This window comes from Drosophila biarmipes, chromosome 2R, assembly GCF_025231255.1.
Source record: "Drosophila biarmipes strain raj3 chromosome 2R, RU_DBia_V1.1, whole genome shotgun sequence".
Taxonomy (NCBI): Eukaryota; Metazoa; Arthropoda; class Insecta; order Diptera; family Drosophilidae; genus Drosophila; species Drosophila biarmipes.
The window spans coordinates 5710694-5778509 of record NC_066615.1 but is presented as its reverse complement, the minus strand read 5'-3'; the positions used below and the strand labels follow the sequence as shown (position 1 = coordinate 5778509).

The 67816-nt window shown below is 45.1% G+C and overlaps 10 protein-coding genes across 17 annotated transcripts; 6 read left to right on the top strand and 4 right to left on the bottom strand.

The window, feature by feature from the left end:
* Nucleotides 1-7538: 7538 nt before the first annotated feature.
* On the bottom strand, nt 7539-12218 carry LOC108029788 (dehydrogenase/reductase SDR family member on chromosome X). 2 transcript variants are annotated; one of them, XM_017102299.3, is made up of 5 exons: nt 12039-12218; nt 9875-10094; nt 9692-9799; nt 8124-8505; nt 7539-8065 (listed from the first exon to the last, which is right to left on the bottom strand). In XM_017102299.3, exons 2-5 carry the CDS (start codon nt 10053-10055, stop codon nt 7669-7671), a joined length of 1068 nt encoding a protein of 355 aa, XP_016957788.1. In that variant the 5' UTR covers nt 10056-10094; nt 12039-12218; the 3' UTR covers nt 7539-7668. The 2 variants fall into 2 exon arrangements, with proteins under 2 accessions (XP_016957788.1, XP_016957787.1); XM_017102298.3 differs by lacking the exon at nt 12039-12218 and adding an exon at nt 11716-11929.
* Nucleotides 12219-12563: 345 nt separating this feature from the next.
* On the bottom strand, nt 12564-21355 carry LOC108029651 (uncharacterized). The gene is made up of 6 exons (XM_017102075.3): nt 20983-21355; nt 16523-17310; nt 14754-14993; nt 13764-14711; nt 13335-13705; nt 12564-13268 (listed from the first exon to the last, which is right to left on the bottom strand). The coding sequence occupies exons 2-6, from the start codon at nt 16524-16526 to the stop codon at nt 13095-13097; spliced, it is 1737 nt and encodes a 578-aa protein (XP_016957564.2). The 5' UTR covers nt 16527-17310; nt 20983-21355; the 3' UTR covers nt 12564-13094.
* A 598-nt stretch (nt 21356-21953) lies between these two features.
* Nucleotides 21954-23727, top strand: LOC108029404 (uncharacterized). The gene has a single exon (XM_017101637.3). It carries the CDS (start codon nt 22030-22032, stop codon nt 23644-23646), a length of 1617 nt encoding a protein of 538 aa, XP_016957126.1. The 5' UTR covers nt 21954-22029; the 3' UTR covers nt 23647-23727.
* Nucleotides 23728-23830: 103 nt separating this feature from the next.
* On the top strand, nt 23831-32097 carry LOC108029639 (tudor domain-containing protein 7A). Of its 6 annotated transcripts, XM_050887494.1 has the most exons (8): nt 23833-24125; nt 24996-25229; nt 27265-30294; nt 30358-30479; nt 30918-31194; nt 31251-31402; nt 31512-31660; nt 31718-32097. In XM_050887494.1, the coding sequence occupies exons 2-8, from the start codon at nt 25014-25016 to the stop codon at nt 31942-31944; spliced, it is 4173 nt and encodes a 1390-aa protein (XP_050743451.1). In that variant the 5' UTR covers nt 23833-24125; nt 24996-25013; the 3' UTR covers nt 31945-32097. The 6 variants fall into 6 exon arrangements, 5 of the variants coding, with proteins under 5 accessions (XP_016957536.1, XP_016957535.1, XP_016957534.1 ...); XM_050887495.1 differs by lacking the exons at nt 23833-24125; nt 24996-25229 and adding an exon at nt 26077-26241; XM_017102047.3 differs by lacking the exons at nt 31251-31402; nt 31512-31660; nt 31718-32097 and adding an exon at nt 30680-30736 and having other exon boundaries at nt 23831-24125; nt 30814-30926.
* On the bottom strand, nt 31965-32934 carry LOC108029640 (mediator of RNA polymerase II transcription subunit 8). Its single transcript, XM_017102048.3, has one exon. It carries the CDS (start codon nt 32842-32844, stop codon nt 32086-32088), a length of 759 nt encoding a protein of 252 aa, XP_016957537.1. The 5' UTR covers nt 32845-32934; the 3' UTR covers nt 31965-32085.
* Nucleotides 32935-33241: 307 nt separating this feature from the next.
* On the top strand, nt 33242-36908 carry LOC108029730 (basic salivary proline-rich protein 2). Of its 2 annotated transcripts, XM_017102212.3 has the most exons (7): nt 33242-33377; nt 33879-34135; nt 34351-35042; nt 35264-35355; nt 35422-35788; nt 35921-36376; nt 36438-36908. In XM_017102212.3, the coding sequence occupies exons 2-7, from the start codon at nt 34060-34062 to the stop codon at nt 36573-36575; spliced, it is 1821 nt and encodes a 606-aa protein (XP_016957701.1). In that variant the 5' UTR covers nt 33242-33377; nt 33879-34059; the 3' UTR covers nt 36576-36908. The 2 variants fall into 2 exon arrangements, with proteins under 2 accessions (XP_016957701.1, XP_016957705.1); XM_017102216.3 differs by lacking the exon at nt 33879-34135.
* A 13627-nt stretch (nt 36909-50535) lies between these two features.
* On the top strand, nt 50536-51430 carry LOC108029438 (uncharacterized). Its single transcript, XM_017101685.3, has 2 exons — nt 50536-50993; nt 51184-51430. Exons 1-2 carry the CDS (start codon nt 50651-50653, stop codon nt 51354-51356), a joined length of 516 nt encoding a protein of 171 aa, XP_016957174.1. The 5' UTR covers nt 50536-50650; the 3' UTR covers nt 51357-51430.
* Nucleotides 51431-52242: 812 nt separating this feature from the next.
* On the top strand, nt 52243-54969 carry LOC108029400 (uncharacterized). The gene is made up of 4 exons (XM_017101631.3): nt 52243-52434; nt 52491-52577; nt 52630-52971; nt 53623-54969. The coding sequence occupies exons 1-4, from the start codon at nt 52347-52349 to the stop codon at nt 54804-54806; spliced, it is 1701 nt and encodes a 566-aa protein (XP_016957120.1). The 5' UTR covers nt 52243-52346; the 3' UTR covers nt 54807-54969.
* A 1178-nt stretch (nt 54970-56147) lies between these two features.
* LOC108029451 (uncharacterized) lies at nt 56148-56691 on the top strand. The gene has a single exon (XM_017101701.3). The coding sequence runs from the start codon at nt 56296-56298 to the stop codon at nt 56557-56559; it is 264 nt and encodes an 87-aa protein (XP_016957190.1). The 5' UTR covers nt 56148-56295; the 3' UTR covers nt 56560-56691.
* A 9018-nt stretch (nt 56692-65709) lies between these two features.
* Nucleotides 65710-66575, bottom strand: LOC108029383 (trypsin alpha). Its single transcript, XM_017101611.3, has one exon. It carries the CDS (start codon nt 66573-66575, stop codon nt 65733-65735), a length of 843 nt encoding a protein of 280 aa, XP_016957100.1. The 3' UTR covers nt 65710-65732.
* Between the last annotated feature and the right edge of the window lie 1241 nt (nt 66576-67816).

Here is a 67816-nt window from a genome sequence, read left to right as displayed (position 1 = left end):
ATTGAGCGCCTTTGGGGATCGCCCTCATCATTGGAGCAATTGTTGGCCGAAAATTAATTGCTTGGCCTCAAAAGTCAAAGGTATCCGACGGACTCTCTAGGCCGCGATTAGTTGTGGTCCTAATTTTCGGACTTTATTTCGAGCTTTGGCAAGTTGCAAAAAGCGGCAGAAAATCAGCGATAAGAGGCGACAACCTTGAGGAACTCGGGCTCCGTTGAAAACGAGGCATTAGCAGCCAACAGATACAAGATACGAGTTGGCGAAACAACCAAATTGGTTTTCCAATTCCAATTGCGAAACCCAAGCGATGGCCATAATTAATATTTGCTGTGTACGAATTCCTTGGCATTTTCTTTTGGGGGAAAAGTGGAATCGCTTACCTATCTGTGCCATTTAATCGCCATCGAATTCAATAAACTCCGGCAAAATGCTGCCACAGTTGGGGCATAAATCAAACGCATTGTTGCGGCAGCGGCAAATTCGCTTCCTTGAGTTCATATCTTTGTGCCTTCGAGAGTGGGTGACGAGGATGATCCGAGGACGGGATGTTTTGCAACGCATCTGCTCCGCAGCTCGGCAGCTCGGCTCACGAATTTCGGAATTTATGATTTTCTACTGATGTAATAATAATCATGCACAGCCCCAGACGACAGGTGAAAAATTGTTACAATTTGATGGCTCTGCCAGTCACAACAACGTGATGCGGCACCGCAGCAATTTGCTGCAGTTGCAAATCCCCGGACTCGCGAGCTTCGCTGGGCTTTTGGGCTGTTGTGGGTTGCCTCTACACGGGTCGCTTTTTTATGGGCCTCCAAATCGCTTCTTTATTGCTGAGACCGCCGTCGTTGCTGCTACATATTGGGACTTTTAGAATGTGAAGTTCGCTGGGCTAATTAGATACACATGTACTCGCTGGCATATTGTTTATGTCTGTTGGGTGTCGTTTATTGCAAGCATTTTCGAAGGAGCTCACTTCCAGATAGGGGTATGCAGATTTGTGATAACTAGCTATGGGAAAAAAGATTTTCAAATGGACAACCCAGGCTAAGATATTTTCTTATAGTAAGCCAAATTGCATGGATATCTTTTACATATGTGTTAAATGCTGATAATTATTTTAGCCCCGCTATCCGCACCCCTTGCCTTCCAAGGCAAGTTCGAGCTACAAAATGCGAAGGTCAGACTGCAGAATGCTCCCCTTTTTTCAGATGTTGCCAGGCACTCGAAGAGCGCTAAGAGACATTCAATCATTCTTCCGACCTTGTCGCCTTGACGTCGACTTTGAGTCGAAACCCTAAACTTGCTGGCTTCTGTGTGAAAATGGCAGTTAGACAAACAGCGAGCAGTGTGCGGTGTGTTGAGTCAGTCAATCAGCCGGTGAGATAGATTACCAAGAGTTCTTGGCTAAATGTTCTCAGCTAAATGGTCTCTGGGCCAGAAGTCAGCCTCCCACACAAACAGAAATCGGCAAGTGTAACTCAAAGATGCCAAATGTCTGCCGTTGTCTGGGGCGCCGCTTCTGCTCGAGTGGCATGCCACCAGAAATAATAAAAGCAAAAAACCAAAACTTCGAGACTGACTTGAAAGCACCCATCTATCTATCTATTAAAGCTAGCGCCAATGCAATTTCGGGCTTCATCTTCGACTAGTAATCAAAAGTCGGGGACTCTCCACTTCACATTGCTGCAACACGCAAAGCAGAAAAACAAAAACCAGCGGAAAAATCACAAAATGAGACGCCAAAGCAGATTAATTATGAAGCCGAGTCTGCGCCAGAGTTTTGAGTCTGAGCTGGGCCGACAGCCAGAAGGAAGCTTAGGAAGCAATCTTGGCTCAGTTTCGAGGCAGGTGAATGTGCTGAATGCCACTAGGTAGAAGGCAGCGTCTATTTCTGTTGAGTGTTTGACATATGATTTTTGCTAAATGAAAAATCTTTCGAGTCTTCGACTTGCAGTTGGCAGAATTTTCGTAATGATTTTCGGGGCTGTTGCGAAAATCTTTTATTTGGCGGTACGTCGGTTCTTTCACAACCCCGTCGACTTGGCTTAGCTCTCCATCTCCACCTCCATCTGCACTTCCATCCACATCCACATCCCCATCCAATCCCCACCTGCCCGAGCAGACCTTTCTGCTTGGCAATAAAAGGCTGACAAGAAATCAATGAGCATAAATAAGATTAGAGCGGAACCGACGGCCTCCTAATACTGGGCACTAAATAGCAGTTTAATTGGCACCCACGGTGGCAACAATGGCTCGGATTAGGCCCATTGCTGGTGCTGCACCAGGAGTTCTCTGGCGGAGCAGGCTGGCCACCATTGGCACATCGCTTAATTGCGGGCATGATGGGGCAAAACTAAGCCACCTGACATGGGGGACCCATTGGGAAATCTTCCAAGCCTCTGATTTGAGCAAATCTTAAAGCACATTCCTTAAACCTTTATTCCAAAAATACCTTCTTAATTTTAAACAAATCCACACATATTTGGCTGAATATTGTTGAATAAATAAATGCTGATAGAAGTCCAATGGGTCTTATAAAAAGTGATTTCCTATTTTGCATTGCATTAAACTCATAAAACTAAGGTAATAAGCACTTACAAAAAATATATTTTTTATACAAAATCTTTTATTACAGTATTTATTTGATTGTATTCCATTAAAACGGTAATGAGGCCCTTGGATAACCTGATAGGCTACCTTTTCAACCTTATCGTTGCACTTGTTTCAATTATTTCCATTGTTTTTCGTCGCAGAAGCAAGCACAAGACAACAATTACACAGTGGGATCAGTTATGTGAACCCAAACTGGTGTTGCACAAGTGGAGCTTACTTAATTAAAGTATCCAAATAAGTTCGAACGACTGCGGATGGTGGGAGCCCCTCCAAAGGGTCTTGCTCACTTTCTAACTGGCATTTCGCTCTCCATACTCGAGTACGGGTATTTTCGATGCTGCGTAACCGCGGCCCCGAGCAGAAACCCGGACCCCCTCCCAAAGACCAAAGCCGAAACCAATCCAATTCAATTCCAATCCCAAATCCAGTCGCGTTCGTGCGTCTTCTCTGTTGGTAGCTGAGATTTCTGTGGCTGTTTCCACAAGAGTTCGAGATCTGAAGTATCATAAACATTCACTTTTATCTACGAAATGCAGCGACGAATGGAGCGGCGTCACCCAATTTCCTGCCGCTACTTGATACAGTTTTTGAACGTGGACAAGGTCGTTGGAGAGCCGCCTGTCAGTCGGTCCTAACACACATTTTGGTTGGCCCATTTGTTTGTTGTGGTTTATGCAATAGACAAACTTCACAACAATGGCTAGGGGTAATTGAGGCCCGGCCTGTGTGGCAGTCGGTAAGTTAGTGGCTCCTTTATTCCTGTCAATGCGTCACTGCTCCATATACCCTCGCTTTTCACCCCATCCATAAATCTCCTCAGATACCTCAAGCTGTTTAAGTACTTACGATTAATTACTCTTGAGCCCAGCAACTCAATGGTTTCGATGGCAAATTTCTTTGCCGACGAGAGGCTTCGGCCTTTATGGCCATACACCACAATAATGGAGCGTTAAATGGGTTAGCACTGCCACCATCATCGTCATCACACAGGCCACATCAAAGTGGCGCCAAAGGGCATCGAAAATAATGCGAATATCCGTATCTACTCATTGTTTCTTTCTCACAAGCCGCCTTTTTGGCAGGGCCAAATTTTCAAGTGCTTCCCAAAATAATTCACAAAGCGATCGCAGAGCTTGTAATCGCTTTGGGGGCTGGGGGAAGGTGCCAATATGCAAATTGGCAAGGGTCGAATTGATTGATCACCTCTCGCAGTAATTATGCATATCAATTGAGCGAACTAAGCGAATCAAAGAGGGAAAATAATATGCCAGCGGGCAATGGGGCGTATACGTAATGGCTAAGAGCGTGATAAAGAGCTCAATAGCCTACCAATTAACTTGCCACACATAGGGCTCAATTGTCCTACACAAAGAGTACAATCTTTTAATCGTTTTCAAGCTGATTTTCACCCTTCTTTTTTAACCTTGCAGATGGTATTCTAATTTTCATTCATCACTTCATGACAGCTTTTTGTTCCATAATTGCTTTAGCCTTCCAGTGGGTATTCTAATGTTGATTGGATGTTTCATATGAAAGCTCACTTATCTTTGTTTTATAGCCACCTCATGCATGGAACTCTAATTTGCTTATGATGGATTTGACACAACCCTTTAAAAGTGCATAAACTTCTTCTTAAAGTTGTTATTGTATCTGTGAAATATTCAGGTCTCGTTTGAAAATCACTGAAATCATATTAATATAAACATACTGATAAATAGAAATGTCTTCTTTTGAAACTTGTAACAAATGAAACTGACGAGCAAAGGTAGCACTTTCGCTTATCTCTGTCTAACCAGATACAACACCTTATCTCACCGCAACTAAACTGAGATGAGCATAAATCTCTAAAGCAATTAAAGATTGTAAATTCAACACTTTGGCCGGCTCTTTATTACTCACTTCTCAGCCACTTCGGGCGAGTTAAGCGCGGCCATACAATTATCTCAGTCATATCCATCATCCTAGTTGTGCGCATTCGTATGCACAGCTGGAGTTCTTGGCCACCACATTCCCCAGCGGAACTTCAGATGGATGCCACGGATCTCGAGCCATTAATTCAGAGAGTTTCCTAACATCGCACTGGTCATCTTCTTGACCAACCCCAAGTCCGCTCTCCCACCTAATGTACTTTTTATTTAAATGTCCGCTGCGCGGCGAACAAAAGAAGCAGCGGCGGCAGCGGCAATTTTGTTGCACTCAACTGGCGGCGAATTCTTAGCAACAATTTGCTGCTCCAATTAAATTCACAGCTACGAGCTCTTCTTCTGGTTGTGGCCAAGTGCCTGTACATTAATCATGAGGTGATTTATGGCGCCCACGCCATCAACGCATGTGCTCACGTTTTCCACGGCGGCGGCAGCAACAGCAGCGCGTGTGGGCAGCCCACCTCAGCCCACCGACTCCCACCTCCTCCCACTACCACCCCCAATCCCCAGGAAACCCCGGCCCCTGCACAAGCATTGTTATGCTCCGCTAGCCATTTAAGAAGCGTGTGGCAACTAAACGATGTGGCAAGAGTCGGCCAAATTGCTGCTGTGGGCGTAGGAGCCACGTCGGTAACCGCAGCAGCATCGGTAGCATCCCCTTCCGAAAACTTCCTCGGCCAGGTGTCAAAAGCAAGCCGTAGCTAAAATGAGGAATCCACAATACCCAATCCAATTGCGCACTGGTGCCAGGCGATCCGATGAGTTTATTAAGCCCTCACTTAGAGAAATTCGGGCGCAAGCCACTGGATCTTCAGATGCACAAATATTCTTATTTCTTCATCAGCTTGCCAGTAATAGTCCTAAACCGGCAGTTTTTTAATGAACGATTCACTTATATTATTTTTTAGATCATATCTTACATATTCGCAGGTCAATTTGTAATAAAAAAAGGTTTCCAAACACGCAATTTATTAATTTAGGCTTTTATATAGCTGTTTTAATAGGGCAATAAATGTCTAATCAAGAGTAAATTTTCAATTAAATGTAAGGCATGTACCATTTTATTACATTAACTTGCTACGATATTTTTACGATTTTTAGAAGATCAATAACGATGCATTGTTTTAAAATTATATTTTTAAGTTTAATTAAAACAGTAATAAGGCAATTAAATGGTTGCATTTCAAAAATGCAAGTACAAAGCACATGCCTCGTCTAATCCGTTTAAAACTAATTAAACAATTTTATTTTAGTATAAATCAACCATATTGTTTATAGGGAATAAGTAGTCACATTTTCCCTGTGCAGCAGCTGCCGGCGGATCGTTTGAGCTTGTCAGGTGAGGCACGTTGAGTGTTTTAATTACCGCCGGTGCACTGCGCGATCGGTTGCATCCGCATAAACCGGCAACTGTGGCAGGTTTATTTGATTTACGCGTGGTCATTAGCCATTGCCAAGTGGCCAAGAAGTCTTGGCCGCTCGGTCTGCCTGTCGGGAAATGTCAAAAGGTTAATTGGATTGTGGCAGCCGTAGCCGGAGCTGCCACCGAAATTGAAAACCGAATCTAACGCCGGACCCAGCCAAGAATCTTGTTGAAAGGGGAATGCCAGAATGGCTGGCAGATTTTGTGTCCATTGACCGCCAGAATTGGTCAATGGGGTGCTCGAGTAAGTCGAGTAAAGGCACAGAGTATTGCAAATTAATGCGAAAAATAACTAAATGAAAGAAGATCTCCGAATCTATAAAAATACAATACCAGCTAACTAGAGTCTACTTTAAATAACTAAAATGTGAACTGCAAATATGCACCTAGTATTTAACAAAAAATTATAAAATGTACTAATCTAAATGAACTATTAATCTAAATAAGTTGAAAAATAATTATATTTTTTGTTAAATTACATTACCGAACAATTATAATTTAAAGATTGGTCCAAGACTTACGCATAATTCACAATTTAGACAAAAGTGGTGATGGAAAAGACTCAGGAGAATCCAATTATCGGGAAGGACTTGGAAACTTCACAAAGTTTTATTTGCAGTTCCTTTGTTATTAAGCATCATATGATGTGTAACCTTCAAAATAGGTATTTTTCTGAATTGATCTTAAATTAGTACATAAATGAGAGGAAAAGCAGTGTAAATACTGAGAATTGTCTGAAAATATGCGCTAATGACGATGGACTTTTGGATATGGCACTCCAATTCGTTTATCCTTATCCCTGCTCCTCCTTCTTCGGTGATCTTGGTTGGCCGAAATCCAATCAAGCTGCTAATGCCCGCCAAACATGCAACCGATGAAAAGAGCCGCAGAAGATGAGTTCATTTGGGACTCCACTTCGCTGTGGAGACAGCCTGGGAATCTGGGCCGTCGTCGTCCCCTGAGGCTTTGATTGATGACAGCGCCCACCGCATCGGCAGCTTCACACATTGAGTTATCGCCAGGTCTATCTCTTCATATAGCGATAGACTCTTTTTGGATATGCATTAAATATGAGATTGTTTCTCTTCTCTGCCGTCATGTCGCTCGCTGTGAGCGCTCAGTTCGCTTAAGTGACAGCCGAGTTGTAGTTGTTTCCCAGCTGTTTTTGAGGTGATACACCTACCTGCCCACCTACCTGAGTGCCGCCTCCATCTCCCTCTCCTGAACCTTCTCCCGTAACTGAAGTCGATTAAAATTCCTCAAAAATGTTGAATGTTAATCGCTCATTGTTTGAGGAGGCGCACAAAATTAAATTGTTTGCTTTTTCGCAAATTTGACATATAACAGATATGAATGTTGTTGTTGCTGTCGTCTTTCAAGCTGCCGCCGCCAACAACTGTGTGCATTTTCAAAGAGTGTTTCTTGTTGCCTTGTGCAGCTCTTTTAATTGCATTCTCTAAGCACCTAAACCCAAGACAGCAATCAAGCGAAGACAAGTTAATTAAAACCTAGCACAGCACTTTGGCCAGATTAGCATCAGTAGTTCCTGGGATCCGCATGCAGAACACCAGCTGCAGTTCTATATAAAATTTGTTTTATACAAAGCCATACAAGAAATCGATTTACAAAATAAGTGACGGAATCTAGAAAAGTACGTTGCACCAGTAGAGGAGGAATGTTAGAGAGAGTATGTATGGTAAGATTCTTTCAGAATTCGCCATTTCCGTAGTGCTGGATCTTCAGTAGGTCGCAGGAGAACTGGAAGAGCTGCTCGCACTTGGCCGGCTTTTTGGCATCCGGGTGGAAGGGACCCTTGCCGCCGTTGGAAAGGTAGGTGCCACCCTGACCCTCGATGGAGGGATCGATGGCCGCGAAGACCACGGTGCGCGATCCGCGCTCTGGGGTCTTGAAGAAGAGCTTCTTGAAGATGGGCACCGATGTGGTGGCCGAGTGCTCGAACAGATCCGTGTCCACAATGCCCGGATGCACCACGTTAACCTGCACGTGCGACTTTTCCGCGTCCAGCAGCGTCTGCAGGTGGCGTGTGAACAAAATCTGGGCAAGCTTCGACTGGCTGTAGGCGGTACCCGGGTAGTAGTGTTTCCTACGCGAAAATAAAACGTTTACAGTCCAGTTGCCCCAAGTTCAATTTATTAACTTACGTTCCGTTGATGTCCTTGTAGTTGATGCGTCCAATGAGATTCACGCAGGAGCTGACGTTCACGATCCTGGCATTCCTTCCCTCCTTGCCCGCTGCTCTTAGTTGGGGAAGGAGCAGATGAGTGAGCAAAAAGTGGCCCAGGAAGTTGATGGCAAAGTGCGACTCGTAGCCATCGGCGGTGAGTTTAAATGGTGCGAACATGATTCCAGCATTGTTCAGCAGCAAGTCCACTTTCGAATACCGTTCCTTGATGAGCTGGGCAAAGGCCTTCACCGACTTCAGGTCCCCGACGTCCAGTTGCTCACAGACGAGTTTACCCTTGGTTGCATTAAGATCTACAATTGAGGCAACGGCGGACTCAGCGCTTCGTGGATCACGAACACCTGGAATGAATAACAGTTAATATATAATCGTAGATGCGTATTTCAGCAAGGTTAGACTGCAATTTCTGGGAGCATCATATAAAGTCTTCAAATTTGCAAAGTTTACATGAAACAGGGAAGAGCGTGAAACAAATGCCACATAAAGGTCCTATTTTGAATAAAACATTTCTTTTTGCATTGAATTGTTAATCCATATCGGCTTATTTTTTATTTTTTAAATAAGGCGCCATTCATTATTCTTTTTCTATGATATTAACATTAGTGCTGCCAGACTGTCTACAACCACCGTCTACAGATCAAATATATTTTACACCAAATATCTACACGTGTATTTAGCAGCACCTGTCGTCCGTAATCAGAACCTTGTACCTTTTATCTACTTTACACGAGTAAATTATACATTTGATCAATGTAGAAACTAACATTTCATTCACGCGGATTACATTTAAAGCCCCAGCGTTGCCACCAGCAAATAGAAAGAATCCCTCCTGCCAAACCGTAAAATGCTAAAAACTGTTAAAAAGTTTGGTAATTAAATATTCTATTTTTCATAACTTACGTTTGTTGTTTTTCTTTTCTTGTTTTTTTCCTTTTTCTTTTTTAATTTAGTCAGAATTTAGTCGTATTTAATATAAAACGTTGGTGCTACCAGATCGGGAAAATATAACTAAGTAAGAACATATAACTAAGAACATATAGCATCTTACTTGAAAAATATTCAATGTTTTAGCTTTGTGGAAGTGGCAGAACAAAAAAAGAATGAGAAGGGAAACAGTTCAAAAAAAAAGACTTTCAAAAATATTGATATTATCAATATGAAAATTCTTATACTATCGAAATTTTTTTTCGCAGGTTATGACTTTTCGGAAATGTAAATATTCTATAATATCTTCTTGCTCAAACAGTCGCGTCACTAATAATATACTTTTCTATCTCAAGTCAATGAACTCTTATCGCTTTACTCCCCCAAAGTTTTAGTGCGTGAGTTGGTTAGGTAATGAAACCTGGCGAATGGATCATGATTTCTCGATCCCATTGACAATTGTGGGATCAGCATTTCAATTTGTTTTCTGCTCTCCGAGCACGTGCACTGCAGCACATCAGATGTTTGTGGAATTTGTAAACAGACCGCCGACTTATGGTAAAGGGCCAAAACAAGTTCCCCCCGGCTGATTGGTCAACTCACCCATGACGACAGTCATGTCGCAGGCCAGCAGCTTCTCCACGATCCGCAGTCCGATGCCGCGATTGCCTCCGGTGATGACAGCAATGCGATCCGGTTGTTTATAAAGTGCTTAATGGATAATGGCGACAATTAACGGCCGTTGGATTAGCATCAGCTGGTGAGTTACGGGTATCGTTCACTTACCCACTCGATCCCGTGCCGCGTACTGAGCATCGTGCACGAGTCCAACGATTCCCAGGTACTGGTACCGAAACTCCGTCTTCCACTCGAACCAGGACTTGGGGAACTCCTTTGTGGTCTTCGAAAAGAGGAATGCGCACACCAGCAGACCAACGAAAAATATCCACAGCAAAAGTCCCAGCATGGTTGCGCCTTATCGACTCGTCGTCGGCTGTCCGGAACTCTGGAAAGGGAATACATGCCTTGATAAGAAATCGTGTTTAAAGCAGGGCAAAGTGCGCCGGTTGATAACATAAACCGATCTTGGTTCGTCACAGCTTTTAGCCGGCCGCATTATCAATATTGGCGAGTCGATTCGCCTCGAGTGCACTTTGCGACACTCTTGAACTGAGTCAGCAAGATTTCACGATCCGAGTGACAGCGGGTCTGGCTGTTGACCACATTCGTTGTCATTCTAGGCGGGGCTATGTTTGAGGGGAGTTTATTCGTCTCACGACAGCTTCGAGTATTCAAGCATCCCTCTATAATGAATTTGTAAATGTTACCCTAACAGAAATGATTACTTTCATGGTCCTTACAAACTTTTACGTCAGGTTTTTTATGTCAAATCTGAAGGTAGACCTTAAAATACTTTTAACACCAGTATCTAAGTTCAATTAGAAATGGTCTTTAGCATTTTTATTCTATATTATATCTCAATTGATTTGTAGAATCAGTTTGAGTAAGCGTACTGCGATGTCGGCTTAACCCCGTGGCCCTCTAACAGCTTAAGTTGTTGCCTCTTCACCTGGGAGTTTTCGTGTTTGCTCAGCAATTTCGAGCGTTCGTTAGCCGGGCTTATAAAGCGAGCCCGATTGTTTAGGCTCAGGTTTTTTACATATTAGCACTGCCAACTGCACTCTGCTTGGCCGGTGCACTGGGAATTTACTTTTAGCCGTGAGGAGGAATAATTAAATTTATTAAAAGAAAGACACTCTGCCGCATTTATTAGGAGACGGCGAGAGAGCGGGCCGAGGTGTGCTCGTAAAATGCAAATTAAAAATCCAAACAGCGGCGGAATGAAAGTTGAAGAACCGAGCTTAGAGCCAGAGCCAATGAACGGGGCCAAAATAGTGAATTTGGGGCCAAAGCTGAAAATGACTGAGGCGCTGAACAGCAACAACGAGGGTCGGTTTCTTCTGCTTCTTGAAAGAAGGGAAATATGGAGACAGTCGACCTGACATAGTACACTGAAATAAAATGTGTTAGGCTGCAAAATTTACAAATTGACTTCAAGATAATTGCTGAGGTCAATGAAAAACATATGAATCAAATAAGGGATTTATCTAATTTATGTTTAGTTAAATTAATGGTTTATTATGTACAGTCTTTGAACAACGAAATGAGATTAAAATGCATCACGAAAAGAAAGAAACATTGGAAACAACATCATAACTTTTTCTACTAAACTAAGATTATCTGGCCCTTCTTTGTTTTAAAAAATATAAGATAAGCTGATTATGCAATATTTGCAAGCGGAAGAATAAAATGTGTGTAAATTCAACACCTTGATGGAAATAGTTAGGAAAGCCGGTTAAAGAACAATTAAAGTAAGTGGAACGTATTTAATTCTTGGGGTTCTTTGTGTGATTGAAAAGTCTTTAGAAAACGGCCTGTATTTCCTCGAAGTGTACGTATGACTCCACGAACGTGCTATCAAGAGTTTCGACTTCCGTCAACAAACGCAAAAGCTTGGCGGTTTTGTTGCTGTTGCTGCGGTCGTTGTTAATTTGGCTGCATATGGTTAACTTTCTTTTTCTATTGTTGTTGCTGGCGCTGCCCTCGAGACGGTTTCGTAGTTTTACCTTGGATTCGGCTGCCGCAGGTGAAAATGCACTTGCGCCTCTTGTCTGTGCTAATGCTGACACCCTTTTCAATTAAAGGCTGTGGCGGGGCTTCCTCGCACTTGGGTTTTCAATCACCTTCTCGAAAATCGGTCGGAGGAGCTCGAAACCGGTTTATCCAGCGGGCCCTTGCTGCCACAACCGCTCGGCGAGAAATTCAAAAGCGAACTAAACGTTGCTTTTAATTGCGCGCCTTTCCGCCAAGAACTTGATCGCCGATTGTTGTTGTCTTGTTTCGTTTCGTTTGGTTCGACTTGTTGCCGCTGGCCAACAGGTGAACTTACCTATTCGCCGGCTGATCGCGCGGAAACAGCTGATGCTGGGTATCGCTTCGGTGTTCAACGAACAGGGCCAGTGGGCGGGGAGCAGTCACCTGCGGGTGCAGCCACAAAAACGCTGATTCGGAACTATTTAATTGAAAAACTGCAGACGAAGAACTCGAGATACATCGTTGGCACCAGGGCTGGGGAGTGATTGTTTTTCGATTACGTAAACATCGTTTCTTGTCCGCGACTATCGATATTTGCCAGCAGTGCGAACCAGGGTCGGGCAATCTTTAGTTCTTAAAACTAGATTCCGTTGCTTTTAAATAAGAGTTTGCTTAAATGTGGGAATCAATTGGTGAATTTATAAGTTTACAATGAGGTTGGGACCTCAGAGCGACCACTGACATTCCAAGTAGAATAATATTGGTAACATTATACTTTTAAAAGTAATGAAAAAGTACCTTCGTTTGAAGAAAGTTAAGTTGAACATAAAATACAAATATTATTAAATCTCAGACCCATCTTGAAAGTAAAAACACCACCTCGTTTTGCTAGCTGATTTATTTATTGAACCGAAATAGTACAGTGCTTTAAGTGATAAAACGGAAATATGTCGTACAACAATTACAATTTATGTTTTGCCTTGATACCAGTTATTAACTAATTTTGCCTTTATATAGTGTTGCATTCGTATATACTTAGTTCGAAATAAACAGAAGCTAAGTGAAAATCGAAATCTACGATCTTGGGCTTTTGTGGCTTAGATTACTAGCGTTTCGCCTTCGGTTAAATCATCAATTGGGATTACCATATAGAGTGTGTTCTCGTGTGTACGGGTGAATAAGTATTTTGAAATATATACTAGACTAAATTGAAATATATCCTTGAATCGTGTGTGCTGGTGTACGAGGTGCCTAGGTGCTACCAAAGAATATACTGGAAGGGGAAAAGTATTCAAATAGGATGGGGGTCGGAACTCTAAGTTGCAGCTGCGTTGTCAGTGTCTTTTTTCGCCTGTGTCTCCGTCTTCGTTTCCGTTTCCGTAGCAGCGACATCCTTAGGCTCCTTTAACTGTCAATTCTCCACGGACATGTTGCCGATGTCGTCGTTTATGGCCAGCACCTGGCTGACGAAGTTCTGGTCGGTGACCACCTCGGCCAGGGACTTGCACAGCTCCGTCAGTTCCGGCAGGGGCATCTTCAACTGCGGCGCCAGCCTGCTGAGATGTTGGCTCACGTAATCCGGCAGCTGGAGGGGATCAATAGCTGTTTTAGATATCACTTTATCCTGGCATGCTCCACAAGCCATCCTTACCTTTCCCTTGCCCACCTTGAAGGCGTTGAACATCAGCTTCGTGCGCACCCGCTGGTCATTGGGTCCGTCGTAGAAGATGGTCAGATAGGCCTCCTGGCCATTGGCCACCAGCGGGAAGTAGATGCCCGCGAAGACCTGCCCCTTGGCATCCCGCGAGAGCAGGGATCGGAAGTTGTAGACCAGGTTACGCCGCACGGTCACGTCGATGGCCGTGATGTACTCCTGGGCTACGTAAACCAGCGAGGTCTTGTAGCTGGTATCCTCGCCGCGGATCTCGCGCTCCTTCCACTCCACGAACTTGCCGTTCTGCTGGCTATACTCGTAGCAGTAGTCCCGCTGCAGACGCGGCTCCTTGGATTGGGTGAACCAGCCTGGAAATACCGAACACCATGAGTATACGCCCAAAGAGGGGTGGGGCTTAAAACTTACCCGTGTGGGGATAGCTCTGATCCTGCATCACCGTCACTGCCCGGCTGACATGGTACCCTGGGTCCAGGATCATCACACCCCGTCGCTCGCCGATGGCAATGCGCATGGCCACCATCACGTGCTCCTTCTCCACACCCGCATCCACCGAGTTAAGGCCGCACTCCTCGTCCAGCTGGACGTAGTCGTTGCAGTCCATCACCTGCTCCTCGCAGGACACCACGTACAGGTAGTTGGCCAGCACCGGGAACAGCTGCACCATCCTGGCCATGATCTCGAAGGCCAGGGAGACGCACATGTGGTGGCGCCTGTTGATGGGCACATCGTAGAACTGGAAGAAGCTGCGCAGGTCGGAGCGACGGGTGCGCTTGAAGCTGCGATAGAAGTCGACGAAGAGATTGACCGTGTTGTAGTGCGTCTCCTCCAGCATCCGCTGCAGCGTGGTCTCCACGATCCCGTTCAGCTCCTCATACTGCCACACGTTGTCGAAGATCAGGGTGCCCTTGCCTGCGGACTCCGAGCTCGACCAGTCGGGCAGGGGCAGCGGGTGGCCGAGGGGCCACACCCCGTTTATCTGGTTGAAGGCCTCCAGATCGTAGCCATCACCCACGATCCACTGACCGCCGGAGATCCCCTCCAGCGATCCCGCGACGGGCTGCTGTCTGGCCAGCAGCTGCCTGATGTCGGAGTAGCGCTCCGATCCATCCACCGATGTCAGGTCGGTCGGAGGCACCAGCTCCTCGTCCTCCAAGTCCTCCTCGCTGGAGGTGGAGGGAGTGCGACGGATGGCGCCAGTGCCACGTCCAGTTGGGTGCTCAGTTGCGGCGGCAGATCGCGTCGTAGTCAATCCCATTCCGCGCACCACTGCATCCGCCAGCTGCTGATCCGCCGGGAGCAACGGATCCTGGGCAGCGGCGGCGGGAGCGACCTCCTCCGCGCGCGGAGGGGCCACTCCCCCATCCCGTCGGTGGCTGGTGGCAACGGCGAGTCAACTCGGCCATTCGGAGCCCCAGCGGCCCACGGTGGGCACATAGCCACTTTCGCAGTCATTGAGCGTGGCGTCTAGTTGAATGTTGGCGAACTGTTGTTGGCTGGAATGCAGCGGTGGTTGGGCAGCTTGGCCAGCCTGGGGGGCTGCTCCTACTCCAGCACTGATCAGACTAATCCGGCCCTGCGCTCGCTTGAACAGGAGGTCCGGCTCGTCTCCAAGTTTCGTTGTTGGTTTAGACTGATCTGTTTGCGGGGGAGATACGGTCATTAGAAGGGGTTTCTATTAGTGAGTTAGGCCCACTGCCCCAAGGAACTGTATTACAGAGGAGGAACAGTCTGATGACATGACATGTTTTGGGGTTCCTATTGGTACGTAAGCAAACAAAGCTCATCCCAAGCGATTCCGCTTAAAAACTGTTGTATAAGTACCTTGTTTTAATAGTAAATGGAACCCTAAATCCCAAAAAAAAGGTTGTTATAACTAGCGGTTGAATATCTTCCTACACGCTGATAAGGAACATTTATACATATATACATAAAAATCAATTATATATTTCTATGCACCACCCTGTTTTTGGAACCATGAGCTACAGATTATAAACGCCAGGCTTTGACCTAAGCCTGGGTTGATCCCCCACTGATTGGGCGAAACCCCGCCTCCGCCTCGTAATGGACTGCGATCTTGACCGAGCAGGTAGGTCTGCCCTCCTCAAAGTCAAATGGACCTGTAATCAGCCCTAGGTAAAACAGCCAGTGAACCAGCCATCTGTCTAGTCCGCAGTTCTCCGAGCAGTGTGTTGCCAGGGCAATCATCTATCTCGACGTACAGTCGCTCGACCGTCGGGCAATAAACAGTGCGAAGTACGGCACTCGGCCATACAATGTCCGCAGTAAGTACACGTTATCGCCGGGAGGCAGGAAGTGGGCGGGCACTTCTAAAATGGGCTTCGAGTGCCGATTGCCCCTCTCGTCTGCTGCAGCCAATCAAGCCAATAGGCACAATGGCATAAGCAGGGTCCACGTGCCTGGAACAACTCGAAAGGTGTTCGTTCGGAGAGTGAGGAACGGAGGTCAGGGGGCTCAGCATGTGGTGTGACATTCCGCGAATCTCGCCCAGCGTCATGCGCCTATCTCGCCGTGGCCTCGGGCGTGAGTTCTCGATTAGACATTCTGCGCCGCGGGTTTGCTTTGTTTGTAATATGACTCAGTGCAGCGCACATCGGCATATGTAGGTGCCACATTCGACGCATTCGCAGGCACGCGCAACTGTCGTTAATGCACGTGAGTCACCGGATGCGGGAAGGGCTGTTAGGTTTATTTTCCCTATTTTCCAGACAGAGCCACAATGTATTCGTAGGCAGCATTCTGTTTACTGATGGTCTGCACTCGGAGAAGAGACTATAAGGTGGAAGTGGCCTCAAATCAGAAAGTATACTAAGTGGCATACTAAGTGGTATTAGAATCGGTTCATTAGAGACAGTGGATTAGTATTTCTCAGGAAATCATTTTATGTGCTGGTCTGTCACCCCTTCTTTTTCAAGTGTAGTTTCTCGGTAGTGAGTAATCTTCCATATTTTTTGGTCTGACGATATCAGTTTCCGTCTGAGCAAATGTTTTGCAGTCACCAGGTATTCGGTTATGGTACCTAATTTCCATTTCTAGTTACGACGGTTGTACCCCTGCTCTTTATAGCTTGGCCCCCTGACTAATGCCCGGTTCCGAGCAGCGATTGTGCCCCCCTGACTTATAACTAAAGTCCCCGGAGTACTTACCCATACAATGGCCTAAGCCCAATAAACGAAACTGTTGTTTTCCTGGTTAGGATCTCGGGTCGGTCGCTTTCTTCACACAAAACTTGGAACTCCCTGCGGTTTTTGTTACCACTTGAAGGTCTGGGATGGCTTGGCTTCGATTCGGTTGGTGGGACGCAACAGTTGCTCTTCAACCGCTGGCTTTTCAACGGATTTTCCCGACGCGCGTGCGTGGAAAACCGAACGGAAGGAAAAAAATAAGGGGAACGCGAACTAAAAGCAAACAACTTGTTGTTTGCGGCCTCTTTATCGTGGCTCTGTCTTTGTTTTGATGGTTTGGCTTGTACTTATGGAGGTCGCCTGTGCCTGTTCAATGCAGGTCAGAGTTTTGCAACGATATTGGCGAGTTAATCGACATCGAAGAGGATTTGGTTCGACACGGCCGCGATACTATATGCACTTGCACTCGGCTACTTTCGAACGATTTCCTTGGCTTTTCCGCTGGTCGTTGGACGACGAGAGACGCGTTGCGACTGATGAAAATCGGACGAGCGCGCCGCTATATAAGCGATCGGGTTCCGGAGTCGCCGCTCTGCCGACGTCGACACAGTTTTGTACCGCAGCGTACCGCTCGTATTCGCGCGAACCAAAGTATTTCAACCTATGACGCAAAAAGGCCTGAAAAATTCCACACAACAGCCAGGGGAGTCGAACCTGAACGCGATTTTTGTTTTGCTCCAACGGTTCGTAGGTAAACAAATCGGACTCGGGTGTTTTTGTTTTGGGCGACGGACGTTGGGATGGGAACACTGTAACGAGAGGAATGAGGGGTCTTAGTTAGGCTCTGATAACCGAGCAAGTAGCACACCCCAGTTCGGTCTGGTGATATCACGGTGAACAGTCGGTCACGCAGCTTGTGATTTGCTTACTTTGATTTGGTGGCTGAATCTTATCGCACTGAGTCAACGCTTGTTTATGGTCTATTTATGTGGTTAGTGCCGCTCAGCATGGGAAACCTTGAATTTTATAACCGGCGGAGTGGAAAATTTGTCCCAGAGTTTGTTTTCTACTCCCCCGCTGTTGTTATATAGTTATTATGCGACTGGCTGCACTCCCCAGATCTTCCGACATGGATGCGTTGTGAATTTCGCACAAATCTGGGGTTGCCCCTCGAAAGGCCAGCTGGTTGCGACCGTCCAAGGCCACAAGGGGCAAACTGGGCGGGAAAGGGCTCTGCGGACCTCCTGCCAACTACGTAAACGTATTTTTGTCATAAACAAAACGCTTATGCGACCCAGGACCTTACAAGTGTCGCAGACTAATTGGCATCCAATGGACTTGCCTAGTTACCAAGGGAGAAAGATTACAGTGGAACTAGGAAAATGTTCGCCCCAGAACTTATAACTTAAAAATACATACTAAATGTAACATTAAATAATTTCCATGCTGATTCCGGATAATAAAATGAATCTTCAACTGCAGAACTGAACAAATTTAAATGATCAGGTCAATGGACATGTCTCAAAAAAGCTGTGTAGAAAAGTCTAAAATGATGGTGTGGACAATGTCACGTCTCGAGACCTTATAAACAACTTTCCCCACAGTGGCATCAATTAATTTGGCAATATTCATGCAATTGACCCCTCACTGTTATCACAATCGTAGGCCTAGGGCGCCTCTGGCAGCTCTTGCGGTCCCATTTTTCGCGAGGCCCCAGCACACGGAACAATGCCAGAACAGTGGCAGTTGTTGTTTTCTACAGTCTGTGCCAACCAGGCCGACTGCCACGCCCCTCCGCCCCCCTATATCTCGCACCACCGCCGCCTGTGCGGGCCGTTCTATATAGCTGCCATATAGTCGAGATCTGCTCATTTGCGCCGTAATGAAATTCTTGCCGTGTTTGCCGAGATGTAGACAAACATTTTCTGATGGTGCAATTTGAATTAAGTATATTGCACTGGCCCAAGGTCATTCGCAAGAGCTAGAAAACTAGAAAAACTGCAATTGAGTGCAAGAATCAAGTCTTAAAACAAGAACTGAAGCAAGCCTGGGACAGTCGAAGTTTTTACACCCTTGCAGGTCATTCCCTTTGTAGCAACGTATATAAAAGGTATTTTGATTCAAAAATACTACAGAAATATACATATCGTTTCCCGCCTAACTTTTGTAAACAGACCAATAATAAAGACTTTTGTACTATTTTGATTTTATTTACCGATCCATCTGGTAATTCTAATGTACTACAAAAGTGTTAAGTAGCTGTAATCATTTTTCTATTATTTTTATTGTAATTATTCGAACCCAGCTATATCGAAAAGTCGTTCGATTTTATAAACAGTCTATTTGGAATTCTGAAAGGGTAATTAAATTATATTCCCAAAAGTAAAATTTAATATGTCGAAAATAACAGGGATATAACTTTTTACATGTTTTAGAAATATTTAAGAACCCATGTTAGCTATCAGATATGGTTTTTTGATCCGAAGAGCTTAGGACTTTTGGAAAACCATCGTGGTAGACTAAGAACAAGGACATATGAACTTGATGGCGTCGGAAAATTCACTGCGTCGCAAACTTCCGACAGAAATCATTAAGCCCCCTCAAGAGCATAAAAATGTATTTTTTTTTAGATACCTAAACTCGACTATGTTTATGTTTAGAGGTCCAGTAAATTCTTGAAAGTTATAGAGATTACGAATGCGAACTGCGCAATAAACATGGGTATCAGCTCGGTAATATTTTTGGAAAACAAAATTATGTCCCTTTATTATCGGCTTTTAAAAGCGTAATGTTTACCTTATTGTTATTATTTGTTAAAAACTTTGTGGCTCAATCACCTAGTAGAAACTAACATTTACCACTTTTTATTTTGAGAGAATAACCATTTTTCTAGAATATTCGACCAAATTCCATCGCCACCCATTCCATCCCGTTCAGCAGTTTTGTTTCTTGTGATCAGCACGCATTTCCAGTGTGGCTGCAACTAAGCATTGTGGAGTCGATTCAGAGGGCATGCTCCACATAAACTATTAATCGAATTGATAATTTATTAATTAGTTAATGAATTCGCCGCGCAAAAGAAGCTCATGGCTGTGCGGCAGACGATTTACGAGGCAGCCAATGGCTGTTGGGTGACTTTTTTCGCGGAGCGGAAGGCGAAGTTCGGAGGTCGAAGGTTGCGCCGCCTGCTTTATTGGCTTAGTCTGAGTCTTGGGCCTTCGCTCCTCCATTGACGTCACTGGAGAAATGTGAGCCTCATTGCTGATGAAACTAGTTCAATGTCGCCGGCCAGCTCTGACGTCACCGTTGGGAGACATTGCTCATCCGCCAGGTCAGCACAGCCGGCCGGTCTCTGGAATGGGGAACTGGGCCTGGGGGTGGTGCTGGTGGTTCGAGAGGGCCCCTTGCAGCAGCCACCAATTATAATCCCATGACCCCAGGCCTTCCAGGAACCTCCTGCGCCACGTGTCGCGTGTCTGGCGTGCGTGTTTGTAAACAACAATACTCCCCTCGTCTGCCTGTGTGGGTGAGCGAGGCTTTGTCCTTTTTACTATCAAAACAACGGGGTGCCAACGCGCAGGCCCTGGAAAGCCCTGGAAGTTCCACATGGAACAGAGACTGGAATTCGGAAGGCGGAACAGGAACACAGTGCAATGATGCACGACAGTCAGGGACCTGCAAAAGTGGAGCCCTAACCACTAGGCTTAAATATTAGTCAGTATGATTTGCGGCCGGGATCAACGTGGCCAATTGAAAAAAAGTAACATTTTATTCTAACTCAAGAATTTTATTCTATAATATAAAGCCTTTTACTAATTAAATATTGCAATACCATCATACAAATTGGTGTATATATTTCGAATATTATTTTACAAAAACTTTTAATTTAAAAAAGTTATTAATCATTTATAAAACATACCAATTTTTTGAAATTGGGCCTCATTACACTTTATACTTATTTAAGAGTTATTTCTACTTGTATGGTTTTTTGATACGTTAAAAAATTTTTGATTTATGTTTATAACACACTGTCAATAAATTTTTCGGTACTACAGGGCTACTTCTTTCAATGTTCTCAATATTTTCAATGTGGGCTACATGGGTTAAGAAAAGGTTTGTATCGTTCAAACGGAATTTAAATGACCCTTTCAATGATGCCTAAAAGTTGTACCTATTACATGGATTAAGTGGGTTCAGTAATGAGTATATTTAACATTTTTCTGTTAGGCCAGCCAAAAAGCCCAGCCCATTGTCTAGCCAATATTTGGGCCCACCACTGTCGCGGGGATGCCCTGCTTGTGCGCACTTTTATTGACCACTTCTTTGTTGTCTGCCGTGGCTGTTGTTGCTGGCTCTGAGTTGCCTAGTAGCCGCAGGCAGTTGCACGGCGGGGCCGAGCTGCAGTGGGGAATACGGCCAAGTGAAAGGCCAGGTTGCAAAATCGATAGAGGGAGTTGGGCACCAGCTGCTCGGGCTTTTACCTTATTTTCAATTCGACTCGCAGGACGGCACACACAAAACCAAACGCCGCCTGCCGAAGGGATAAGTGAGAGGGCTGCCTGGGGCCTTACTGCTTTTTACTCCAGTTGTAGGAACCGTTGTAGAAAAATAAAATCAATATTATCATTTTGGCGTGCATGTTGAGGACAGTCATCGCACTAGCTCTCGCAACTCGTTTTATGGCGGCTTGGGGGCGGAAACTTAATATTTGGGTCCCGACAAACGCTTAGTTTTTATGCCTTTTGCGTTTGAGTGTCATTTAAGTATGAGCACAGCACTCGCGACGTCTGTCTATAGGCACTGAACTCTAAGCTAGATTAGAAAAATCTCTGTTTTCTCATATATATTCCAGTATTTAATCTATATTTATTCGCATTTATTTGGTCTTTGTTTCGCGAGGACGTGCTGCACAGCTGAACGAGGAAAACTCGACTATGGCTTAGGAACTGACTCAGCACAGCCCTTCCACTTTCCAAGCCGATTTCCAATAACCTTCCAAGCTCTGTCTCCCGTTATGCTTTGTTGCTGGCAAAGCGCCGTCGTGTCCTTAGATGTCTGTCTTGTCTTTGTCCTTTTTTGTCGGGAAAAATAAAGACGACTTCCTTCATTCAGAAAATAATTCGTCTTATTTTACTTCTCAGCCCTGTAAATTCACAAGGATGTTTGTAAGCCTACTTGTAAACTAAACTGCAAATTGACATGGGACATCCCTAATACATTTACTGACAAATATGGCAATGAAATATTTCATGCGAAGGTTTTCAGACAAAAATTAACTTAAGAATTCCCTAATGAATTTTTCAAAAAGTAATTAGATTACTAAGAAACAATCTCAAAACCTTCGAAGTTCTTAAAAAATCTGCTGTTGAATGTACTTAGTATTCAAATTGTTCCAATGGTAGTTTACTTTTTTAAAAGATTATTTAGATGTACCCACGACTCAGAACAAAGTGTCATTGATTTGGCCAGTAAGTAAGTGACGAACTTTAAGAAAATGAACTGGGCGATAATTCCAGCAAGATGTGCTGATGAAAACAATGTCAAAGCGGATTTGGAGCCACAGCACAGTCGCACTTCCACTTATGGCAATGGTAATCCTGGCGAGCGTTGGACAAGCAACCGGTCGAACCGGCGGCCAATCAGTCTACCGGCCCTCCGACCTAAGTGATCCTTGGTCTAGGCGACACTACAGTAGCGAAAGAAGGGACGAGAAGGATTGGCGGGACATGCCGCCGGCGGAGCCGCGATACCTCACGGATCCGGAAATACTCTTCCAACGGTTGGACGACATGGAGCAGACAAAGGCAGCTAGTCCTGATAAGCCGTCATCTGCGGGCAAGGAAAAGTCTGACAGCTTCCTAGTTGGCGCCAGGAATATTGGCAGCCAGTTACTTAAAGAAAACTTGTCCCAATGCCAGAGGACGGGCTGTGATGGACCCAGAGAGGAGATGGAGGATCCCTTCGAGTCGCTGGCCCGCATGAATTTTCATGAGCAGCTCCTGGATCATAAAAGCGATCGAGAGCTGAAGAGGATGCTGGGCTACTACAGGAGGAAGGACCGGGATGGAAAACCCGACGTGGCCACAGCCAATCTGTTGGCCAAGGTCATTAGCTCCAAGGCTGATCCCCCCAAGGCATCGTTGAAGAGTCAGACATGTCGGGCCACCACAGGTCGTCCGACTTCCACGGCGAGGAGCACCACGACTAGGCGGACAACCACCAGCACCACGATGCGCAGCCCCTCTACATTTTGCCTGCCGGAACCCTCACCCGATCGACTGGTCAAGCCCATGCCATCCACTCCACCTCCAAAACCTCGTCCTCCAGCCACCCGAAAACCCTGCGGAGAAAAGGCTAAGCCCAGTAAATGTCCACTGAAATCGAAGTCAAAGAAACATGGAGGTACCAAAAAGCTGCTGGACATCATCTTGGCCACCAAGCAGCATGCCCTCTCGGTTCTGAAGATCCTGAACCACCTGGAAATGGAGCTGCTGAGCCAGTCGGCAGAAGACGACATGGGATTGGGGTCGGCTAAGACGGTTAAGGAGCCGCCAGGCAAAAAAACGACCTGTGAGCGATTGGAGAAGCACCCTAAAACCAATCATCACATGTTCTCCTTTGGAATTCGACCGGCTAGCCAAAAGGAAAGCATGTACGACTTGGCACTCGCCAAGGAGGAGGAGATGAAGCTGGAGGATCGGGTGTGGGAGGAGCATCAGCAGCAGATGAAGCTAAGGAGGCCTGTGAAGCCGAAGCGGTTTGAGGCTGCTCCGGCTGCAGCCGCTCGACTGGAACACTTCCACGAGCCTCGGAAGCGTCCTGAATCCTTGGACTCCTTAGAAACAGTGAAGCCAGAGAGTCCCGCCCAGGACAGGCGCATCAACCTGGAAGCCCTAAGCGTGGTGGTGAAACCGGCGCCTCCAGCTTCCAGCAAAGATCTCCCCAATCCTTCAGCCCGCTGGAATCCATCCTTTATTCCCCGGGCTGAAATGAAAGCCATTCGAGTGGAGGGCCCAGTAGACGACGAGCTGCAGTCAAGCAAAGTGTTGCAAAAGAGGAAAAGGAAAAAGAAAAAACACAAGCTGTATGCCCAGGAGCAGAAAACGGAAGCCAGTCGGTTTCCCATTGCTGGCGTCTTTTATTAAGTCACTTTCTTAATGATTATTAGCTTTTTATTGACATATTTTTCGAGCACAAAAATATATTTTTGAGAACAATTTAAAATATTGCGCCATTCAAAAATACTAAAAAGCTAATCCTTAGTCTGTGCGTGGTAGTTATGGTATTTTTCTTGGATTCGTCGTACGGTCACTCGAAAGGGCGCCGAAAATTCAGAAACGTCAAACGAAAAATTACGCTTTTTCGGAAACGCATCATTATTTTACTTGTGTTTTGTTTCCTGAGCGTTCAAGTTCAGTTCTAACATAATAGTTCGTAAGGTGAAGAAAAGCCGGATCTAAGGCAACTACAAAGAAGCGAAGGAACACTACAAGGAATAGAACCGGCGCGATCGCCGCCATCCTAAGATTTCCAATCAACAGGAAAAATACATTTTTGAGTTTCGTTTATGCAGATTGCAGTGCATATCTAGCTGGAACTTTCCTTTTATTTATTTTAATATTTGGTAAGTGCAGGAATTTGTTTTTCGTGGGTACTCCATTTCCACACTCATTTCCAGTAACGGCACTTTGTTTATATGCGCAGCAGCGAAGTGCAGTTCAACGGAGAGACAAAAACGCTTCGTGGAAGCTCTTAAAGATTGATTTTGCATAAACAAAGGGGACCTTTTAAAGTCGATACGTCCAAACTGTTTGTTTCGCTTCTGCTGCTGCGCCGCCGCCCTTGCCGTTCTCTTTGTCTCTGGCTCTCTTCTCCTTCCTTGTCCGCCTTATCTATTGGATCCCATTCTGTTATGCCAATTTGGTGCACTGAAAGAAATTGTGGAGCATTTCAATTAATGTTCAAGTTTTGGCAGTTAAATTCTGTAAGTGTTTTTTCATTGTGCAGCATTTTAAGTAAATAAAGAATTATTTATTGTTTTTACAAACTCGAGCTAAAATTACATTTATTTCATGCGTTAAATCAGCTCGTAGAGCTCCTGTGTTTAAACCCAAAAGAACCGTGTTTAGACCGAGCAATACATTTTTTTGTACAGGAGCCTTGAACCAATTTTGTCAGAATTAGAAATATAAAAGCCATTGCGCACCTAAAAAATGCAGACCTATTTTTATTCTCACATTAAAGTTTACTTGTCAGATTTACTTATAATTTAATACTATAACTTGTTTCAGCGCTGTAAAGGGGTACTTTCAGAATAGTCGTGTTGTGCGGGTGCTGGCAGCCCTTTATCACTGCTCAAGCTGTTTATTTGCACTGCACTGTTTTCTCTGTGCATGCTTAATTGCTTCTGCTCGGGGGTGGCGGTGGGCGCACGCATTCCAAACCACTTGAATCACGCTCAGCGGCTGATACTCTCCACCTCTCTCTTTCCCAGATTTATTGACCGATCACAATGCATGTGGAGCATGACGAGATCCTGGCGCACGTGGCCAAAGTGGTCAGGGCCCTAATTACGTCCGCCAAGCCGCCGGTCGAACTGCGGTCCGTCGTCAGGGATTACGTGGCCATCGAGGGGGAGCAGATGCCCTTCCGCACACTGGGCTACTCGAACCCCCAAGACATGCTCAAGGATACGCAAGAGTTCAACTTCAACGGCCAAGGCAACCAGGTAAATGTCATGGCCCAATCCCTCGAACTGTCACGCCGTTCGCCGTCGCAGTTACAACATACATCTAATTGCTGGCAAGATTCTTGGCGAATTACTGCATATCGCAGAAGCCGGAGAGAGCGACCCTCTCCCACCCACTTTAACTGCTTTCTTTCGCCCACTTTGCCGAGCTTGCTCTCTTTCTGTTCTTGTCTCCCTCACGTGCGCAGCTTTTAAGAGCTGCCAGTGTTGGCAGCGTAGAAATCCAGAAATTAACTAGCTTTTTAACTTATTTGCTCTTCTTGTTCCACGCCGCCACACGTACAGTGTACGTGGAAACTACTCATTCAAAGTAATGATGAATTTGACATCAGCATGTCCTGGCGCTCATCTTCGAAAAGGCACCTATATGTAACAATTTACCATTTTGGGGCAACCATTATCGATGTTTCAAGCATTATTTAACAATCTTTAAAGTTTGAATGGCCTTTTAATCGATATTTCATTAACTAGAGGTAGAGATAAAGACAGTCGAATTTGCCGAATGATATTAACTGAGTTAATTGCTCCTAATAATACAGTTCAAGTTAAAAAAATACTTCGAGAAAGTGTGTCCAAGCATATTGAAGGCTATAAAAGAATATAATAACAGAGTTAGGACATTAGTCGTACTTTCAGCGTTAAAAAGTACTTTAGGAAAGTGTGTCCAAAGGGCTATAGAAGGTAGTACTTGATACAATAACTATACCTTAGTAACGCTTTTTCCATTCGAAAGCATAGGTGTTAAGCCCGCCAGATTGGTCGCAAAGCGCCAGATGGTCATCACCGCCGTCGGACGAGCTTTTGGCGAGCGGCGCCCGCTGCTGTCAGTTCGATTCTCTGGCTGAACGCGTGCGGTGAGCCGCTGCTGCTGCGCCGCTTCTTTCCCGCCCCGCTGTGACCGCTCCGAACGCTCGTCGCTCCGCCCGCTCTCTCCAAGGAAGGGGCAACGTGTCAACGGCATCTTCTTCTTTTCATCTCCGCCGCGAAAAGTGTAAACAATGGGTCTTACTTAGTCTAGTTTCGTTTTCGCTTGCATTATTAGATTGCCTTTCCCTGAGCCGTGTTTTCACGATTTGTGCTGATTAAGCGCTCTGCTTTAATAAGTGCAGCGCCAGCCAAAAACAAAAGTGTATAACGCGAAAATCGAAAAGGCCAGCAATTCAAAGTCGGCTCTGTGTGTGTGCGATTGCATGATTGCACGGTGAAAGTGAACGAACGTCGGGTATCGTTTGTTTTTCTCTCCAAGTGCCTGTCCATCTGGGCAATTACACTTGAACCGCTTGCATTATTCTTGTTTGGCCGCCTGATTTCTCACCTGTGGGCGAAAGTGGGCGTTCCGGGCGGGTCCTTCCGGCCTACGCTTTGGCATTGTTGCCAAATCAATAACCGGGCGACCCAGAGATGCAGCCCACAGAAGCTCACGAATGAAAGCCGAGGCGGGACAGCTGGCGATGTTTATTTAACTTCAATTATGTATTCTGCATCAGCCAGCATTCCGAGCCCTCGCTCTGCACTATTATCACGTCTTGGGTTTCAGCGCCCTGCCCATATCCGGAACCCACTGCTCACTACTTGGCGCTGCGACCCTATTAAGATCATTGCAGCTTGAAACAACGCAGCGCAATGTGAATCATAAACAAAAATCGACTTCAAACCACTCGCATTTCCAAACACTTGAGCAGACTCATTGGGCTCGGCCGTAAGTAGCAGGGTCTGCAGTTTAATGGGGCATATTGGATTACCCAAACTCGAGCTCAACAGTTGTCCAAGCGAAGCAACTTTCCCTTCCCAGAAATGATGGCAAATGTACAGAATGTCTTCGGGAAACTTATTATCTGGTTAAAACTCCTTAAATATCTTGATTTTATGGAATAAAATAGATAACCATTTTGGCAAACTGCAAGGAAAGCTTAAGATTTTTACAAAATTTGGGAGGAATTCTTTTATTTGAAAACCTTCCTTACTTTCCCTAATAAATTCAAACCTAACTGCTTTTTCTTCTCGTCCGTAACAGATCTTCATCACCGCTAAATTTAGCGCCAAAACTGATCACATTGCGCGTATGGTACGCCAGCAGAAGGCCAGCAAATCCACGCAAATCACAAAACCAACGCCAGCTGTCCAAAAAGCAGCAAGTCAGAAAGCCAACTGCGGCTATAACCCTCAGCACTATAACCAATACCAAAACCACCAGCAGAACTATCAGGCTCAGCAGCAGCGCTATTACCAGCAACAACAGCAGCAATACCAGCAGTGTTACCGGCCACCGCAGTGCCACCCACGGTTCCAACAGTCCCATCAGCAGCAGCGTTGGGATAACGACCAGTACTGGCGGCACCAGCGGCAGCGCCAGTTGGAGGCAGAGGAGCAGGCGAAGGCGCAGAGAAATAGGGAAATTAAGGAAAACGCTGAACGCGAAAGGCAGGCGAAGGCCAAGCTAGACCAGCAACTAAAGGAATCTGCTGAGCGCGAAAGGCAGGCGAAAGCCAAGCGAGATCAGGATCTAAAGAAGGCTGCGGAACGCGAGAGGCAGGCGAAGGCCAAGAGAGAACAGGAACTGAAGGAGTCTGCTGAACGCGAGAGGCAGGCGAAGGCCAAGCGAGATCAGGAGCTTAAGGACTGCATTGAACAAGAACTGAGGGCAAAGATCAATAAGGAATTGCAGGCCAAGCTTAAGGAGGAGCACGCTAGGTTCGAAGAAGAGTTTACGGTTCGGATTGAGGCGTTTAAGAAGGAGCAGGAGGAAGAACTCAAAAAGCGTGAAAAAGATTTGGAAAACATAAAGAAGGAGCTCCAGAAACAAGAGGAGTCAAGGGCAGAAGCCGAACGTCAGGAGAAGGACCGCCTGGAGAAGGAGACAACAGCAGAAGCCGAACGCCTGGAAAAGGAAAGGTCGGAAAGGCACGAGCTGGTTCAGCCTGCAACCATGCGAGCAGCGAAAGTGGAGCAGGAGAAGATCCTTGTAACGATTTCTAACAATAAGGCGCCCGCCATGAATGGTCACGGTCAAAACCATGTCAAAAGCAATGGACAAGGCAAATTCAATGACGGCAAGCCGCCTCTGCGTGCGATCCTGGGAAATAGTGCCCCGCAGCGACAGCAAGATGCAAGCAGCGTATTTAACACCCCTGAGGGTAGCTACAAACGGTCACTTCATCCACGAGTACTGCACCCTGGACAGGTTCGCTCCACAGGCAGCTCTGTAAATCATAGACTGAAAATTACACCCAAATTGGATACTCCAACGCCAACGCCAACGACAACGGTAGCGCCCATCACCCCACCGGCTTCACCGGAGAATGCTCAAACGAAATCCGCTGTTGAAGCCGCGTCGAAAAATGATGTTCCTAAAGTTCAAGGAGCCCAAGTCCAGGCAGGCAAGGCCAATTCCACACTGAAGGCTAAGGTGTCGCTCAAGCACGATTCTTCCTTCGATGCCGTTTCCTCGCTCAACCTCTATTGCGAGGAAAATGATTTCGAGAAGCCTACGTTTAATATATTCAACAAGCCCCCACACCTGCACTGTTCAGTGCGGATTGCTGGCGACGTGTACAGCAGCTATCCGCAGGAGTTCTCTGATGCGGAGACTGCCTACCAGCGCACAGCCCAGATCGCCATCCAGCGTATCCAGCACGCCGAGTCGCATCAAAAGCTTACTATTTGCACACTTAGCGACGAGGAGTTCATCGACGGATTGTACAAGGAGCTGTTGAACTACCCACATGGCATATTAGGTCACAAGCTGGAGGATTGGTACGGCAGAACCTTCCGGCAACACCTGCCCAGCCATTGGTACGATTTAATTATTGAGTCGAACAAAATTCGCGTGGAGCACGGCATTGACCCGAGGATTATTTTATTTGCCAACGAACCTGGATCATCGAAACCAATTCCTGTCAATACTACCAGTGTTTTGCCAGAGTTGGTACTGCCCTGGCAATTAAATGAGAGTGGATCGCACGACTGGAACATGTTCATCAGTCACTGCGACTCCACCAAGCGGGTGTGGGCTAGGTTGATCGATCAGATAGCCAACTTTGAAGAGCTGACGAAGCACATGGGCCGACAAATGGAAGCTCCACTTTTCCGACAGAAGGTGGTTAAACCTCTCGTTCAGGAAGTATATCTGGTGGAGATCCCCGATGGCTGGAACCGAGTGCGGGTGATCTCCGTAACTGAAGAGGAGCGCTCTTGCCGCTGTCACTTTGTGGACTTTGGCGATGTGGGTCTGTTCGACTTTGAAGAACTCTTCCAATGTCCGCCGCAATTCAAGGTGCTTCCGGCCCAGGCCGTCTGCCTCAGCATGTATGCATTGGACAAGTTCGAAGACCATCCGCACGCTCAGCAGGTATTGACAAAGGAGCTGGACGGGCAGACGGTTGTGGCCCATGTGCTTACTACCGAGAAGCAGTTCTTCGAACTGGGCGGAGCTTCCCAGGGGGTGGTGGAGAACGGTAAGCGTCGGGCTTGCTTGGTGGCCACGTTGTACGACACCTCAACCGCAGAAGACATCCATTTGAACGACCTGGTTGCCAGTAGGATCACAAAGTGCACCCCGGCTCCTTCGCTGACTGACGAAAAGAAGATCGGCAAGACCACTCCAGTCCTTGTGTCTCACATCAACGAGGACGGTGATCTGCTGGTGCTGCTGCGAAACGATGATCTTAAGTTTGTGGAGCGAAGCATTGCACAAACAGTTGCTGATCTGGGCGAGCAGGATCGAGTGAGCTATTCCGATCTGCTGCACGACCGCCATGTCTTCGTGTGCGACGAGTCGGCCGAAGGCCTAAAGCAGTGGTTCCGCGGACGGCTGGTGGCCAGACCCCAGAACCCGGAGGAGGAGACCTTCGACGTCTACTATGTGGACGACGGACGGCAGCGCAAGACGCACATCTCCAACATTTACCGCCTGGAAGCCAACAATAGAGCGCTGGCAACGTTTCCGCCGCAGGCCCTTCCAGTTCGCCTGCACGACGTTCCCGAGATCGCGGGTCAGATGCTGGGACGCCTTCGTGGTCTGATGCCACCGCGCAGCGAGGCTCTGGTATGTGTTTTTCAAGACAGGATCTCCTCACAGATTTTCTCATCTATACCGCTTTCATTACAGCTCAAGGTTGTGGCCAAGGACGGAGCAATGCCCTTGGTCAACGTCTTCATCCGCGGCCAGGATCCGGAGTCAATGTACATGTGCGTGAATATCGGCCTTCGTCTGGAGTTCGAGATGGCAAGGTAAGTGTCCTGTGCCGGCTCCTAAGCAATGTCTATTCATCTGTATCATTATGGTCCATGTCATCTAATCACATCGCCATCAAGCTCCTTAACCAACGACATCTGAATAGTGACTGGTGCCCTATATCATTAATGTTATAATCGATCCTTTGGTTAATGCTCTATTATTGCTTTCGATAAACTGGAACTGACTTGATAAGCTATCGCTAACACAAATTCGATCTACGCTAACGAAAATGTCCCGAAACAAACTTAATGTAAGCTATCCCTAAGTCATGCACATCTTTGTATATAATCCGAAAAATATACTCATAAATGCCCCAATGCTACCCAGTAAGCCAAAGAGCGAAACAATTTTTAAACCTCGAAACCAACTATTATCCCCGCACCCCTGATCCGGCTTTTCCCCCTCCCACCTTCGATTCCCCTCCCGCACAGCTCCATTCAACCGGAGAAGTGCGATTATATGCTCCTGAGTTCCAATGCCCAGCTGCCCAGGCGCGGCAGCTTCAGCTCCGTCGTCTCCAGCCAGAGCAGCAGCAGCGACCTGGTCGCTCTCACTCCGCCGGTGACCCCACAGAAGGCGCCGGCGTTTTCAAGATCAGGAACCACCAATTTTTCGTCGCTCATGCTCAAGGATTATGAGGCCATTCCAGCAGTGGGCGCCTATTTCGAGGTGCGCGTTGCCCTCTCCGTCAATCCCGGTCACTTTGCCGTAAGTCTAGTTACAGGAAACTAAATCCCTTGCTCCAATACTCGACCCCGTTACAGGTGCAACCATACAAATGCTACAACCAGCTGCAGACTTTGATGAAGAATCTGCAAGTGCATTGCAAAGGGCCTGCTGCCAAAGGAGTTCAGCCCTCGCAACTAGCAATTGGAGAGGCCTACGCAGCTCCTGACAGCGACGGCGTCTATCATCGGTGAGGAGTGGGCTAGATGCCAAATAGTATATCTTTGAGTGCCAGAAGATATCAATTTAATCGACTAAAATGCAGTTTTCTAAGATAATTTCTCATTTAATCTTCGCAGCGTAAGTATTCGCAAGATTTACGATGAGATTATACACGTGCGTTTCGTCGACGTGGGCGACGACGGAGTGGTTGCCTGTGATCAACTGAAGACCCTGCAACCTGATTTGAGAAAGCTGCCCAAAATGGCCCTGCCAGCCCAATTATATGGTGAGTTGGAGATGAGCTCAGGACTCGGCCCTTCGACATTGAAAATTCTCCTTCCAGGCATTCAACTAACAGACGTAGTCTGGAGCAAGGATACCTGCGTACGCTTCCGCCAACTGACGCTGGGTCAAAAGTTCATCGGGATTGTGCGGCGCATGCACAAACAGAGGGATGACACGCGGGCCCTGTGCCTGGAGCTGGTGGACACCTCCACGCCGAAGGATATTAAGCTGCACGAGATTCTCATCAAGGAGAAGCACGCACAGCCGGCAACGAAGGAAGTCTGAGTCGGGGGAGACGAAATCGCTTGAATTTGTTCACGTTTATGTTTGCTTAATCATAGACTTAGGTTTAGGGACATGTAACTTATTACGACGACACATTCCGCCAGAAGAAAGCGATAATAGCCAATAAACTATGGTTTTTTTCTACCGAGAAAACGGATGAACTTGGTTGGCGGACTTGATGTTGGTCTTAACAGCCGAGGGCGCCTTGCCCAGCTGCTGCTGCACGTTGCCGGGACTCATGGCGGGTCCGCCCATGGGAGAGGGTGCTCGGATTGAGGGTGGGACCATCATGCCCGGTCCGGGTCCGTAGTTGGTCAGCTTGAGGCCCTTCCCCATGCCAACGGCGGCCACCAGCAGCTGGGTGTCGGCCATGCTGCTCGTCTGCTGGATGCCGGTGCGCGAGGAGCTCTCGATCTCCCACTCCTCGCGCGCCTTGCTGACCATGTCTAGGACGTGGGAGACGACCTTATTGTACTGGGTGACCTGCTTCATGGCGGCGTCGTTTGTGAGGTTGGCCGCCTTCTGTTCGTTCTGCTGCATCTTTTGCTCCGTAATCGGATCCGGCCGAGTTCTCAGATAGTCGGGAACGATGTCGTGCGAGAAGACCGGCACCCGGCCCTCCGTGATGTTGATCAAGGTCTCGTCCCGGTCCATGGAGACCAGTAGGGGAAGTACGGTTCGGTTCCTGAGCGGCGGGCACTGCTCCTTGGCCAGGATCTTGGTCAACCCCGTGAGGTGGCTCGAGATTATGGCAAAGTTGTCCAGGAACGTTGGCCAGTTTATGGTCTCGTACTCCAGCTCCAGTTTCTGGATCATCGAGAGCACCGCCAGCTTCAGGTCGTTCAGGCGCTGCAGGACCGTTTCGAGCGTCATCTCGAAAAGCTTTTCGTCGCGCTGCATTTTGGCTGACTTTTTAACAAAAATATAACAAATATAATTTTAACTTCGCAAAGAAAGCAGTGTGACCATGCGCCAGGCAGACCACTTATTCGTTTTGTGTGAATGTCAATCTAGCCTGTTTCCACTGACAATTATTTTGCTATCAGTGCGAAGCGCATTAATAGTATTTTCTAGCTTGTTGGGTTTTCGAATCTTTGCCATTTAATCGAGAAATTTTATCAAAAAGCCATGAGTGCCAAAGTTTAAAAACATGAAACTAGGAAGGAAAGGGATTTTAATGTTTATAATGGGCTTTCATTTTTTCGTATCAAAATATCGATATTTAGTATTTTGATATATTTTTCACCTCCCTATAAAATGGCTAATCCGGTATTTATCTTTATTCAGAAATATCGATACTGATAGTTCGATACATTTTGGAAATACCAACATGGCCGCCGAGAAAAACTGAACGCATCGCCGTGTTTTCCATTTGCCAATAAAACGCTAGCCCTCACAAAATCTCGAAAAGCGTGCCGCAAACGTCGTCAAATGTAAGCAAATTAGTCTAGTGCCTGTTTTACACCGTTTACATAAGCGCCAGAGCTTAAAATCGGGACTTAGTTGCTGTCGTCGGGAGTCTCGCCTCTCTTTGTCTCACCCTTCTGTCTCGCTCTCGCTCTGAGTCCTCTCCCGTGCTGACAAGGCAACACACTGGTGCTGGTGTGAGTGAGTGTGTAAGTGAGTGAACCGGAAGAAAAGCAATGGAAAATCTGGAAAATGCATATGTGAAAAGATATACGCACAAGCCGGCTACCGGCTACCGGTTATCGGTTCTCTCGCCCGATTTGGGTACGGACTGGCCAGGTCCCAGCCCCCGCGCCGCGCCATGGGTGGAAAGATAGCGGGAACGCGTCCGCGCTCCTCTCTGCGTTTTCAGCTCGGTCTCCCCCACCCCTCTTTCTCTCTCCGCTCTTGATATTGTTGTTGCTTTCAGTTGGCCATTTCTAATGCTCTCTTACATGTTTCTGTATTCAATTGTAATATATTTGCAGCTTGTTGTGTATGTTTTTGAAATGGTAAAGTGTGTTGTCGCGTTCGCCAAACCGCAGGCCGAGCCCTAACCGATTTGGGGTGATAAGACAATAAACGTATCTGTATGTCTACCGTCCACCGCGCGATACATAGATACATAGATAAATACTAGCCAGAGCGAGAGAAATCCGAAATACCGCGATGGCGTCGCGCAGGCGCGCCGAACTGAATCCCAAACTGCACATGGACAGGCAGCCGACAGCTGCCCGAATAACAGGTACCTGAAAGAAACTTCTACATACCAACAAGCAGCGGCTCTAGATGTGGGAAAACCCACGCCTCGCCGGGATTAGCGATGTCCGCGGAGGGTCCCTGTAATAAAACAGAACCCGTTTGAAGCGCTTCCCGGAACGATAACTATCCAACAGAACAAACACCACCACCACCCCCGCCTGCCGACCGAAGCTGACCTTTTACCTCTCAACCTTGCAGATCCCTCATTACCCGCTGGCAAGCGACGCGAGATCGACAACGTGATGAAGAAGGCGCGCGCCAACACCACCAACGACTACTGGGACAAGAAGCTGATCGAGGCCGAGGAGAAGGACCCGAACCGATGGCGCCACACGGGCTACAAGAAGATGTACATCCAGGGCGAGAGCAGCTCCGGCGAGAGCGAACGCGACGGTCGCGAAGGTCGTGAGGGTGGAGCCCCGCCCTACGGCCGCTATCCGCCCCCGGGCGGACCGCCGTCCGGTCCACCGCCGCCGTCGCAGCGATACGGGCGCTCCCGTTCGCCGCATTCGCGCAGTCGGTCGCGCCTGCGCAAGTCGCCACCGCTTTCGCCGCCTCCGCGTCGCCGCTCCCCGCCGATGGCCATGCACGGTGGCATGGACCGCCGCGGCGGACCGCGCTCGCCGCCCATGCCGCGATCGCCCAACAACAGCCACGACGCCCTCATGCGTCGGCCCGGAAACGGCCACGGACGGCCACGATCCCCGCCGGAACCCAGTGGTGGCTCGTCCTCCTCGTCGCTGCGACGCAAGCCTAACGCGTCGCGATCCCCGCTAAGCCGCCGTCGGTCGCCCCCGCTTCCGCCGCCCTCGTCGTCGGGGATGGACAAGCGGGGCCCAGTCACCCACATCCTGCCGCGCTCCAAGCGCCCGCCATCGCCACCGCCAAGGGTGAGTAGTCCCTCTAGAGGAGGAAATAACTAATATATTTATAGGAACCGGTGAAGTTAAAGAGATTTTGAATACATTTTTGTAGTGCATCAAGATATACTTGATGTGAGATATCTTTAAAAGTGATTCTCTTGGTAACTATCGGGGCTATGCTTAAGAAGTCACATTTAATTGCCGCACTATTTTCTTGAAATATATATAAATATTTACTTTTCTTGCAGCACTCAATGCGTTCGCGATCAAACAGCTCGATGAGCAGCAGTTCCGATGACTCCTGCTCCCTCTGCTCGCCCAGCCATCGTCACAGATCTCGGTAAGTTAGCCACTCTGACTTATTGTATCTATGTCTATTAATCATTCATTTCCATCCTGATTTCAGATCCCGCGGTCCGCGTTCGCCGCCACCCAAGCCACGTGGCCATTATCGCACGGGGGCGCCTCCGCCCCCGCCGTCGGAGCCACATGGCCGAATCCATGGTCGCCCCAGCACTCCACCGCCCGTGCGCGGAGGTGGAGGCAGTTCGGTCTCCGCCATGGAGAAATACCGCCAGGCCAAGATGCGTCACATCGGCCATGATCGCGGCTCCTCGTCGGATGCCCACATGAAGATCGCGCGATCGTCGCGCCACTCGCCGCCGCCGGAAGATCCGCGTCTCAAGCACCGTCCGCCAGAGCCACCAGAGCCCGCATCGGGGCCAACTGGAGCCCCGGCAGCACAGGCTAAAAAGAAGAAGAAGGAGAAGGAGGTGAGCACCTTTATTAAATAACATGCTATAAGTTTACTGTGGAGTCGATATGAAATGAGTTAGCCAAACTCAACTGCTATGGTAAAAATCGTTTATACTAATGTCTAATTATCCAAATCCTCTTTCCATCAGATGAGGCCACGCATAAAAATTGAAGGTGAGAAACGTAAAAAGCATCCGAGCGGGACGACCACTGGCACCGGAGCTAACGCGGCGAACTCCTCCTCGGACTCGGACGATTCGAACGGCTCGGACAGCGACGAGGTCGGCACGTTGCCCACATTCTCGGCTACCACGCGGCTGACGCTCTCGGAGCGGTTCGGCAAAATGGCGCAGTGGAGCATGGATCGCAGCAACATGGAGAATATGAGAATCACCAAAGACTCCACCGGTGGGGCCCTCAAAGTGATGATTGAAGAGGGCCTGGAGTCGCCGCCGCGTCGCTATTCGTATTCGCCGGCACCGGCCGGGCACTTTCCGGAGGAGTTGGCCACCACAGCACCGTCGGGAATGCTGTCGTGGGACGACGTGCGCGTCCGTTACGAGTACTACAAGAGTCGTGGCTACCTGAGGGACTTGGACCTTAAGGTAGGTGGTGATTACCTCAGTAGTCAAGTTCGCATATAATAAGAACGTGTTTTTCTTGCAGGACTATATCAAGTGGGAGGAGTGGTGGTATAAATATCAGGAGTGGTTGAAACAGGAACGCTACTATGAGTACTGGGATCGCAGTCAGCAATTGCGCAGACGACGCAAGAAGCTGCCGGTCACTCAGCGCTTGAATTAAGTGCCCTCATTCATTTTCCTATTCCCCTGTCCCCATTCAGATCATTTTTGTTCTACTTTCCCTGCCCCTTATCTTGTATTTGCATCATTTCCGCACCCATCATCCTCTTTTGTACATTCAAAATGTATGAAACTGCATTTGTCACCTTTTATTTTGATAACTAACTAACATTACAAGCCAAGCACCGGAGATGGTTGGCCTTGGCCCCTGACATCCTGCTTTTGGCGTAGGGTTTCTATTAACACTGAACTTTGTAAGTTTCTTTCGAGGGCATGTTGTTGGTGCAACACACCCGGATATTTGTAAACGCATTAAATAACAGTCAGTAAAAATGTGACTTTTACTGGGCGGCACGGAGTGTTACATTTTTAATTGGAAGTATCTAATAAATATTATGTATAACTCTTTTATTTCAAAAGAATTAAGGGTAAAATAGTATACACAGTGGTTGACTGTTACTGGGAGGTAAATAACGTTGAAGTTCCCTATGAGAAATGGATGTTGGGACAGACCCCTTAAAGTTATACTCCTCTTAAATCAAGATCTCCGAAAGTAGTAACTTGACCTTTAAGTATTGGACAACTTACCATTATCTTACATTAAAATCTACATTTGACACGTAGGATGAGCAAATGTACTTTACTTTTACATCCTTCGAAAAGCGCTGAAGCGCCCTCTTGCGAGGGTTTCCCCAAGCCGGATCGGAGCTTTTCAAGGTCAGCATCTCGAATAAACGGGCAGCAGATGCCTAAGCTGCGGAACTGAGGCAAGGGTGGGCGCAACTGCCACCCAACGCGATGTCAATGCTGTGATGAGCACGCAGCGTTTATTTGACGGCATATAAATTGAAAAATTCACATAAAAATGTGTAATTATTTGGCATATGTTCAATTTGCACAAAGGCGAAAAGGGAAACTGCCGGCTGAAGGTGACACGCACCGGGGAGGTGGCTGGGAAATCCGTGATCCTGCTCCTGGGCGTGATTTCCGTGCACAAATTAGCACTTTTTTGCCGGGGTTTCCGAGGGTGGCTGATAATCAGATTATGCCCGTTGCACAGGGGATGCTAATGTGCCGATATCGAGCTTCTGCCTGGCTAATTGCGGTTGAGTGGGGCAAAGCCAACGGGGAGGGAGCTCCATGGATTAGCCATCGAAGCGGACTTTAATCCATCTTGAACCTTAAGGGCAGTTCACATTCACCCCTTCCCCCACCACGCAGATCGGCGCCCAACCCCAATCCCGGGGCCCGTGTCCTGGCACAATTAAGCTCTAAATAACAACGGCGTTAAGAAGGCTTTAAGGCCCGATTTGGCCCCGACTCCCGGCTCCCGACCCCAGACCCCGGGCAGGGCAGAACCCTTCAGAAGAACTCGAGGAAAAGTCACGTCTAATTACACACATCTTGGAGCAGCTTTTTGACCTGGTTGACTTGGTTGTTGGTGGTCGGTCGGTTTTACCAAATTGGTTTTAAAAGCCACAGGGGGTGAGGCGTCGAGAGCGCGTGAGAACGTGAGCAATTATTACGGCGTAGTGGGAGTGCTCAAGATGTACACGGACTGGGGACATAATCCCTTTATAATCCACACAATGCTATTATATGCTGAAAATTACAAATAAGTGTCACGAATAAATACAACAAATTGTGCTGCAGGAAGGCGGCTGACAGAGGACTGTCATTCTGACGGACGCCTTTTCGCAAACAAAACGCGTTAAATCAGACAAGTGCACTTCCTTTGTCAGAATGTTCACTCCAAAATATTGACTTTTTGTTTAATATCGAAAAGTCGAGCTAAATCTTTCTGAGCTTGTTGATGTTCCCCCAAAAAATACCAGTTGAAGGCAACAATGCATCTTTAAAATTTAAGGATTGCACACAAAATAAGAAATAATCAATGTTGGAACACCCTGTTCAATTTTTATTTAACTTATTTATTTTTTCTTCCCACCAATTTTTTATGATATAGTCGTCCAATTTTGATAAAATTAAATTAAAAATTCGGAACAAACTAAAAATGTTATATCCAAGGGTAGAAGGTTATATCTTAAAAATCTCCAAAGATAAAGTTAAAAAAAGTTTGGTTCCAACTTATATACTACCAGCAAATGAAGGAAGACCTTTGGGAATGTTTCAGCCCGATAGCTTTAAAACTGAGAGACTAGTTTGCGTAGAAACGGACGGACAGACGGACGGACGGAGGGACGGACATGGCTATATCGACTTGGCTAGTGAAACTGATCAAGAATATATATACTTTATGGGTTCAAAAACGCTTCCTTCTGCCTGTTACATATTTTCTGACGAATCTGGTATACCCTTTTACTCTACGAAAAAGGGTTAAAAAATAACATGAAATGCTAAGTTGTGTTTAACTGGTTGTTGGAATAGTAACTATTCGTTGACATACGGGACCATTTAACTGTAATATTGGTCATTCACCTGAACGTTTTTGTGTATGAAATCTTGTTTTTTCCGAAATGTCATTTGTTGTACCAAAACGATTAAAAAAATAAAATATAAAATCAAATTTTTTTTATGAAAATCAAACTCATCAAATTCCTTTTGAATTCAATTGTTGTTTTTTTTTAAGTGTGGTTACTTTTCACCAAGGAGAAGTTCAAATAATTGATTTTGAGGTCGCGAATCAAGCGCGCGGCAGAGGTGCAGTTGCTCCCGCTTGAGGCTCCAACCAATCACGCACAAAGGCGAGGATGGAGCTGAGGGATGGGTTCGTGGTTCTGTGTGAATTAACAATTCCTTTCAATTAAGTGCGCAACCGACAAAAAAAGAAGTTGTGCCCCCAAAAAAGAGATGGGGCAAACTGAGAACTGTCGAACATAAAACGAAGGGGCAGCGATATTTTCGTTTCAATAAAAATCAGTAACAGAAGGACGCTGGAGCAGGATCTCCTGGATTCGGGGCAAATGAATTCGTTGCACATGTGGGGCAACCCATGTGTGTATATGTACATTGTACATATAAATAAACCCCGACAGACAACAGACAGAAAGGGGCGTGCAGCGAAAGGGCGGTGAAAGGGGCGTGTCGGGTCTAAAAATCAGCAGCCACTGTAACAAGTTTCGCATTTCTTTTTCAGTTTCTTCGCTCCAGTCAATCAGTTTTGCATGAGCGACTTCTTTACTCGTTTGCGCCAACTCTACAATTTACCCACACACACGCCGCCTCATTTTTCGCGTTGCATGTGTGCGTTTGGGGGACTCCCCCATTGCCACTTTTTCAAGTAAAGTTAAAACGAGCTGCCAGCACTCGATGATTTAGCAATGAATTCGCATGTTTACGGCTAACGTTAAATACGTACCTATATGGTATGTACGAATGTTTTTTTGTTTCTCGAAGCGAACAAAAAAATAAGGGAACTATATAATTCCATGTAGCTAGCAGAAAAGCTAAGTTATTACAACATTCTAACCATTTTTTAGGTATTGTTACGAATTATCAAGCTACAATTTAGCACTTACGAAAAACATTACTTTGGAAGAACATAGAAAATTACTAAAAAGTATTAAAGCAGCTTTTATAATATTTGACTTTAACAATTAACTAAACTTAAAACATGATTGAAAGATATCAAAAAGTTCATTTAATCAAAAATGGTTTTTCGAAACAAGAATGTGTTTTTTACACTTGGTAACTTTTTGAGAAGGTTTTAAGTCGTTGTTCACTCAAGGGTCTGATCGCAGATTCCTAGAAATTCTGAACTCCTTCGCCGCCCATAATGGTTACCCATTATAAACACCAGCCTCAACTTTTTCTGGGCTGCCTTAACTCCATTCTCGGATTGCTGAACCCTTCTGTAATTAAAGCCGAAGCTGAATCCAACGGAGTCCAACACAACCACTCGAACTCTGTAGCAGGGAATACTTGCTACACAACGTGTATCCAACTTGTGGCCAAGTTTTCATTGTTTCCAAAAACTCAGCTTGTCTTTGATTTTCTCTGAAGTTCGATTGCGAACAACGTGATATTTGCTTAATTTCACTCCCTCCCCTTCCACTTGGGCTTGGTCCCCGGGGAGATATTGGGGTTTGGGCTTGCACGAATAATTATTTGCCCATTTGGGGGTTGAACTTTTGGCACGGCCAGGTAATTTGCACAGACGAAAGGCGATTACCACTAGACCAAAACAATTAGAATCGGAATCAATCGAGGCAACACGGAAACAACACCGCCACACCCATTGCAATCGGATATCAGGCAGTATACCTGGGATACCTGAGGTTGGACATCAAGCATCTCGTTCGTTTTGCTCGCCAGGGGGATAACTTAACTTGGTGGCTTTTTCATCTCTATAAAGAGGGTAGAAGTAAGGTCTAATGCAGTTTAATAGCAATAGAAGAGATCTTGTTTTGGTATCAAGAACGGGAATAATCATAGCGGAACTAAGGATCATATGGTGTGATTTATCTTTAAATTTAAAAAGCACAAAGTTTAAATCTTTAAATGCACATTTTATAGTTCCATTCTGAAAATCCTTCTGAAATATATTCTTTTAGCTCGCTTTTATATTATATCTACACAAATGTTGCTTGTTGAAGCTCACATTTTATGCGTTCCATTTTATGAGCTCTTTTATTCTAATCTTTTCCATTTCATTTATGCTCTCTTCTGTTTTTACATCCTGAATTCGTTTGTTCGTTTATTTTATTATTGTAGCAAATTTTAAGAATCATTTGCTCGCACACATAAAACAGAGGAAAATCTCATGCACATATAAAGCGGGGCTCATCTGCCACACACGAAATTTCTGAAAATACATAATTTCATTATGTTTTTCCCGCTCCGCCCTGGCGTCGCCTGCAGCGCAAACTGTCAACACGGATTGCGCCCCACCCAGTTCGCCTCCGACCCACCCCTCCCCTTGGCCGGGGGCGTTGGCGGATAACGGTTTACTTTCTTAATCTCTGTACATAATTTTGCTACTCCGTGCTACGCAATGTCTGCCGGATTCCTTCTGCTTCGCTCCTGCGGAACAGCATACGCTCCTTTTTGGCCCCGTTCAAGGTAACTTGGCTTATGGAAAAGCCGTGGCAATTTATTTAATTGGTAAATATGCCCACTTTCGCTTAATGAAATCTATGTTACCTAGTATAAGGATCGACAACTTATGGGGAATTACCGGAAACCTGAGTTCTTAAACATTTATTCTGGATCTCGGGTTTACTTTCGTTAAATGTAATAAATATAATGTATATATAGTAAATTCACTGCTTATGATTTTAATAATTTTTTTAAGATTATTTATAATGACCGAGGAAATTTTGAAATAATTAGAGTTAGAAGAAATGCAACATGCCCGGCTTGCTATGAGTATTTGATGGCTTTTCAGCAACAAAGTGGCCAGGTACGCCCCGTTCTTATCATCTTATTGTTTCCCCTGCCCGAATTACATCTGTGCTCGGGGCCCTGTCCCCCAATCCCAATTCCAAGTCCACCGCCCACTTTGCCGCATATGTGGGCGAGTTTCCTTAGTTCCTTTATTTTCCGGACTGTCGGCAGGTGTTTTTCCTTGAAGGGTCTTGACATCATCAAACACAGCTCCCGAGAAAAGGTCTTTTGCTTTCGTCTACTTTTGTGGACGCTCTTGAGCGAGAGGTAACGCCAGGGAATGGCTTTAAGAAGTCTTGGTAGCGCTTTCAATTACCAACTTAGCGCTGATTACTTATTCGTCATCGTCATGTCCGGGGGCTCGAGAAGCGGAGTGGAGGATAAGCTGGCCCACTTCTGCTCCGCCCAGGCCACAAGCATATTAGTCAAAAGGAGTTGACTCCTCCGCTCTTTTACTCGACTCCCACTTCGACTTCGGCGTGGACTCCTCAACTTCTCGACTCGGCTTGGCCACTTAATCTCGCCCTTTTGGTATGCACGGACTGTATTCAAATGAATTCTGATTGAATTCATTGAAGCTCATCAGTAAGAAGCGATTTTTTTCTATCTAAGACAGCAGATGAAGCCGGACGAGGGCAGGAGTCCTGCTGCGACGACTGGGCCTTGGCACATCCTTCAGACATTTATTTTCAGTAATGGAAAAAATGTGTTCTGCAATTTCGCTCATTTTTATACATAAATTTGCCAGGCAAACCCACGAGTGAAGCGGTACGTTCCAGGCCAGAGAGAAAAAGAAATGCGGGAAATATAATGCTAAAAAGTAAAGTAAATAAAGGATAATGCAGCAAGGATATAAATTACATAAAGCAGCGCGAGATGACTAACTGTGGCAGGCCAGAGCCGGTCCCCGACAACGGAACGTGGCCAGCATTAGCTGTTCAAACAAAGCTTCAGAGGGGCCTTCATGGGGGATTGCGATTGAGGAGGGGGTCACTGCACAGAGAAGAAATTTGATAGCGGTGTGTGCAAATGTATCAATTTTGTGTTCCCTACCAGAGAGAAATCACCAAACTGCACGCCAGTATTCGATTTCGATTGTAGCAAAACAAGGAATCTGAAATTTAAAATTTGAATTTTTTTATGCAGGAAAATATTAGTTTGTTTCGTGGTAATGCAGACTTCTCGGAGCCATTCCATCTTAAAGGCTTCATGTGTTCAAAAATATGCTGTCAAAAATAATCCCCGCATTTTAGAATGTACAATTTGAATTATAGAAAAAAAGAAATCTGAAATTTAAAATTTGTTTTTTTTTATTAAGGAAAAAGTTATCTTGTTTAATGGTAAAGTTTACTTCTCGGAGCCTTCTCATCATTAAAATAGGGCTCAAAAGTATGCTGTTAAAAAAACCCCCGCATTTTAATCTAATGACCTGAAATCCAAACGAATATTTACAAAGATCTCAGGCTAAAAAAGAGTTAACTTAAATAATTAGTAGGAATTTATAAACAAAAAGAAATTTCTCAATAAGAAACCACTTTTGTTTTTTCACAGTGCGGCGACGGAAGCTAAGGCGCATTAGAAAATGGTGCGCACAGGAAACGGAAGTGGAAGTATTTTTAATGATTGGTAAATTTTTTGACGGCTCCTCCCTTAGCACCCGCCTTTCCCCATCTTGCGTCTATCCCTCTTCCGTCTTTGGCTTTTCGCGTTTGTCCCAAAACGCATCGAAATCGAGGGGAGGGAGGTGGGCAGAGTCGTCCTCGTCTAATATTCCTTTGTGCGGCCGTTATTATTGATGGAAATGCAAATTGGATTTTCAAATTTACTTCCCTGTTTGCTCTGCCAATCGACACACAAAAGTGTCGGTGAGAGAACAAGGCAGGGTGCAAAAGAGCCAAGGATTCGTTGGGGATTCCTCACTTTTACTCGGGGTTTATGGAAAATTATCAAGGACAGGCGAAATGTTGCATTTATCATTGAGACTTAGAACTTTCTCAGAGAATTTTCTCTATTCTGTGAATGAAAATGTCCTTTGAACACAGATTTACGAAAGCTTTTAATCAGCCAATCCTGGTGAGTTATTAAGCCCTTACAAACAAAACATCCCAGAGGGAAAAGAGAAATATTTAAAAATATAGTGGCTAGTTTCAAACCTTTAACAGGGGGCAATGAAGAAAGAAAAGTTTTGACGGTGGCCCTCCTTCTTTTAAATTATAAATCATTAAACCATTTCGACAAATAATATTTGCTGTCAGGCTCTGTTTAAAATCATCGTTGCACTTCTTGGCATTGTTCGCACCTAATTTCCAACATCGCAATCAATCCTCCTCTACTCTCTTCCAGCCTGTCGCTTCTCGATTCCACTTGCTAGTCGCTTGCACTTTACTTCAAAGTAATTAACGCCGATCCAAAGCAGACACCAATTTGCATAGCTGACCCTCGTTCTTTAGCCCCGAAAGCACCCGCCCGGCAACCCCTCCGGATAAGGGAACCTATTACTCAAGACGTTCAAACACACACTGGTGGGCCGAGAAGGGGGCTGTGGGGGGAATAAGTAAAACAAAAACTTGCAGCTTCTGAAAACAAAACCTCTTGAATTTTAATTAAACGTTTTTATGCAAGAATCCCGAATGCGCCCCTAAATCCCTCTTATACCCACCCCTTTTTGAATCATTTGGGTCGGTTCTGCTGCTGCATTTGAATTTTTGCCTTTGCCTTTGGAGTTGTTTTTGTTGTTTTCAGTGTGGAAGCGATTGCATTTGCGAATATTTTTCTGGCAGCTGCTGAAAACTTAAAGAAGGCGCAGAGGGACCATCGGCTGATGAAGGACCAGAGGGAGGCGAAATGAAATTGCAGGGTTAAAACTGCCATTGACTGCACTCTGTAATTCAATTATCGACTCTTGGCAGTAAAAAGTGTTAATTATTAGTTTCCTTTACTGCTTTCTCTCAAGGATAAAGTGAGAGAGACACACAGAGAATGGGAGAAAAGGAGACAAATATTCCGGCTAATGAAGACGTCGGTCGAAGGCAACTAAGGCGCCAAGGCAAAACGGAAACGGAAGCGAAAAGAGTGTGTTGATGGCCGTCAGAAGCTTAGTCTATGAACATTTTTTGGGGATCAGCGATTGTATGAAATTCGTTTTTTCTTGGGATAAAAGTTGCAAAAATATTTTACCTTTTATTCTACTCCTTTTTGATTTCGATTGAAGCGTGTATAAAATATAAAATAACTACCAATTTTAAACATATGTAAGTCGACGTTTGAAAATGTATTATTTTTTAATATTTATTCTTTTCCAAGTATGCAAAGGCCATGGATGACGGAATGCATATCCCCTCGAGCTACACCCTTGGACCCCCGGCACTTTGGCATTGATGACACTTGCAGACGCCGCGCGGAGTTAACCACTTGATCTGGACTCCGCTGGCGGATCCCAAGAGTGTCTCGGCGCCTTGGATAATTGAAATTAGTTTAATCATAATTCTGTCAACTCAACTTGAGTGCTTGGAGCTAATTAATGGCCCAGGGAAAGAGAGTGGCTGAGGTTACCGAGCAGCTTGGCAGATCAGGTAGTAAAAAGTGAGAACTTACTGAAAAAAATCGAAACAATAAATAGAAATCATTTCACACGAAGTAAAATTATATAAATGAAAATAAGCGGTGAGTTTAAATAACATATTTATGTTTAGCTTAAGCAACAAAATAAATCGATAAATATATACAAATATTAAAAATAATAAAATATTGGAGTACCATTTTTTCCCAACAAAATGTCGAAAATGAAGTGCAAGCATCAAGTTTTTGTAAATTTTCCTGTATGTGGCTTAGAAACCATTGAAAATTAGTTAAACCCACCAAACATCGGACATAAATCACCGCTATGAGTCTAATTAGCGGCTGAAAGATAAAACCTTGTTGTCATTCTGTGCCTCGAACATATCTGTGCTGCATTCACTTACGTGGAATGCGTCCCTAGAAATCACAGATTTCTGGTCCAAATCAGGTCGCAAAATTCGATTGTGCTCAGCCCGAATTTCCATGACCTTTTTCCGATTGGCTGCATCGGCTCGGGCCCCTCTTGTTGCAGTTTTTGCCTGCTAGCACGCGGATTGATGATTGAGTAGCCAGCCCGGTCGGTTGGATGCCACATTCCACGGATAAGCTTGGATTGCTACTTCCGCCGTGGCAATTGAGCCCGGGGAAGGGGGTTTTCGGGGTCTGGGGAGGCGGAGTGCCTCGAAATTGAATGCAGTGGAACGCAGGGGAGGGGCAAATGGGGGCCAGAAGGGCATCAGATTGCAGCTTCTGCCGCGCGCTGCATAATTTATGGCGCCCAGTGTGCTCCCGACTCCTTAAATTTCTCTTTTTGTTTTTTTTGCCAGTTTTAGCTGTTGTTGGAGCTTTGAATTTGTATGTTGCCTTTGACACCAGCTAAAGGGGTTACGTGTCTGCCACTTCAGAGGCATCCTGCCCAGCCTCAAAAATCCTCGCCGCCCGTGCCTGCTTCTGTTTTCGAACTTTGCAGTTTTTTCGTGCCTGGGAGTTTTACAGTTCTCGGGGGCTTTCCCGAACCCCTCGGCCTGGCCACTACCCATTGCTTTGGCCGTTTTTCAAATGTCTGCGCCATGTGCATGCGAAATTTCCCAATGGAACCCGAAGGGGTGTGCCACACTCAAGCACACACACTCGCACTCGGTTTGGCCGGCACACAGCGCGATAACCTGTGCTAATGAAGTGTGATGTCGGCCGAAATGTGAATCTCTTTGCCGCTTCTTTGTGACCATTTCGATTCCCGGGTGCGTGATGAATTCTAATTACTTGGTTGACAAATGTTGGCTTCAAAAGGGCATTGATACCTCTATATTTGCTCATTTGTATGCAGTAAAAAACGAACGGCCATTGCCTTTTGAACAGCGTATCTATAGCCATTTTAATATTGCCTTCATTTAACCGCGTTCGGACTACAATTTTTAGACCTAAATGCGAAATGCATTGCTTGTTTTCCTATGAGGTTCAACCTAAAAAGCTATTGAAAAAAATATACTTGAATTATAATTATATTTAAATGTAATTTAACCACTTTTAGGCCCTTGACACTGCGTAAATACAAACTATTAAGTGAACAGGAAAATATTATTTATTTAAAACTCTGGTTACTCTAAAGCAGAAATGTTCAGGAAAGATTGCAAAATGATTGATGATGATTTTCGAAATATTAGTTACTTATAAAATATTTATCATATCTTGTAGATATTTTTCCATTTTTTGAGCTGAGCGGCAGTTTTTACCCTATTCGTGGACTCATTCTCTTCCTTTTGATTTCGGTATTCTTGTATGCATTTAGAGTGCTTTCAAAGTGCAAATTTATCAATCATGCGACACGTGAGCCGACACTGTGCTGGTGTGCGCGTAAATAATAAACTGATTTCAGTGGCTGCCAGTCCTTATGCATTAATTTATCCCATGTTCAGCTTACCCTTCCCGCGCCACGATGTGTGAAATATAATTTTTAATTTTTTACGTATATGTAAAATAAAATTCACATCACGCTGATGGTGATGCGTTGCTGCTGCTATTTGGGCTGCTGCTGTGTAACATTTAAAATATGCACAGTAACTAAAAGTATTTTTCACACAAATTGAGTTTGCGCCGTCCCAGAGCCACGCCCCCGCCCGAAAAGTAAAACCCAGTGGCAAGAGTCGCCTGCGCCGTCGTTGATGCTTTGGAATTGCCAATTTTGCTGCCAGTCAACGGACGCAGCAGCCCTTGATGCTGCCGCTGTTTGCTGTTTGGAGCTGCCACTGGCGACATGGAAAATTCGCTGCCATCGCCAGGCGTCACTCAGCCAGGCTGTAAAAGCAACAAGGCAGCAAAGCAACAACAGCAGTGGCAGCAGGACCAACAGGGCCAACAGCCAGCAGCACAAAGAGCCAGCCAGCCCGCCACCGAGGTGGTGGCATAATTTAATAGAGTCGGTAATATCAATAAATTTTAAAAGCCTTTTAATGCGCATCGATAAAAATAAAGCAGACGCATCTTCAGCGGCATAATTATCCCAGAAATGAGCGGCTCAACCGGAGTTGTCGCTCGGTTTTTGGGCCAGGAACACATAAATTATCCAACCATCTGATGGCGGCGCTGCAAGACCAAATTCAATTATGCAAATCGCATGTGAGAAATTCAATTGAAATACGATAATTTCACAGGACCGCGTCCCGAGGAGAAGTGGAGTGGGACAGGCTTTAAGTTACTGAATGTTTTACAAGTGTATTATGTCCCTGCGAAATCAGCTCAACAGCTGGGCAGCCCGAAGACTCCGCGGCAGCCTCCCCATGGAAATTTGCGCACAAAAGCCAAGAAAGCGAGGAAAAATGCTACAATAAGTAGCAGAGTGTGGAAAGCTGTCGTTCATATGCAACCGAAACAATTCAAAAATGCAGCCCAGCCGCACGGCACCTCCCAGAACCACCCGAAACCACCCGGAACAACCCAAAGCCACCCAAAACCACCCAGCTCCACCGCAACCACCAAAGACAATGTGCAAGTGGTGCAAAGGCGGTGACGGCGGGGGACTTGGGCAGCCTGCAATGCAACCAACGAAAATTCATGGTATTAGGGGAATGCCAAACGAGCTGGGCAACATGGCAGCGGAACCAGCTAAGAAGGAGTCGGGGTATTTAGAGAGATTACTGCGGAAGCGGTGGTCGCCGGGAGGGTACCCAGTGGTGCTCAAGATTTTTTACTAAATGGTTTTGAGTTTCAGTTCATTAGACGTAAAATATTTAAATAATATTATATTCCATCGGCAACTATTTTGTCTCTGCCGACACACACAGCGTATAAAAGATATGCGACATGTGACTTGCAGTGGCACTTACTTGAGTTCTTGTAAGGGTTAAAGTCACAGCTAAAATAATATATGTGGTGGTTTTTCAGAGCTGTACATTTATTTACTTAAATTCCTACGGCTTCTTATTATTTTATTTGTTTTAACTTTTGGAATTATAATACTTTTTTAATTATATAAATAGTGCTATAAAGGCACACTATATATGACACTCCTCAGATGCAAGTCAACTGCTAAAATCATTAAAAAGATAAATAATCAGAAAATATACTAAATCGATCTTGTGTAAAACAGGCGACTATTCCAGGAAATATCTAGTATAAGAACAACATTTCACTATGCTTGTACCGACAGCATTTAAGGCTCTAACAACTCGGGCTCTCATCCAACCATCCAAAGTAGATACGCCTAGAGCAGCTGTCCTATCCATTATACCCGCCGCTTTCCTCCGACCAACTCGAACCGATTCCCATTAGACCGGGATGTATAAGTACGTACATGTTCGTGTGGATCTGTCCTGTCTGCCTTAGTTGTTGACGATTTGGTAACTGCAGCAGTTAGCTGCTCCCTCTCCGCTGCAACTCGGGTGGCTGGCAAGTGCCTTTGGCTTATAAAATATTTAAACGTTTTTGCGGCTTTGGCCGCAACATATTTGCACTTTGGGGCCACGGGCTGCTCTCCGACTGTTCGTACTTCTTTTTTCTTGGCCAAAGCCAAGGAAAAAGCACAGGCAGAGCAGGAGAAAGGGGAGAAAGTCGAGTTGAGCCCGAGTTGCGCCGGGATGCATGCTATTAATATCGTGCGACAGCTGGCGGACTGCTAAAATATTTACTCAATACGCAGGACAAGAGCTAAAAAACCACGGCTTGTCAGTTAACCCAAGGAAGCCCCGGAACCCTCTGATATGCTAATACGGTTATGGTTACTGATTACTGCTTTCTGCCACTGCTCCTGCTCCTGCTGCTCATGCTGCTCCTGCGGCTTCTATTCTTTGCGGTTGTCCTGGAGAGGAAATTTCATTATGCCAATTACTTGCATCAAAGCTGCTTGGATAATTGACTTTGCTTAGCCTCGTCGATCCCCGACCTCTCCGGGCTGGTCGTTTGGCTTGGGTTTGGGTTCGGTTTGCATAAGACGTCTTTCGCACATTAGCTGCCCGTGTCCTGGTGTGTGTGCCGAGGACCCCTCCTCTATCCCTGCATAAAATAATTAAACTTAATTGACAGTTTTTCGACATCACCTTTGCCGCTTTAGTGTGACAAGTCAGGAGTCCTTTCCACCTCGGACGCCGCTCCTCCTCCTAACGAGCTTAACTTTTAGCAGCAAGTGCCTGCTTAGCTTTTACGGCGGAAAGTAACTAGCACTCTTACTAGCCGGCAGTTAGCTGCTTTTAGTTGAGTTTTATTCTCGCAGGCGGAATAAAATACATTTTAAGCAGATAAAGGCTAAGGAAAAAAACAGGTAACGCAGCTTGAAAATTTAAAAGTATGGCTCCATAGTCACCAGTTGTTTTTACGTATTTTTAAATTGAATGGATACATCTGAGACCCAAGAAAATACCCATTTGATGTCTAGATCTCTTAAAACATAATGCCAAATAGTAATTGCTTAAATCACTATTATATGAAGCTACTGATAAGTGTCCATTAATTTGAATAAATTAAATTGTTCTGCATTTCCTTTTTAATGGTTTTTAGGTAAAAGTAATTTTTTTATACTCCCTCACAGATATCCATGATTTTATAGCTTAGATATTTTATTTTCCCACTCGGCATTTAGACAAGCTCTCCCAAGAAATTAGGTTCAAAATCTCGATAAATTTAACCTTAACATTAAATATACTAAATTTGAAATACATTTATTCGGTCCCAGCACTCAACATGAAGTTCTACCCTGATGCAGACGTCTGGTTCTTCGTGGACAAGCCCAGCTGCATGAACAGCTACCAAAAGTACCCGTCCAAGCACAGCTGGAAGGTTCGCGACAAGACCATCGCACGGGAGATGCACTACTGGCGCGACATCGAGGGCGTGAAGAAGACGGAGATCAAGCTCAAGGACCTGTACTTTACCAACTGGCCCAAGAGTCGCATCCGACCACAGGCCTGTTTGGGCCTTCTGTATGCCACTGGAAATCGCTTCATCCGCCTCACCAAGGCGCCTCCGGCCGGATTCAAGTGCGCCCCGATGCCCGTTAACTTGGCCACCGCCCGAATTGTCAAAGGTGAGTCAATTTGGGCTAGAAATATCGGTGTATATAGTTGCTATATTAATATAGGGGACTAAATTAATTTATAAATGTTATTAAATATTTAAAAATATAAAAGAACAAACCTGATGGTTTATATTTGTAACCTTTTGATCTTTTCTGAGGTATAATAATTTAAATATTTTATTTTTGAACCAATTTACAGTGGAGCTGCGCAAGAAGGCCAAGCGAGACAGATTGGCAGCGAAGAAGGCTAAAAAGGAAGCGAAGAAGGCCAAGAAAGCCGCCAAGAAGGGAAAAGGAAAGGCCGGAAAAGGCGGCAAGGACGATCTTAAGCCGAAGGTCATAAGAACCTATGAAGACGCAGAAAAAGCATGAACATCTAGGCACATTTACGTGATTTCCGTCCGTTCAATAAAATTCTAGTGGAAAATAAGGTTGCAGATCAGAAATGCTGTTTTTTAATCGCTGACATCCTTTAGTTGGCCGCACAGATTGGGAGATTCTTAACCGGCGCTTTCAACACCAGACCCCTCCGATTCTTGCCCTCGAAACCCTCGCCGTATCACTGGAGGCCCTTGGGCTGCCCTCGCTCGACTGATTGCCAGCATTTAATCAAATTAATTAATGGCACATTTCACATTCATCATTTGCCCGGTTGCATATTTCCCCATTCTTCGGTGCAGCAAAAAGCCAGTGCTTCGCTCCAGGCTCCTCCGGCTGACGCCACGCCCCCTTTTCCCGCCCTTCGCGGCTGATTGAAATTGCACGGCAGTCTCCGCTTTCACTCCATACAACTTTTTGTTGCGGATTTTTTGTGTTCGTCCCCATTCTTTTTTTGGCACAAATCAACGAACTGCAAAATTCAATTGAAAATCGCTGAATGCAAGTTAATCAGTTCGCTTGGCTACGCTAATTATGTGGCCACTATAAGTGTGCTGTGAGGGTGTTGAGGTGGGCGGGTCGATATATTTACAAATATCTACGGGAGGGGCCTGTGCGGGCTATCTGGGCAACGTAACCGAATTATTCGGCTGTCGAGTGGTCTGCCAATCAAATTGGACAGAATTGATGGCTTTGGTTGTCCTTGCAAATTGATAAACAAACAATAAATTGAACACCAAATTGGTTGTAAATCCGTTGGTAAAACTTACTTGAAGGGAATCCGATACATTGATGAGCAGTTTTTATCCTCATAATTTTGACCAGCTCAGTAAAACGTTTTTCCAAGTTAAGTGCTGAAATCATAGGAAGCCAGGTTATTTTAATCAATAACCAAACCTTTTGTTGAAAACTTACCTCCGCCAGACACAAACATATTCCGTATCATACATGTTTTTATTTAAGAAATAGAGAACCTCACCGAACATGGAGAAGAAACCAGCTAAGATCAATAATGAAGACCGGCAAAATTTTGTGGCCACTCGCATGAGTCTGCCGCTTTTTATGTTGTCTCGTAAGATGCATTTCAAGCTAAGACTTGGAGCTACAAATAATCAACGTTTATTTTAGGTAATCGTATTAGAAGGGAAAACTTGCCCAGAGTGGAGAATCAGTTTAAGCTGGCTGGCCAGCATTACAACGTGGATTGCCAGAGGGGTAAGCGTAATTAGGGTTTCGAAATGGGTATACAGCTGTGACTTCTCACCAGAGAACCGTCGAGAGGCCTTCAGCAAGGCCACGTTCGACCACTACCGCCACATTACGGGCTTCGACAAGTCGCCAAAGAATCCGTATCCGGAGCGACGCCCCCTGCACATCGATCGGAACATGACGAAGTGGCGGGGCTGGCAACTGCCGCCCAATCACTATGGGGTGCCTCCCGAGCCGTTCCTCCGGCTCAAGGGCACCAAGGGCTCCGTCTTCGCCAAGCCACATACAAACCACAGCCGCGTTTCCATCAAGCCGCCGCCCTACCATTTCTACGAGCTTCCCGCGGAAATCGAACGACTCTTCAAGCGCGAAAACCTGCAGAAGGGCATCTTCCTATCGAGTAAGTAGAGTTGTGGAAACTTCCACTTATATGATATTTTTCATGAACATCCTTTAAACATCCTCTATTGCCAATCATACTAATTCGACTTCAGGTTAGGGAAGTTTGTGTTCATCTGCATAGACTCCTTTTGGTTAGAAAGTGTTTATTTAAGAACTTGCGGCTTACTTATTTATCGATTCCTAATGTGTTCTGCATTTTTTCATTTTTGCTCAAAAGTCTGTAACGCAGAAAGAAAGACGTTTCTTACCTTATAAGTGTAGGAATTATTATATTCGCAATTCTTTATTGGAGTGTGCAGTTGATCTTGATCATCTGACTATCCTTCGATTGGACGACTATACCTTAAATTGTTGATGAAATCTGAGTATCTTAAAAAGTAGAAAAAAGTCATTTTGCTAGTCAATACTCTGATAGGACAAACAATTTGGACGCTTGAACCAAACTGTATGTTATAGTTACCATGGAAGTAATTGGGTCAAATAGGTATACATTTGTGTCTTTTAAGATATTATTTTATTTTATTATATTATATTTATCTTATTATATTTGCATTTTTCGGATTGCCAAAGCGATCTTTCGTTTCAAATTTTAAATATTCTGAAATGCAAGAAAAAATGGAACCGTATTTAAAAAATATATTCCTCTTAGATGCCCGAGATCGTCGGCCCACGACCCACTGTATGATCTCGACACTGACTGGCTGTTGGCGGGACCCCAAGGACGCGGGACCCTGCGATACCCATACGAACATGTTCGAGCTGGGCGCCAATGCCACGCCCGTGACCAAAGCAGCTCGCCCCAATCCGCATCTCTTCCTGCGGCACTCCTGCGTGCCCACAAATCCGAACCGGCTGATCCCTCGTCACATCAGCATGCTGCCGGCTCCGGGGCGCTACTGCACCAGCTACAAGGACGTGTGTCCTTGTCCGGCGGGAAAGACCAGCGTTCCGGGCCTGCAGCTGCTGATCGATGACCAGAAGCGCCAGAAGTTCCGCCGCCTGCCGTTCGAACGGATCAGCCGGAAGAGGCTTTGTGAGCCGGACTGGCGACACGTCGAGGGCCAGGGTCACCGGCACCTGTTTCAAATGGGACGGAAGGACAGGCCCAAGCCGCCAAAGAAGGCTCCAACGTCATCCAAGAAGCAGGGCAAGCCGATCAGCATGTTCGCCGACGCCAAGTACATCAACATGCTGAGTCAGCCGCAGCGGCATCCCATCTCCATCCGGACCTATCCAGTGCCTCCGTACGTGCCCAAGATCACCTACAACTGTGCCGCCAAGCGGGTGATCCGCAAGCAGTTGAAGAACAACAAGAAGATCGCGTTTAACAGCGGGCAGGAGCGCTGGAAGGATGGGGAGCGACCGCTGCAGCTGACCTCTCGCCAGCTGGAGGCCATCAAGCAAAGGCTTCCGCCGGAGAGGCGGCTAATGGACTACCCCATTGAGTTGCCCGAGGTCATCCCGAGGCGACTGACCCATGTGCCCGACCACCAGCGGGTCACCTACATGCCCAAGTTGCGCAAGCGGCTCTTCAAGTTCCTGCCGATTCCCGGCGCTCGGGTCCTGGTCACCGATAGCGATATCCGTCCGGACATTGTCTTCGATCCGGAGCATCCGACTGGACTGTACCGGCGGAAGATCGACGAAACCATGTTCTTCAAGGACTCCGTGCTACAGGCGATGGAGAACAAGGAGGATTTGGAAGCCAGCATGATTGAATCGCAGTCGCAGTCCCAGTTGCAGTCGGCCCAACAGTCCATAATCCGGAATACCGTCACCTTGGTGGATCCGGCGGACAAGAGGAGCGTGTCCCGGCAATCGCTTCATGGTTAAAATAGCCGACGCGTTTGCGCTAGTTTAAAATACTTTTCGTTTTTGATTTATGGTCCACGCTCGAATGATTTCACGTGGCCACACGGAGCCAAGAAATGAGCTCAGTGCTGGCCAGAGGAAAATAAGCTAAAAGGAAAATAAAGATGAGAAAAGTGATTCACTTGGAAAATCCGGCTTCGTTTTTAATTGCTTAGTAGATAGTGATGTCGATAGGATAAGGTATTAGGATAAATTAATTAACTTATAAAATAGTTTTTTCTAGCTCAGAATTAAGATTTACAAGTAAAAATACGGTTTGTTGTTTGGATAACATGAACCAAGTAATTAACTTTATATTCTAAACTTTGTACATACATATATACATTTAAAAGGTAAATGTATTTAATGAAAGGCAACGGGTAATAAAAGAATTGTATTTAAATTATAAATCCCAAGACAGTATGCCATATTATGAAACTTTCCTTAAATTCTTTGACGTTTATTAGATATTCTTAGTAAGGTCTCCTAAAAATTAAGTTAAGTGTTACTATTTCCTGGGTATCCTACAGATTCAAAATATTAAGTCCCCGATTTATCGCAGGTTTATCTGGCTATTTTGTAGCTCTTAGCCGGCAAGCGCTTCAGCACTGGCTAGGACTGGGTGCTGGTGTGCCTCGCCCTTCCGGCTCTGCTGCCATAAAAGAGGCCAAAGTAACTTTCGACCATAAAATAAATAACTTTTTTAACTGTCCATCTCTGCGCACTTCCCGCCCGAGCCCCTGACCACACTCACACACACGAAGACAAAAAGGTCAAAACGAAATAATTAAGTTTGCAAACGTTTTGCGGGCAACTCGGAGCCGGGGTCATAGGGAGATGGAGTATGGGAGGAGGAGCCGGATCCGGGTGCTCTCTACGTGTGCCCCGCTACATGTGGCCATTAAAATGCTCGTATTATATTTCTCCTTGCCTAGATTGTAAAACATAATCTGTTATCAATTATTTTAGCTTCGTGGCCCGACTAGCTCCTAGTCCCGCATGTGGATGTGGATGTGCCAGCGAATGGGTCGGGGCCAGAAACTTTCAAAGCGCTCGCATTGCATTTTGGGCTGGGAGCAAAAGTTTTCAGACCCCGCACCCATGCACACACTCATAAGTACATATGTATTTATGACTTGGTTAACAATTCTGGCCACTAAGCAATTTTCCTTCCCTCGGTTCGCCGTAAAAATGGGCAATCCAATCGATTATCGAATCGAGCGAGTGCAACCTGGCCTAATTGAGTTCCACGAGCAGAGAGAGTCCCGTCGACTCAGCAGTTCGAATTCTTGGAGGGAGTTCTGAGCAATGGTACCAATCGAATGGGGCGACGAAAATCCCTTCACCTTACCCTATTCATTTTGATACTTTGGATATCATTCTCAGAGCAATTTTTACGTTCCAACAAGTTGTAAGACAAAGAAATTTCTGCAAAATTAGCCGTCACTTGCGGCCAACGAAATCAACGAGAATGGGTCTGAAGCGCTTTGTTTCAACTCTGCTGCGCAAGTCGCCGATCTGCCCGGCGGAGCCCGGAAAGTTGGCTGCCGGCTGCCCAGCCGTGTTCGCCGAGGACGGCATGTGGAGTGCCAAGTTCATCGCCCGAGCTGACCCGGCCAGGATCCGCGGACAGGTCCTCAAGCAACCGCCCGGCCGCAAGGACGCCGAGCTGACGCCCTCTTTTAGACTCCCACGCAAGCGTTCCTGGCTGCAGAGGCGCATGGTTCCCTCATAGACAGCGTGGTCAAATTTCCAGAATGCCAAATCCGCAATCCCAATTTTAGCCGCCAGAGCGTGGCCGTTGTCCAGAACATGGCAGTTGTTCAGATTCACGCATTGGTTGGAATTAAATGATTCAACATTTCAATTACTTGTGAATTTGCTGCAGTGTTTCTTATTAAGTTGTGACATAAACAAAGGGGCAGTTGGACGTTTTGGAAAATCTCGCTGCTGGGATAAGACACTGATGTTTTTAAAGCCCCACGACTTTAAATTTAATTTTGGAGGTGTCAAAGAAAAGAAGATAAATAGCTTTTTCTCTCGATTCCATCGATTATTAGATACCCGTTAAGTTAAATAGAGTGCGAGAGAAACGGAAATATTCTTCCAGGAAATCTGTTTTTTTTTTTTACTAGCGCCACCTAGCACAAACTGGCAGCACCTAGCGCCACCAAGCATGAAGCACCAACTAGTGACCCCCATGTGGTGTGCAATTGACTATTGATCATATTTGTCTCTAACTTTTAAATGAATCGTCAGACTTCGATAATTTTTTGCGTGTAAGTGGGTATAGGAATACAATCTCATTTAAATTAAAAAAATATATTTAAAAAAATATGCATGCCCTTTACTTTACAAGTAACGTGAATATGTATTGCATACTTTTTGACGCCTTTACCAGAGATTTTAAAACTCCTGATATTTGTTGAACCCTCGGTTTGCTTATAAGCAAGTGATCCTTGGAATTTGTGGTGTTATACAAAGTAAATAAATCGTTTTAATCCGGTGAAAACAAAATTTAGTACTTTTGCGAAAACTTTTCTCCCAGAGTAAATACCCAAGTAAATAACTTTTCTTTCCATTTATTCGCTGCACACCCAACTCCTTTTCTGATGAGACTCAATGCAACTTTTGTTTACCAGCTGCTGATTAACAATGGCGGCAGCAGGAACCTTGGCTATATGGGCATGTCTGGGTTCCGAGCCCCCTTTGCAGAAAAAATTATTATGGTTAATGCTCGTGCCGTTGCAGTGCATTGTCGAGTTGCCCGTCCCCCGACTTCTTGCCTTGTTGTGCAAATATTTTACACGACACACGAGCTGCACAAAGCCAAAGCTGCACAAGCAAAAGTAAATTATAAGCAAAGGCAACAATAGCAGTAGCAGCAGCAACAGCACGAGTTGCAACAATGATGCAGTGCCATGTTGAAACGCAACTGATTGTGCGCGAAAACTTTTTGTTGATGCCACGCGTTGCAAAAAATGAAAACTGGAAAAATGAGAAGATGCTGGAGTAACAAAAAGACATCGCCCGGTTTTCGGTTAACATGACTTATTATTTCGGGGGCGAATGTGGGAGTGGCAGTGTGGACTCAGGAGTCAGACTTGCCAACTAGTTCAAGATGAAGTCCTAGTGGAAATGGATCACAGCGAATGCCACGAAGATGAAGGCTCTGCGGTTTCTCCTTTTGTCATGCGTCCCACAAGACAAACTAATATGCGAATGCGATACCCTGTAGGAGGATAAGGGAGGGTGGGCAAAGAAGGTATTAATTAGCTTAATAATTTATTTTATTTTCACTCTGTTTTATTTTCACTCTGAAAAAGTTATAAAATCAAAAGAGATTTGTAGGTATAGTCGAAATCCTAAGCTATGTGATAAGGGATATGATCATTTTTTTCGATATTTTTTAATTCGCTTTGAATTACATCAGGGTCTTGTATATTTCATTGGTAGATATTTTATACAAATAAAAATGTCCAATAAATGAACCTGATAGTCTTTTTGGGATACAACTTCGACTCTCATTAATTTGTAAGGGATCTGGAAGGAAAATATAAGCGGTACTAAATTCTTCGCCACCCTGTTGCTTGCCCCCTGATTGTCTTGCCTTGTTCCGAGACTTACTTTTGTGTGTGAGTCGGCCAAACAAATGAGCCGCGACTTTGCCAGTGTTTCGGGCTCCTGCTCGGTCTTTCTTCCCATCTTTGGGCCCTTTCTCCCGCTTCGTCTTTCTTCCCAGTCGCGCTCAGCATGGTGCAAGGTCTGCATTAGTCGGTGGAAGTTGGATGCCCGTCTTTGGGGCGCTCTATTCCATTCCTTGCTGTCGGTTTTTGTTTTTCAGCTGGCTTTTGTTTGGCTCCTTGTTGCAGATTTCTTTCGTTCCCGCTCAGGACAAAGTGGGTCATGGGGTCGTGGCGTGTGCAAATTGCAGTTGCCAGCGGGGGCGGTGCTGTGTTCTTAGGTTGGGACTGGGTTGCTATTCTTGCGGTTGCACTCGCTGTGCGTGCGCCGACATGTCGACTTTACATTTTCAAATAATTCCTGATTAAGCAGTGGGAGTGGGCCTCCACCACCTAGGGAAACGCCACGACCCCCGCAGTGTGACAAACGCAATGGGTGCAGCACCCGCCATCTGTCCGTCCCACTTCCGCTTCCGCTTCCGCTCTCCCTGCTCTGTCCCTTTCCCTCTGCGTTGGTCTCTTCATGGCAACATGCTGACATATTGCGGGGCATAATTTACCGTTGTTCCCGCCTGCTATTTCTCTTCCTCTGGCCACACTGTTTCTGCACTTTTTCTGATTCCTCGCCTGTCGCCGAGTGCAACTAATTTTTGTTTGTTCGCGAAAAGCCACCAAGATTTATGCTTGAGGAATTATGCCTTAAAAGTTGAGCATATGTCTTCGTTGTTGCGCACGGGCTTAAGTAATTTAATACACTTTAATGCCGGTTCACTCCTACCTCTTACTCACATACAACTCTTGTTTGCCATCCCTTTCTGCCCCACGCATATAATGTACATTTAGTGTATGCGCATATAGAGGACATGCATTACGAGAGTTAGAGTGGGATAGAAGTAGGGGAGAGGGGGTCCAGGGTGAGCAGCAAAATGTTCATAAAAATGCAAATGGGCGAAATGGTGGGGGAGCGGGATATCATAATGAAAGAGCCAGCGAAAAGAAAAGGCTAAAACACATTTGAGCCAAAGGTTGTGCACTGTGTGTGAGTTAATGTGTTACTGTGTCCGTGAAAGCGCGTCACTTTTTGCGCTGACATTTTAAGTGCATCTTTGTGAAATATTTAAACAAAGAATAATTACACACGGCATTACGAACTTAATGCGGCTGAGTGCATAAAATACTCATATCCATGCAAATAAATGTGCAATTGCAAGTGCATACATAAGCGATTTGTGTGGGGTCACAGGGCAGCAAGGTGAAGGTTTATCGGATTATTGGCCTACAAGGTGGCTCTCCGCATTCCTTTGGGACTTTGGAATTAAGGCTGATGTAAAAAAACTTTTTTAAGTTTCCCTCAAAATTTCAAATTATTTTTTAAAGGACTTTATCTCATTCATGTTCTAAATAAACAGTCAGTTGGGTGGATAATTCGGGCAGTAAATAGTTAATTTACTGTAACAATAATCCCTTAAATCTACTTGAAATTGGGTATAATAGTTGCGGTCAAATCTTGACAGGAAAAAAATAAATATGCCTAAAGTTTACTGAAAATTTACGAAATTTTTTAAATTATTTATTAGCAATATTCTTGAATCAAACAAAGCTTTTATGTATTTTTAAAACTACCAGATAGGCACAAGCACTTATCCGTGACTATATAAATTAATAACACATTTTAAAACTTTTCGAATTTGAGTTGCAATGGCCTGTCCAAAGCTAAAGAAATCTTGGGTCAAATCCGAAAAAAGCATCCCTCGTTCATGGCTAATAGATAACAATACTTCGGTTTGGTGAACATCTTGGCCACCTCCCTGGTATGTAAAACGATTTTAAATTAACGATAGGCCGTACAAATTGGCCAGCATGTTTGGCTGCAATTGCATCTTGGGAATGCCAACCTTCAGGTTGACCCACCCAGTTTTAGTTGTCCCTTACCTCCACAGCTGAGCGCTTGTTGTGACAAGGACTTCGGGATGGTTACCCATGGCTAAGCCAAAGTTATGGCGATTGCAGTTGGAAGTGTGCAGTTGCGCACACACATACTCACGGGGCAGGGAAAATCAGTTTGAAAATTGAATTCGAGTGCAGCAGAGGGGATGGGAAAAGGGTTTCCAGATTGGGCTGCCGGCATACCAGGAACTCAACTGGAACTCCGCTGGCTGAGTGGACCCGAAGTGACTTTGTGCTTGCCATTGACTAAAACAAATGGGCTCCACAACATCTTTTACTGTCAGCTGCAACTTGTCGCTCTGTCCATTTGTGTGTGCCACTCCTGCTCCGGTTGTATAAATAAAATAAATATTTATATTGAAATGCAACGCAATCGAGCGCAACAGAATTGAATTCCGGAGCTTTGCTTTTGGCTTTTTATGCCCTTTGCCTTTCGGCCTTTGACTTGTCCGCAGCTCTAGTAGCTGGCCAACCGAAGGAATAACGATCCGTAGATGGGCAGATTGGGTCCAGGTCCGAGATGAGACGGCAGCGTTTTAGTTCCTTAAATTGAATTTTGCGAACTTTGTTTGGCATTTAATTGCATTGCAAGTTGCGTTGCAATTCCAATTGATTCCGAATGAGCTGAGTGCTGCAGGTGAAGCGCTCCCGAAGACGATTCAATCCTTTCAATTGGATTATCTTTTAGGGCGTAATGCGAAATAGTTTTGCTGTTAGTTAGTTGACACAACTTATGTGAATTTAACATTGTTTGCTTTAGTTCAATGGGCGGGTTGACTGAGCAAACTGAAATAGTGTCTGCAGAATAATTCAGTGAACCAATAATACCCTTGCAGGCTTACTAATCCCTCGAAAGCCCAATTAAATAAAACAAATTAAAGTCTGAACTGGGGAATTCAATTTAACTGGCAACTGTGAAATAATTAAAGTTAAGTAACTCGATATATTTTCAGATTTTCACAGTCCACTAGATGAAATTGTGTTACAGCAGTATTAAGTTTGGGTCATTCCATTGTCGTGGTGTTAATTGCCAATTCAAAATAAGATTGAAGGATTTTTGTAGAATATTTTAGTTTAATATTGTAAATATATCCGTACTTAAGAATAATTCAAATGTGACCACTCATTAGGAAGTTATGACCAAATAGGTGGACATAGAATATAGCCTAGTTTACCAAATGGTGCTTCAATAATCACATACATTAAGTAGGAGTAATACCCACACTTGAGCATCTGTAAGAATGGCATCAATATATTAGACTTATGGATATTGTGCTACATTTAGACTTAGTACAGAGAGTAACATGTTAGCCAGACCACCGAATACCTGGTTGCAGGCGAACTCCACCCAGAAGAGATGCTCGAAAACATAAAAAAAAACTGATAGACGATACTTTTAGTCTTAACTACTAGTACTTAACTACTGGTACTTACTATAACATATATAAGCCTACCATTGAGTGTGAGTCAAATATACGCACCTATAGCACTACAGCCTTCTCTCAAGCTCTTAATATAAAAACTTAAAGTCATGGGTATAGAAAAAGCATAAAATAAATTGATGAAAATGAGTGTTCCTATAAAACTATGGGGTTCGGAAATACTTTTGTACGATGTATAAAAGTATGAAATATATATATTAATCGATAAATTGAAGCATCCTTTGCCCATGCTTATAAGATATTTTTCCCCAGAGACAGAAAAAAATGTTTGCGAATTTTAAGCATATGCAATTTTTTTGCCACACACTTATAAAATATAAATGTTTGTTCTTTAACTTCTGTTTAGCTTTTCCCGTTCTGATATCTTGGATTTCAGGGGTTCTAGGAGAGACAGGAAGCGGAAAATGTCCATCGTGCATTATGCAGAAGCCGTGGGGAGGAATATAAAATTACATTACTCAACAAACAAAGCAACAAATTATCATTTAGATAATACTTTTTAGTGCTTTTCAGCACTCCCTCTTCTCCGGACGTCCTCGACTGCCTGCCTTTCACTTACCTAACGCATGGAAATGTTTTCCATCTGCATGCATTTTCTTTGTGATACCCCTGACTCAGTGGAGCATATCAGGCTATCAGCCCGCCGCCCATGGGAGTTTTCCGCGATACCAGAACATTCCTCATACATTTTTCTGCATTTCTGCTGCGTGGGAAAGCGCGTAAAGTAAAATGTAAGTGGCATGCATGGAAAAAGCACAAGAGAGTGGAATGTGGCGAGGAATGGGTAGCACATAATACGCGGAATAACAAAAGCGGAAAAGTGCGCAAAAGCTGTCTAGAGAAGCTGCCAGCCAAGGGGATAAAAGATGGAGGACGCTTGGCAATGCAAATGTCCCTAATGTTCGCTTATGTCTTTGTTTTTGGGCTTCCTTAAGGAATATCTACATTCCAGGAGAGCGTGTATGCGTCCCCATAAAATTGATTGGTGACAGAAACTGCGGGGTTGTCTCAAACTTCACGAATACAATTTTTGCAGCGCAGCTAATTATTTGCATATTTCTTTTACCTGGCCAGACGTGCGACAAGAACTCCCGGAGTTGGTCCTAATTTGAAAGGTTTTTCCTCTGCTACTTACCCCGACCATGCCCACACTCCCCCTGCTTGCCACAGAGACAAATGCAAATGTCAGCAGAGTGTTGGCAACTTTTTCATTTTGCAACTCTGCCAGGACTTGGGTTTGCAGTTGTCATTTTGCGTTGCGCAAATGTCAAACTTATAGACGCTAAGCCACGTGCCAGAGGAGGACAGAGACCCCTGAAGCCAACTACCCAACCCACCAACCAACCAACCAACCAACCAACCAACCATCCCGCCATCCAACCAGTCACCATTTTCCGATTTTCCACCCATCCTCACCTTGTTGTTACACTGCGTGGCATGCCAATGTTGCACGTTCAAATTAACTTTAATGAACCCAGTTTAGTTGCAAATGAGTTACAGAACTCGAAAAACACATCGAGACGTGTTTAGTGAGCAATGAGCAGGGGAGAAGTAGGGACTTCATTCGGTTGGCTCATGTGGCTGCTTAAAAAGCACTGATGGCTAGTAGTGACCTATCTGTACCCGGCTGCATTTCAATTATGATTTTACATTAGGATGACAGAAATAAAAGCGAATTTGTATATATGTTAAGGGGACTACAAATGATCTTTCAATGAATGAACTTTCAAATTGGTTTTCATTTTTACTACAAAGAAGAATGCTATTAAATTTGAGAAAAAATTATTAAATAAATTTGCAGGATGTCGGGACAGGACTTTCACTTAGACAACTGCCCAACTTCCGGCGCCTTTTACTTTCTGACAGTCATGCTTATTTATGGTTCTGCAAATTAAGAGGAGCCTTTGCAATGTGCCCAGATTTTTAAGCCATAGAAATTTATTGGCCGACTGTGTGCCGATTAGCCAAATATCGAGATTAGGCCTAAATCAGCATCGACAGGCAATCCAATTTCGTGGCGCACGCGAAAAGGCTTATAGACTCGCTGCTTGGCGTTGGTGGTTCGTTGACTTTTCTGGGCGGTGGGCCAACATCTAAGAAAAACACGAATTGAAATAACACCAAAGACAACTGTGGGCCTGCCAAAAAGTGTGAAAACCACAGCAGCAATCTGACAAAATGACTCTGCGACCGACGAACTGCCCGACCGACTGTTTTGGCCAGGTCTGTTAGTCTCATGTGTGGTTGCTGCGGTCGGTGTGGCAACAAATGCGCATGTGGCAATTGATTTATTCAAATGAAATCGCAGCAAGAAAAGCCAGCCAAGGGAGGTGCGGTCAGCATCAGGTAACTTATGCACTTAGGCCTAAATAAACATCAGGCAGGCTAGCCGCACAACTCAACTGGAACACGTTCAAAGCAGGTGTATATGGCTGAAGAAAAAAATTAAATGGGTACATTTAAGAGCAATTTGGTAATCACTTTTATTGTGGGAAGAAATTTATATTTTTACATTTATGATATTACAGTTTCTAAGTGTTCTCAGCGTAATTATTTGTAACGTTTTCTTTTGTTAATGGTGCTTAGATTTTTCTTAGCTCGATCCATAGTCTACAAAATACAAATCATTATATATGTACATTCGGGTCGTCCAAAAAAGGTACTATATTACTTGGTAATCAAAAATGTTTTATATACTCTTGCAGAGGGTATAATGATTTCGGTCAGGAATTTGCAACGCAGTGAAGGAGACGATTCCGACCCCATAAAGTATGTATATTCTTTCCTTTTATTCTGTCCGTCCGTCTGTCCGTCCGTTTCTACGCAAAACTAGTCTCTCAGTTTTAAAGATATCGGGATGAAACTTTCCCAAAAGTCTTCTTTCTATTGCAGGTAGTATATAAGTCGGAACCAGACGGTTAAATAATAAATAATTTTATTAAATTTAATTCGAAATTCTTAAAAATATAAAAATTGATATTCCCAATATTATAAGATATTATGTCAAAAAACCCCAAAGCTATAATTTGTTTTTTAACTTATAACCTCCTACGCTTGAAAATAACATTTTTTATATGGTTTTGGATTTCGAATTAAATATTATCAAAATCGGACGACTATATCATATAGCTGTTATAGGAACGATCGGATAATTGGTGGGAAATAATGTGAAACAAATTATAGCATTGGGGCTTTTTGACATCTTATCTTATAATATTAGGAATAAAAATTTTTATATTTTTAAGAATTTTGAATTCAATTTAATAAAATTATTGATAATTTTTTATAACTGCAAGGGTATACAAACTTCGGCTTGCCGAAGTTTACATCCTTTCTTGTTTTTTTTTTTTTGATTAGACCCTTTAAATCGTTTTCAAAGTAGCTTAAAAATTACTCATGCGACATTTAACACGACACAGTTGGGTGTTAACATTCTAATCTTAGTCAATACTAGGCAAAAATGGACGACAATTCCAAAATGTTTTCGTTGGACAACTGAAATCCGATTGATACAACGGATTTTCCAACTAAGTCAGGGCCAACCATATGAAAATAATATATTTGCTTAGGGGCAACAGTGCGTATGAGTTAGAGACATTGAAACTAATTCGCAGACCCTAAAACGCATTGTACATTTGGTTCAGGAAATTATTCCTTGCAATACAATTTTGGAGTCAATTAAAATTAGGACTTACTATATAAAATCCTCGAAAATGAAATAGTAAACTCTTTGGTGCTGGTTTTTTGATTTTAGTAAACATTTAATTCAATTTGTCTATAAATATCCATTTTTAATCTTTTTAAATAGCTTAGTTCTTTGGCGTTTTCTTACTTTGCTATTGCAGCCCGATCCACCCCGCCAGCAAGCCGTTCCAGCCCCAGGTGCCCATCTGGGCATCGATCCAGTTGCGGAAGGCAGCCACTTTAGTGTAGACCCCCGGATAGTTGGGATTGGCGCAGCCCAGGCCCCAGGACACGATGCCGTAGAGCCTGGCCGGACCTTCTTCCGCTGGGAAACCCACCAGCGGACCGCCAGAGTCGCCCTGGCAACTGTCGCGACCCGGACGCGCGGCACAGACCATCCGCTGGGTGATGGGCAGCACATGCCGGTAGGCTCGGCGGCATTGATCTGAATCCACCAGATCCACGTCGACGAAGCGAAGTTCCGGCGACACGCCGACCTCACCACTCACACCGCCCTCCTCCTCCGCCTGGTATCCCCATCCGGTGACCACGAGGCGGGTGTTCGCCGTCGGTGGGTCCATTAATGTGGCCAGTGGCACCGGCTGCAGGTGCTCGGTGAAATTGAGCGTGGCATTCAGGATGAGCAGGGCCAGGTCGTTGTCGTGGCTCTGGGGATTATAGTCGCCGTGGGTGATCACCTGCCGCAGGCTGAGCACTTCGCCCCCACCCGCATGTTCGCTGGAGCCCACTCGCACGGTGTAATCACTGCTGCTCAAGGCGACTTCGAAGCAATGGGCCGCCGTCAGTACGAAGTTATGTGCAATGACGGCGCCTCCGCATATGTGCTGTCCGTTCAACTGGACGGACACTTGATAGGGAAATTCGCCTATTGTTGTCACCTCGCCGCCCACAATCCGCCCATCTCCGGTAGTGGGACTGCCGCCGGCAGATGCCACGAGAGCCACTGAAATCCATAAGAATCCCGCTGAGTACATTGCACCGTCTGACTGAAGAGTTCTTCCGCGACACGGCTTTATATCATCGACACTGGGTCGGAACTTATCGGCTTGTCAACAGAGTTTGTAATTAAATCTGTTTGCCGTTCGCCAAGAGGGGCGAAATTCGTCTTATCATTTGCTTACTCAAAAAGGTGTCATAGTCGCGTTATCTGACTTTGACCCAATAACCTTGGTGACTGGCATTATGGGGCTTTTACTTATTTACCCGTGAGATATGTACGAATAAAACATTTAATATATATATATGTTATATAAATTAATTAAGTCCTGATCAACGTACGTTATACTCGTTCTCAAGTTCTTTATATAACCGAAAGAAATAAAAATATTTAGGTAGGAATGCCGAATTTAATTTAGTTATTCATAATAAGCTACAAATTTATAATATTCACCAGAAAATTGATTCTTCTTTAGTCGATAGTAGCTAAGCCACTGATTCTTAATATTGAAGTAAATGAAAAAGGCCATTCATCCGATTAGGAATAAATATGTTTTGTGTGCGTAACCATTGTTAATAAAAGTACACCAGATTGAATACGGAGCTAACAAAATATTTTCAAACTTAAAACCTAAGCCATAAATAAAATCAAAGGACATAGATAAAAGTGTTTTTTCAACATTTTTTGTACGCAAACCCCATATTTTCAAGGGAAATTTCAGCATGCAGAGGAAAACGAAACCCAATTAGATAGGCTGCATAATGTTCAATTACACAGGACTCCACAAATTAAGAGAGCAAGGCCTTGGAAGGAGTAACACAAATCCTCTGCTTGGGCAAGGATAAGGAGTCATATTTCACAGCTGCCTGGTCTGAAGGGAGTGGAAAAGTTGATTCAGATTCAATGAATATGTTAACAACTCAGAGCCAGGCCAAATCCAAGCGGAGACATGTGTATCTGCATTATTTGCATAGACTCAGTCAGTCTACTATTTCATTATGAGATAAAACAACCTGCTCGACTGGCAGTAACAGCAACAACTTATTAGTTTAGACAAAAATGAATTGCATAAATATTCTGCAGAACCAGGGTCCGAGAACCAAGCTCAGCTGCCAGATAGGGGAAAGGACAAGATACATTCGAGGATCTCAGGACCAGGCGAGAGGCAGTGCGGGTAGGCACTAATTGTTTCATTTTGCCTGCCAGACAGCAAACAATTGCGGAATCCACAAATATGTGCTCACTCCAGAGCACATATGTGGTTTACATTTTAACAAA

Coding starts and splice junctions, on each gene's coding strand:
- LOC108029788 (XM_017102299.3), bottom strand. CDS start 10,055: ATGCTGGGACTTTTGCTGTGGATATTTTTCGTTGGTCTGCTGGTGTGC. Junction 8,506..9,691: donor CGACATGACTGTCGTCATGG/GTGAGTTGACCA, acceptor TATTCATTCCAG/GTGTTCGTGATCCACGAAGC. Junction 8,066..8,123: donor TACAAGGACATCAACGGAAC/GTAAGTTAATAA, acceptor ATTTTCGCGTAG/GAAACACTACTACCCGGGTA.
- LOC108029651 (XM_017102075.3), bottom strand. Junction 14,712..14,753: donor CTGGGGCTCCGAATGGCCGA/GTTGACTCGCCG, acceptor GGGATGGGGGAG/TGGCCCCTCCGCGCGCGGAG. Junction 13,269..13,334: donor TCAAGGTGGGCAAGGGAAAG/GTAAGGATGGCT, acceptor GATCCCCTCCAG/CTGCCGGATTACGTGAGCCA.
- LOC108029404 (XM_017101637.3), top strand. CDS start 22,030: ATGAAAACAATGTCAAAGCGGATTTGGAGCCACAGCACAGTCGCACTT.
- LOC108029639 (XM_050887494.1), top strand. CDS start 25,014: ATGCATGTGGAGCATGACGAGATCCTGGCGCACGTGGCCAAAGTGGTC. Junction 30,295..30,357: donor CACCGCGCAGCGAGGCTCTG/GTATGTGTTTTT, acceptor CTTTCATTACAG/CTCAAGGTTGTGGCCAAGGA. Junction 31,195..31,250: donor TCAATCCCGGTCACTTTGCC/GTAAGTCTAGTT, acceptor ACCCCGTTACAG/GTGCAACCATACAAATGCTA.
- LOC108029640 (XM_017102048.3), bottom strand. CDS start 32,844: ATGCAGCGCGACGAAAAGCTTTTCGAGATGACGCTCGAAACGGTCCTG.
- LOC108029730 (XM_017102212.3), top strand. CDS start 34,060: ATGGCGTCGCGCAGGCGCGCCGAACTGAATCCCAAACTGCACATGGAC. Junction 35,356..35,421: donor AGCCATCGTCACAGATCTCG/GTAAGTTAGCCA, acceptor TCCTGATTTCAG/ATCCCGCGGTCCGCGTTCGC. Junction 35,789..35,920: donor AGAAGAAGAAGGAGAAGGAG/GTGAGCACCTTT, acceptor TCTTTCCATCAG/ATGAGGCCACGCATAAAAAT.
- LOC108029438 (XM_017101685.3), top strand. CDS start 50,651: ATGAAGTTCTACCCTGATGCAGACGTCTGGTTCTTCGTGGACAAGCCC. Junction 50,994..51,183: donor CACCGCCCGAATTGTCAAAG/GTGAGTCAATTT, acceptor ACCAATTTACAG/TGGAGCTGCGCAAGAAGGCC.
- LOC108029400 (XM_017101631.3), top strand. CDS start 52,347: ATGGAGAAGAAACCAGCTAAGATCAATAATGAAGACCGGCAAAATTTT. Junction 52,435..52,490: donor GCCGCTTTTTATGTTGTCTC/GTAAGATGCATT, acceptor CGTTTATTTTAG/GTAATCGTATTAGAAGGGAA. Junction 52,972..53,622: donor GAAGGGCATCTTCCTATCGA/GTAAGTAGAGTT, acceptor TATTCCTCTTAG/ATGCCCGAGATCGTCGGCCC.
- LOC108029451 (XM_017101701.3), top strand. CDS start 56,296: ATGGGTCTGAAGCGCTTTGTTTCAACTCTGCTGCGCAAGTCGCCGATC.
- LOC108029383 (XM_017101611.3), bottom strand. CDS start 66,575: ATGTACTCAGCGGGATTCTTATGGATTTCAGTGGCTCTCGTGGCATCT.